The sequence below is a fragment of the Lathyrus oleraceus genome, chromosome 4 (genome assembly GCF_024323335.1).
Source record: "Lathyrus oleraceus cultivar Zhongwan6 chromosome 4, CAAS_Psat_ZW6_1.0, whole genome shotgun sequence".
NCBI classification, from domain to species: Eukaryota; Viridiplantae; Streptophyta; class Magnoliopsida; order Fabales; family Fabaceae; genus Lathyrus; species Lathyrus oleraceus.
The window spans coordinates 485,158,234-485,230,322 of NC_066582.1; the positions used below are offsets into that span (position 1 = coordinate 485,158,234).

Consider the following 72,089-nt stretch of genomic DNA (forward strand, 5'->3'; position numbering starts at 1 on the left):
ACGTTACTCTTTCTGTATTAGGAAATCCATTGCCGAAGTCTGCGTGACTCTGGGAATCTTGGAATCTTCCTGTGTTGATTCGGAGCTTCTGATGATGTCTTCAGATGTCGCTGAGAGCTTCTTGGAATGATATACCGTTGTTCAGAATCAGAACTTCTAGAGTGCACTTCTTCTTCAGATGCTTCTGATGAACTGCTGATTTGTATCTGATATGATTCTGTATTTGATGACGTCATTAGATCTCTTCCTTCTTTCCTTAGAACCCTGCACACTTAGAAACTTTTCGTTAGGGTGCCATTTTTGGTTTCATCCTTTGTTATCATCAAAATCATGGAATCTGTTGTAGAACAATTTTTGTTCTTACACCTAGGATAACCAAGTAAGGAGGCATAACTATCTTAATAATGGGTATATGCATGAGGGGTAGAATTGAGGAATCCTTAACCTCCAATAGGGTATTGAGATTTTAACAAAATTTTGTTATTGATGATTTATTTGTTGTATATAATGATGATTGGTGATGAAATTCGTGTGCTATGATGTATGACAAATTCTGTTTTGATGAGTTAACATATATTCACCGTTGTTGTTATTTTAAAGATTTGAGAATAATATAATTTTATGAAAACCATGAATTAAAGGTGTTGATTTGATGAAATTGGATGTCATTGATGAATATATAATATGTGTGTAACGTTTTGGACCGATTTTGTATGCCTGGAATGAGAATTAGGAGTTCTGCATTGAACTCCAATAAAGAAGACGAATTGTGCAGGTCTCAGGGCGTCATGATGGTGACGAGTAACTCATCATGTTACCCATGCTTGTTCTCCAAGCCGAATGTCACATAGGTGACGCCTAGAAGTGTGGAGATCGGTGACGGGCACCATAACCATGATGGGTAACCCGTCATGAGTCTGCAGTGGATGCAGATGCTTGTTTTGATGATATTAAATTGTAGATTCCGATTTTCAAATTTTATGGATATTTTCGATATTGTTATACTTTGTTATCTACTATTTGAATGATGCTTGGTCTGAATTAATGATTAAACATGATTTTAATCGTAATCTATGAAGTAATTGATGAATGATTGATATGTGCATATGTGATGGTGATGTTATGTTAATTATTGTGAATGTGGTGATGATATACTGTTGTATGAGCATGAATTATGTTTTTAAATTGTGAGTATATTGTGTTAGGATGATAGTTTAAGAGGGGAACTATTATTGTTGGGTTAATTCATGCTTTGTTTATTGGCGGGAGAGGACTTTAAACATTACGTTGTTGTCGCATTGATGTATTGTGACATGCATTCGTTATGTCGTTGTTGTTGATGAAAGAGACAAGTTGCAATATAAGCAGGGTGGATTGATGACTTGTCTCAGATCCGAGCATGATGTATTCGGGGTTCGAGCAGGGTGAATTTGGTTCTTGAGTGAACTAATTGATGATATGGTACCACATGCATATGAGTCTTGTTGAAGTTGTGAGTCTTATTGCATAATTTAAATAATGAATATGTGATTGTTTTGTGTAGGTTGATGGATTACGTGTGAGAATGATGTTGTGTGATTGTTGTTAAATGTGTAGATGTTTGAATTCTACCTTACAGCTTATGTCGTTAAATTATTAGTGTGAACTCTCACCTCTTTTGCTTTGATGTTGTCCAACATGGATTCCTTGCAGATACTGTAACACCCCGATAATAATAAAATAATTATTTAAATTGAGTTAATAATTTATTTATTAATTTAGTTAAATAATTGGAAATTTTATTATTATTATTTTTGGGATTATTATTATTATTATTCGGAAAATATATATGTTGGAAATAAGAGAAAGAATCCCATTTGGTAAAAAGAAAGTTTCACGTGAAAACAGAGAACGATCGTGAAAGAGGAAAAGGGTAAAGAGACAGAGCAAGGGCTGAAGATTGAAGAGAGAAAAGCTTGGAGCTCAAAGATTTGCCGGATTAATCAGGTAAGGGGGGTTTATCGTCGATTAATGGGTATTATGGGATAATATGTGATGGGTAGTGATAAGCCGTTATTTGACCCTAATTGGGATTGGTGAATGCTGGAATTACGTTGGTTAAACTGTGTTAAAAACTGAAATTGAATCCGTGATTGTATGTGTCGTGATTTTCCGATAGTGTAGCTTTTTACGGAATCGGAATCGGAGGTCCGGAAGTCCTCCAACGGCGGAAAGTGCGGAGAATTCTGCATTCTGCCTTGTGTTAGCGCAGGAACTGTTGTTTTGTCTGCGTTAACCGGTTAACCCAGGGTGTTAACCGGTTAACACTGTTATAATTTGTGAAAATGTGCTGTTTTGCCTGCGTTAACCGGTTAACCCAGGGCGTTAACCGGTTAACACTGTTGCGTTTTGCCAGAAAATGTGTTTTTGCCTGCGTTAACGGTTAACCCAGGGCGTTAACCGGTTAACACTGTTGCAGAGTGGAAAATTGGTGTTTTAAATGTTGTGTGCCTATTTGAGGGTTGGCCTATGTTGGCATATGATGTGATAGGGATTAATTCCCGCTGTTTTGAGCAGTATAGGTATTAGTAGAGCGTGCTAATACCGTGTTTAATTGATTGACATAATAATGATGTGTTGATGATGTATGATGATATGCATAATGATGTGAATGTATGTATTATGCATGTATGTGTGAATGGACTGTTGTATGGCTTAGAGTGTGAGCATATGTCCGTTGTGAATTGTTGTGGATGCTGCATTGCTAGATGATTAGCGTGCATAGCATAGCCTTTGGGGCTGTAGCTAATTCCCATGGTGAGGAATTAGTGAGTGAATCATTGTGGATTTGTTGTTGATGTTGCATGCTAGATGATTAGTGTGCATAGTCTAGCCTTCGGGGCTGTAGCTAATTCCCATGGTGAGGAATTAGTGAGTGAGTCACTAGGTCTCAAATGAGTGGGACTAGTGAGCTTAGTAGCCGTATCTGGAGGGATCGGTGAGCTTGAACTATATGTTCAAGAATAGTCGGTACCGCATGTGTGGAGTCTCATTGCATAATGTATGTATGGCGTATAATATGGATGGATGTATTCCAATATTATACGTGTGTTTGAGTTGTTGTGGAGTATGATTTGAGATTATACTTGTGCTTTATGTTGATGTTGAGCTGATGTGCTGTTACTGATTGTATGTTGCGATTAGGGTGATTAATGTGTTAAATTACTTAACATGACATTATATTCTATAATGCTTATTATATTGATTGAGGAACTCACCCTTACAACTATTTTTCAGGTAACGAGAAATGAGTTGAGTAGAAGCGAATGCTTGGAGTCTAGTGTAGTCTCCCTAGTGGGTCATGCTCTGATAGATGTAACATCGGGAGGGAACATTTTAATTGTGTTGTTGATGATTGTTGAACCAGTTTACATGTAGTATGTTACATGTTTTGATTAATTTGATTTATATCCGCTGCGATTTATGCAAATGTTTAATTGATTAAATAAAGAGCATGACAGTTATTTTGGAACATGGTGTGAATGATTGTGTGACGCCCTTAACTGCATAATTACTCTGATATATGTTTATTATTTTAATTAAATATTTGGGGTATTTTAGAAGGGTGTTACATTAGTGGTATCAGAGCATAGTCGGTCGAGTCGAGTCGTAATTATTTTGTTTCCCCTGTACGGTATAGGTGTTGAGTAACCTATCAGTACTCATTGTTTTAGTTTGTTTGGGTTTTCAGAATAGAGATGGCTGGAAGAGGTAGAGATGATGCTGCGATTGCTGAGGCTCTGGGTATGCTAGCTGGAGTACTTGGAGGGAATCCGAATGTTGTGGGAATGGGAGCTGCTCGTCAACTGAGTGAGTTCCAGAAGAACAATCCTCCAATGTTCAAAGGAGCATACGATCCAGATGGCGCTCAGAAGTGGTTGAAGGAGATCGAGAGGATCTTCCGGGTAACTGAGTGTGCCGATAACCAGAAGGTCAGGTTCGGTACGCATATGCTGTCAGAGGAAGCCGATGATTGGTGGGTTGCTACCCGCACTGAGTTGGAATCTGCTGGAAATGCTGAGATCACTTGGGCTGTGTTCAGAGAGAGATTCCTGAGGAAGTATTTTCCAGAGGATGTCAGAGGAAAGAAAGAGATAGAGTTCTTAGAGTTGAAACAGGGTAACAAGTCTGTTACTGAGTATGCTGCTAAGTTCACAGAGCTGTCAAAGTATTACACTCCCTATAATGAGGCTGCTGGAGAATTTTCGAAATGTGTGAAGTTTGAGAACAAGTTGCGTCCCGAGATCAAACAGGCTATTGGGTATCAGCGGATCAGAGTGTTTTCTGACTTGGTTGACTGTTGCAGGATTTTTGAACAGGATTCCAAAGCCAGAGCAGAGAGCTATCAGCAAAGGGTTGATAGGAAAGGCAAGAATCAGAATGATCGTGGGAAACCGTATGCAGCTGGCAAAGGTTTCCAGAAGCAGAGTGGGATGAAGAGGCCTAGTGGGGGAGACTCTAGTGCCCCTGCTAAGTGTTATAGATGTGGTCGGGCCGGACATCGTGTCCATGAGTGTACCAGTGCTGAGATGAAGTGTTTCAAGTGTGGCAAAGGTGGTCATTTGGCTGCAGAGTGTCGGTTGAAGACTATAACTTGTTTCAACTGTGGAGAAGTGGGTCATATTAGCCCACAGTGTCCTAAGCCAAAGAGAGAGAATCAGTCGGGAGGCAAGGTCTTTGCTTTATCAGGTTCTGAGACTTCTGCAGATGATCGTTTGATCCGAGGTACGTGTTATATTAATGGCTTTCCTCTTGTAGCTATTATTGACACCGGTGCCACTCATTCCTTTATATCTTTGGATTGTGCTGTGAAACTTAAGTTAGAGATATCTGAGATGCATGGTAGTATGGTGATTGATACTCCTGCAAAGGGTTCAGTGACTACTACTTCGGTTTGTTTGAGTTGTCCTTTGAGTATTTTTGGTAGAGACTTTGGGATAGACCTTGTGTGTCTTCCACTAGTGCAGATTGATGTTATTCTGGGTATGAACTGGTTGGTGGTTAACCGAGTTTATATTAACTGTTTTGATAAGACTGTGATATTTCCTGAGATTGAAGAAGGAAAGAGTTTGTTTCTATCAGCAAGGCAGGTGAATGAGGAAGTCGCAGATGGGGCAGAGTTGTTTATGCTGTTAGCGACTTTGGAGGCTAAAGATAAACTGGTGATTGGTGATCTAGCAGTGGTGTGTGATTTTCCTGATGTGTTTCCTGAAGAAGTGAATGAATTGCCGCCAGAACGTGAAGTTGAGTTCTCGATTGATTTGGTACCTGGTACTAGACCGATATCGATGGCTCCGTATCGTATGTCTGCTGTTGAGTTAGCTGAATTGAAGAGTCAGCTGGAAGATCTGTTGGATAAGAAGTTTATTCGTCCGAGTGTGTCACCGTGGGGTGCACCAGTGTTGTTGGTTAAGAAGAAAGAAGGTACTATGAGGTTGTGTGTGGACTACAGGCAACTGAATAAAGTGACGATCAAGAATCGGTATCCTTTGCCGAGGATTGATGATTTGATGGATCAGTTGGTTGGTGCGAGTGTGTTCAGCAAGATAGATTTGAGATCTGGGTATCATCAGATACGTGTGAAAACTGAGGATATTCAGAAGACTGCTTTCAGAACAAGGTATGGACATTATGAGTATTCTGTAATGCCTTTTGGTGTGACTAATGCGCCTGGAGTATTCATGGAGTATATGAATAGGATTTTCCATCCGTACCTAGACCAATTTGTTGTGGTGTTTATTGATGACATCTTGGTGTATTCGAAATCTGAAGAAGAGCATGCGGAGCATTTGAGAGTGGTTTTAGGAGTTCTGCGAGAGAAGAAGTTATTTGCTAAACTGTCGAAGTGTGAATTTTGGTTAGAAGAAGTTAGTTTTCTTGGTCATGTGATTTCAAGAGGTGGTGTTGCTGTTGATCCTTCTAAGATAGAAGCGGTATCTAATTGGGAAGCTCCAAAGTCAGTTTCTGAGATAAGGAGTTTTCTTGGACTTGCAGGTTATTATAGGAAGTTCATTGAGGGATTTTCTAAGTTGGCGTTACCGTTGACGATGTTGACTAGAAAGGGGCAAGCGTTTGTTTGAGACTCAAAATGTGAAGAAGGTTTCCAAGAGTTAAAGAGAAGGTTAACTACTGCTCCTATTCTGATATTACCGAGTTCGTCGGAATCATTTGAGGTTTACTGTGATGCTTCATTGTTGGGTTTGGGTGGTGTGTTGATGCAGAATAAGCAGGTTATAGCTTATGCTTCGAGACAACTGAGGGTTCATGAGAGGAACTATCCGACGCATGATTTAGAGTTGGCAGCTGTGGTATTTGTTCTGAAGTTATGGAGACATTATTTGTACGGGTCGAGATTTGAGGTTTTCAGTGACTATAAAAGTTTAAAGTATTTGTTTGATCAGAAAGAGCTGAATATGAGACAGAGGAGATGGTTAGAGTTTCTGAAGGATTATGACTTTGGTTTGAATTACCATCCGGGTAAAGCAAATGTAGTGGCTGATGCGTTGAGTCGGAAATCATTGCATATGTCTATGTTAATGGTTAGGGAATTGGATTTAATTGAGCAGTTTAGAGATTTGAGTTTGGTGTGTGAGAGTACTCACAATAGTGTTAAATTGGGAATGTTGAGGTTAACGAGTAGTATTCTGGATGAGATTAGAGAAGGTCAGAAATCCGATGTGCTTTTGGTTGATAAGTTGACTTTAGTGAATCAAGGTCAAGGTGGTGAATTCAGAGTTGATGAGAATGGCGTTTTGAAATTTGGTAATCGGGTGTGTATTCCGGATGTTACCGAACTTAAGAAGAGTATTCTGGAGGAAGGACATCGTAGTGGCTTGAGTATTCATCCTGGAGCTACGAAGATGTATCATGATTTGAAAAAGTTATTTTGGTGGCCGGGAATGAAAAGAGAAATTGCGAGTTTTGTTTATTCCTGTTTGACTTGTCAGAAGTCGAAGATTGAGCATCAGAAGCCGTCTGGGCTAATGCAACCGTTGGCTATTCCGGAGTGGAAGTGGGATAGTATCAGTATGGATTTTGTTTCTGGTTTACCGAGAACAATTAAGAATTTTGAAGCTATTTGGGTGATTGTTGACAGATTGACGAAGTCGGCTCATTTCATTCCGATCAGAATGGATTATCCGTTAGAGAGATTAGCCGAGTTGTATATTGAGAAGATTGTAAGTTTGCATGGTATTCCGTCGAGTATTGTTTCGGACAGAGATCCTAGATTTACATCGAAGTTCTGGGAAGGTTTGCAGAGGGCTTTGGGAACTAAGCTGAGATTGAGTTCTGCATATCATCCGCAGACTGATGGTCAGACTGAGAGGACGATTCAGTCACTAGAGGATCTTTTGAGGGCTTGTGTTTTGGAAAAGGGAGGTGCTTGGGATTGTTATTTACCTTTGATTGAGTTTACCTACAACAATAGTTTTCATTCGAGCATTGGTATGGCACCGTTTGAAGCTTTGTATGGTAGGAGATGTCGGACACCTTTATGTTGGTATGAGTCCGGTGAGAGTGCTGTGGTTGGACCGGAAATTGTTCAACAAACTACAGAAAAGATTAAGATGATTCAGGAGAAGATGAGAATTGCTCAGAGTCGTCAGAAGAGTTATCATGATAAGAGGAGGAAGTCACTTGAGTTCCAAGAGGGAGATCATGTGTTTCTTCGTGTTACTCCGATAACTGGTGTTGGTCGAGCTTTGAAGTCGAAGAAGTTGACACCTCGATTTATTGGTCCTTATCAGATTTTGGAGAGGATAGGGGAGGTAGCCTATCGTGTCGCTTTACCGCCGTCACTTGCGAATTTGCATGAGGTTTTTCATGTGTCTCAGTTGAGGAGGTACATTCATGATCCGTCGCATGTAGTCCAAGTAGATGATGTACAGGTGAGAGATAACCTGACTGTTGAAACATCGCCTATGAGGATCGAGGATCGAGAGTTGAAGCAGTTGCGGGGTAAAGAAATTGCCTTGGTGAAGGTAGCTTGGGGAGGACCAGCAGGTGGCAATGTGACTTGGGAACTGGAGAGTAAGATGAAGGAATCTTACCCAGAGTTGTTCGTTTGAGGTATGTTTTCGAGGACGAAAACTCTTTTAGTGGGGGAGAGTTGTAACACCCCGATAATAATAAAATAATTATTTAAATTGAGTTAATAATTTATTTATTAATTTAGTTAAATAATTGGAAATTTTATTATTATTATTTTTGGGATTATTATTATTATTATTCGGAAAATATATATGTTGGAAATAAGAGAAAGAATCCCATTTGGTAAAAAGAAAGTTTCACGTGAAAACAGAGAACGATCGTGAAAGAGGAAAAGGGCAAAGAGACAGAGCAAGGGCTGAAGATTGAAGAGAGAAAAGCTTGGAGCTCAAAGATTTGCCGGATTAATCAGGTAAGGGGGGTTTATCGTCGATTAATGGGTATTATGGGATAATATGTGATGGGTAGTGATAAGCCGTTATTTGACCCTAATTGGGATTGGTGAATGCTGGAATTACGTTGGTTAAACTGTGTTAAAAACTGAAATTGAATCCGTGATTGTATGTGTCGTGATTTTCCGATAGTGTAGCTTTTTACGGAATCGGAATCGGAGGTCCGGAAGTCCTCCAACGGCGGAAAGTGCGGAGAATTCTGCATTCTGCCTTGTGTTAGCGCAGGAACTGTTGTTTTGTCTGCGTTAACCGGTTAACCCAGGGTGTTAACCGGTTAACACTGTTATAATTTGTGAAAATGTGCTGTTTTGCCTACGTTAACCGGTTAACCCAGGGCGTTAACCGGTTAACACTGTTGCGTTTTGCCAGAAAATGTGTTTTTGCCTGCGTTAACCGGTTAACCCAGGGCGTTAACCGGTTAACACTGTTGCAGAGTGGAAAATTGGTGTTTTAAATGTTGTGTGCCTATTTGAGGGTTGGCCTATGTTGGCATATGATGTGATAGGGATTAATTCCCGCTGTTTTGAGCAGTATAGGTATTAGTAGAGCGTGCTAATACCGTGTTTAATTGATTGACATAATAATGATGTGTTGATGATGTATGATGATATGCATAATGATGTGAATGTATGTATTATGCATGTATGTGTGAATGGACTGTTGTATGGCTTAGAGTGTGAGCATATGTCCGTTGTGAATTGTTGTGGATGCTGCATTGCTAGATGATTAGCGTGCATAGCATAGCCTTTGGGGCTGTAGCTAATTCCCATGGTGAGGAATTAGTGAGTGAATCATTGTGGATTTGTTGTTGATGTTGCATGCTAGATGATTAGTGTGCATAGTCTAGCCTTCGGGGCTGTAGCTAATTCCCATGGTGAGGAATTAGTGAGTGAGTCACTAGGTCTCAAATGAGTGGGACTAGTGAGCTTAGTAGCCGTATCTGGAGGGATCGGTGAGCTTGAACTATATGTTCAAGAATAGTCGGTACCGCATGTGTGGAGTCTCATTGCATAATGTATGTATGGCGTATAATATGAATGGATGTATTCCAATATTATACGTGTGTTTGAGTTGTTGTGGAGTATGATTTGAGATTATACTTGTGCTTTATGTTGATGTTGAGCTGATGTGCTGTTACTGATTGTATGTTGCGATTAGGGTGATTAATGTGTTAAATTACTTAACATGACATTATATTCTATAATGCTTATTATATTGATTGAGGAACTCACCCTTACAACTATTTTTCAGGTAACGAGAAATGAGTTGAGTAGAAGCGAATGCTTGGAGTCTAGTGTAGTCTCCCTAGTGGGTCATGCTCTGATAGATGTAACATCGGGAGGGAACATTTTAATTGTGTTGTTGATGATTGTTGAACCAGTTTACATGTAGTATGTTACATGTTTTGATTAATTTGATTTATATCCGCTGCGATTTATGCAAATGTTTAATTGATTAAATAAAGAGCATGACAGTTATTTTGGAACATGGTGTGAATGATTGTGTGACGCCCTTAACTGCATAATTACTCTGATATATGTTTATTATTTTAATTAAATATTTGGGGTATTTTAGAAGGGTGTTACAGATACTCAGGAGTAGAGTTATTGTTGTGAGTGAGAAATAGTTTTTGAAGTTATTTTCATTAGTTATCACATTTATTTTTAGTCGATATGCTCTGATTTTGTAACACTGGGGACGAATGGTGTTTTCTTTTATTATGTTTGATTTCGACTTACTTGTTTGGTTGGAGTTTAATAACTATTATGTTGAGTTGTTTTGAAGTCATTGAGAGTTGGATATTGAATTTCCTTTAGAAATCATTTTGTGAAAGTTAAGTCTTTATAAGATCCAAATTGAAGTTAATATGTTTATTTCTGCGATAAATATGATTTTTCTGGGATGATACCCTAAGTGAAGGTGAAAACGCGATGACATGTGTTGTATGTTGTTTACTTTCTGCTGCATGTTTAAGAATGACTATGTTTTATTGAAGGATTGTCGTTGTCGACACCTTAAATTGTCGAGTATTAATTTATATATAACTTTCGGGGTTTAGGGTGTTATATTTACTGTTTAGGAAAAATTCATAAAAAATGATTTTCAAACCTCTTTTCTTTTTTGATAAATCTCTTAAAACCATTCAGAGCACACACTTAATTCATTAGAAGCTTCGTTAATAAATTAGGAAGGTGTTTTCCATTGGTTAATCAATTAAGAGTTTTCTCTAATTGATTAAACCTATTTTCAATGTCTCTTAATCTATTAAATAAGTTGTTAATTTATTCGGTGAAGTCGAAACTTAAATTTTTATAATTTGGGTTGATAAATCGATTATCACCTAGAATTAATCAATTAAATCATTAAAAAGACACATGGATCATTTCTTTTTTTTTTAGTCATATTTTCTTATAAATAAATGAGGTTTCTCTTCATTTTATAATAAATCATATTTTATGAATAGAAACATTTCTACTATTCTTTATACCCTTTTTCATTCTAAAAACCTTTTTTTCCACTAGAGTTGCCTTAATTTCAAAAGAGTGAAAAGGTTTTTGTTGTGCTAAATTTTGTTTTATTCAAGAGTGTAATTCTCTTGTGTAATATCTTTATAAAATATTTGATGGTTGCAAGCTAAATTTGTAAAAAACTTGAGTGAAGGTTCTTGAGGTAATCCTCAGTAAAAACTCTGATTGTTGTTATGAAATTTGTGAGTTGATTATGTGCAAAATCTCAAGTTATAGTTAAAGATTGTTTGGGTTGATCATTAAAAAGTTCAAAACTAATTTTAGTAAAAGTCTCAAAAAGAAACTCTTGGAAACAAAAATATGCAAAGTGATTTAGGCTCAACCATGATAAATCTTTGATTTAATCTTTCAATCTGTTATCTCCTTTACTTTCGCTCTTTATTTTTTTTCAATACTTTTCTCTATTCTTTCCATTTTCTACTGTTATTCTTTACAAAATTTAGGATTATGCTTGTTTATCTCGAGTCTATCTACAAGAAAATACCTTAGTACACATTTCTTAAGGTATTTGATTGTGCCTGTTATCCTCATCTCAGGTCATACTCAACTCACAAATTCAATTTTTAGCTCATAGAGTGCATTTTCGTCGGATATTCAACTAGCCACAAAGGATACAAATGTCTTGCAACTAATTTGTCGGATATTTTTCAATTTACTTATACTTCCAAATATCAAATATGTATCAAATAAATTATTAATATAAAACAAAGAGTAAAATATCCTAAAAAATATTTGAAAATTTTAAAGAGAAATTAATAATTTTATATTTTAGATATCAAATAATTGTGTATAATTGTTAGAGATTACTTTTGACTATTTACTCTAATTTTAATTAAAAAATTGTAAGAAAATATAACTGAAGAAAGCCTAAAGTGACACAAACAAATAAAAATAATAAAGGCACATTTTATTCTCTAAAAAATCGACATCCAAATTTAGTCCATGAAAATAAATTTCACAAATAGTTTTTTAAAATTAATAATTTCAAAAATATTAATACTTAACAAATATTTAAACCCCTTAAAAATCTCTTAAAAAAACTAGTATATCTTTAATTTATAATTCTATAAACTATTTTCCTAGAAATTTTTACTTAAATAAAAATAGTGAATGTTTTCTTATAATACCAAAAAAAAATAGTGAATGCTAAATTAGAGACACACTTACTATTTTTTCTTTTCTTTTTTCATTATCAGTTGAAATTTTTTTTTTAAGAAAAACATGGACCTCTCATTCAAGATATTTTTGTCTTGCATTTACAAAATAACCCCTCATTTGATTTGACCGCTTCCTAACGTAAAGGGCAATTTTGGTATAAAGTTAAATTCCTAACTTTGAAACATTTATTATCCATTTCTTTTTTCATTTAACTTTTACAAACAATTAACTATATAAACCAATAATTTCCTACACTGTACATAACTTGAATTAACTTGTTTCTGGTTTTTGATTTTATTACTTTGTTGTTTTGTTTCTGGTTTTTAGTTTTTGATTCATCACATCACATGGTTTTGTTGTGAATTCTTCTGACTAAATTTGTTGCATGGCAAGTGTTCTAGGTAATGCTTCAAGCATTGTTTCTTCTTGTGCATTCAGGAATGAACCACAACTATGTAGTAAATTCACTGCAAGCACTTGCTCCACTACTCTGTGGCTTTCTTGCATTGGCCTCCATGGAAACAAGGGTAGAAAACATTTTCAGATCAGATCCTCAAATGGGCATCCCCTGAATGCTGTTTCTTCTCATGATGGTGTGTATGTATTGTCTTCTATTTACATTATCATGTTTCGTTAATTGATTCCTTTTTATGTTGGAGTAGAAATTGTGAAGCTTAACTTTATCTGGATAAAATAGTTATCTGCATACCTGGTTACTTGATCTAGCAATTGATCCTCCCCTCCCCCATGGCCCTTGATTTACTCTTTTCAGCACTAGCTTTGTGGTAGGTTGATCTTAGGTTGCGGTTTTATGTTGTGACTAGTGAGTCAAAGGAGCTTACAAGCATGTGATCTTAGGTCCGATCTCAAATTCATGCATATGAAAAGAGTACTATTGATAGAGATTCTAAATTTGGATATATGGCCTGTTTAGGAAAAACATGATACTTCTTGGTTCTGGCATTGGCTGGCTTAAGTGCACAAATATGGTGCTAAGAGTCAATTGTTAGGATATAGAATAAAGGGAAATTAGAGTAGTTAGAGCAATTAGTTAGTTAGTTTGTTTGTTAAGTGTGCTATTTCTGGATGATTGAGTTTTATGACTGGTTAATCCAGTGTGAAAGGAGAGTACTACTTTGAAAATCTTCTCTGTCTAATACATGGTTTTCCTAATTGTGCCACTTTAAATGGTAGACCGTATTCACCTTGTATTTATACTTGTTTTGTCATTGGATCATGTCATTCTGTGTTCTTCAGCTCCTTAAACCTCTTGTTCTCTGTCCTCGCATCCTATAGGTTGTTAAGTTATTTACTTGTATGCAGGTTTAGTTGGAAGTCCGTTGGCCAAAGAAGATGGCCAGCCTCGACAAGTTGAAGAATCATTTTCCTTTTCGGACTCTGAATCCACAGGATCAAACCTTAGTATAACTGTTGTTGGAGCTTCTGGAGACCTTGCCAAAAAGAAGATTTTTCCAGCACTCTTTGCTCTTTTTTATGAAGATTGCCTACCTGAGGTCTGAATTTTAATGGTATTCAGATGCATTCAGCATCTTGAACTTTAGCTAAATGAGTTGTTGTAGACGGTTTAAATGTTTGAGGATCTATATTTGCAATCTTTATGCAGAATTTTATTGTGTTTGGATATGCTCGGACTAAAATGACCGATGAAGAGTTAAGGAACATGATTAGCCAGACTTTAACATGCAGAATTGACAAGAGGTAAGTGTTACAGTAGCAATTATGTTTGGTATGAAAGTATTTGTACAAAAGTTGCTAAAAATGTGTTATAACTAACTGTTCACAGTTGTAACTAAATGTGTTATAAGAGCTGTTATTTTGACCCAATTTCAACGCCAAATTCTAATATACATCAACTATCCAATGAGAATGATTAACCACATATTTGAACTCCGCTAACCTTCCAAATTCATGTCAAAATTTGCGTTGGCAAATATTTAACAAAACTCTGTCACCTTTTATTAAGTCTAATATTACTAAGACTCGTCGGTATCAGTTCAAATTTTTTATGTTCTTGTGGCAGCATTATGTAAAGCCTTCTTTCTTACTTTTCCCCTATAGTGATGAGTTCTTTTGAATTGTAGGGCAAATTGTGCAGATAAAATGGATCAATTCTTGAAAAGATGCTTTTACCATTCTGGTCTGTACAATTCTGAGGACCACTTTCTAGATTTGGATTCCAAGCTGAAAGAAAAAGAGGTAATGCTTGAGTGAAAAAAGAAACCATATCTGATCTTTTATGTCATTTGATTCACATATTTGACATAAATGATAAAATAACTGGGATAACACTAAACAATAGTTGCTTTCTCAAAGTAATCCCTGGATTTAATACCTTTCAAAAAGTGCTGGACTATATAGATCTTTAAGAATAAGGTGAAAAAGGATCTAGAGCATATGATAATATGTAAATCAAAACTGGCTGTAACAAAAGGGTTCTATTATCAACAAAAAAAACGGCATTTCTTTTATGGCAGGTGTATGCCTGAGCATTGATCTGGATACATATATTGTTTACTGATTAGTGGATAAATCCCTCAAACGGGTTGAGTATGGTTCATTGATAATCTTGTAAATTGAACCGTAGTATTTAAACACAAGTTGTACTCTGTAATTCCTAAACTTGATTAATAAAAAGGTACTGCAATTTCTCTGCCGTCAGATACAGAGGCAAAATTGGCCAAACTACATGATCAAATATTATGTATTCTCTGTATTTTTTCATATCATTTACTTTTGAACCAGGTTGTAGTTGTTGTTCTAACCGTTTCACTTGACAATGGCTTCTTTTAGGGTGGAAGAGTTTCAAACAGGTTGTTCTATTTGTCAATACCTCCAAACATATTTGTGGATGTGGTGAGATGTGCTAGCCTCAAAGCCTCTTCGAAAAATGGCTGGACAAGAGTTATTGTTGAAAAGCCATTTGGCCGTGATTCAGAATCATCTAGCGAACTAACAAGAAGTTTGAAGCAGTACCTCACTGAAGACCAAATATTCAGGTCAATCTGTTTTTTTTTTCTTTTTGTTTTCTTCATAACAAGCTAAAGAAGAAAGTTTGGAAATACTGAAATTTGTTTACTATCTAGGATCGACCATTACTTAGGTAAGGAGCTTGTGGAGAATCTCTCTGTACTTCGTTTTTCAAATCTTGTTTTTGAGCCTCTATGGTCCCGGGATTACATTCGCAATGTACAGGTGATATTTTCTGAAGATTTTGGAACAGAAGGAAGAGGGGGGTGAGTCATATTGTGATAGATGTTTCTTAATGGTATTACAGAGAAATGGTAACTCACAAACTAATCAAACTTCAACCTTGCTTTTTTGTAGTTATTTTGATAACTATGGGATCATTCGTGATATAATGCAAAATCACCTTGTGCAAATACTAGCACTGTTTGCAATGGAACCACCTGTCAGCTTGGATGCTGAGGACATCAGAAATGAAAAGGTACAACTCTTTCAGTTTTGAACATGATGGGGTATATTTGAGATCTAATATCAACTAGATCTGACCAAATTAGAGTTTGTATAGATTGATTTGTGTAGGCTTATCTACTGACATAAATACTTGTGAGAATCTTATGAGAGAGCTTACGGAAACAATTTATGACATGTCCACAAGTAGTTTTCATCTTATTTCTATAAGCTCTACATGATAATTTATAAAAACAGCTTATGACATATATGAAAACAATTTGACTATATGTCATTATTTGTTATAGATACAACTTATAGAAAAACACTTTCATGATAAACAAGATTTAGACCCGTGCTCTGTGCGGTTTGATGTTATATTTTTTGTATTAAGTGTTTTATAAATAGTGTCGGCATCTAATTTGGAAGGCTGTTTTAACATAGTTTTAATAGATTTTTATGTCATCCATGCTTAATTAAGTTGCTTATCCATACAGAGCCTTAATGCTTATAAGCTCTGACCAATCCTTAACCCTAGAGCTACCTTGCTTCTACGGTTGAGTTAGGTCAAGCGAAAATTCCAGAATATAGTATACCTTATCAATAATACTTAGTTTTCAATCAGTCCTCCTAAATATGCTATAATCTTAAGGAAAGGTTTCAACCAACATCATTATTCTGTGATTTCTGAGAATGGTCTTAACTCAGGTGAAGGTTCTGAGATCAATGAAACCAATTCTGCTTGAAGATGTTGTAGTTGGTCAATATAAGGGCCACAGCAAGGGTGGTAGATCACATCCTGCTTATATAGATGACCCGACTGTTCCGAAGGGTAGTCTTACTCCAACATTTGCTGCAGCTGCTCTTTTTATTGGCAATGCCAGATGGGATGGAGTTCCTTTTCTAATGAAAGCTGGCAAGGCTCTTCATACTAAACGGTATGAAATATTTCGTCTTTATTTTAAAAAACTTTGATTTTTTAGCTTTGCATTCTTTGGAATCATGAATTACAAAAAAACTCCACACAAAAAATGATTCAGTGCAGAAATCAGAGTGCAATTCAGACACGTCCCAGGTAACTTGTACAAGCGGAACTTTGGAACTGACCTGGACAAAGCTACAAATGAGCTTGTGCTTCGTGTACAACCCGATGAAGCTATATATTTGAAGATCAACAACAAAGTTCCTGGTCTCGGAATGAGATTAGACAGAAGTGACCTGAATTTGCTTTACAGTTCAAGGTATTAAGATCTTCTAGATATGTTCTCCATGGAGTTGGTTGAATTCAATTCAATAGTATTTTTTTTGAATCAAACTTTATTATAAATTAATCTAAACTTAAATGTGAAAGTTAACATGGTAATCTAGTTAATTCAGTGGAAGCAATACACAAAATAACAGGTTTTGATGATGGTGTTAATTTATGGCTTTCAATACACAAAATATAAGGTTTTGATGATGGTGTTAATTTATGGCTTTCAATACACAAAATATCAGGTTTTGATGATGGTGTTAATTTATGGCTTTCAATTAATTTGTGTGAAGGTATCCAAGAGAAATACCAGATGCATATGAAAGGTTACTTTTAGATGCTATTGAAGGCGAACGAAGGCTTTTCATCAGAAGCGACGAACTTGATGCAGCTTGGGCACTATTCACTCCTTTGCTAAAAGAAATTGAAAACAAGAAGATTGCTCCAGAACTCTATCCTTATGGTAGCCGAGGACCAGTTGGAGCACATTACCTTGCTGCAAGGCACAATGTAAGATGGGGAGATCTTGGTGGTGATGACTGATAAATGGCAGAGCCCTGTTATGATTATCAGCCTATACATTATCAATTTCTTTTTAGGCTTATAAGAAAGTTTTCTGCTTGCCTAACTATCGGTTGGAAGAAGAAAATTTCATGTGGAATCACAGCAGACCTTATCATGTGAACTAAATCTTGTGCTTGCTGGAGTGTGTCTAGTTGTTTTAGAATTACAACTATGTTGTCTGTTAACTATATATAAATGGACACCAAATTTTAATTGTATTTTTAAACTTTCATCCACATATTTATCATTTTTTACCCAATCAAATAAATATTCTAACTTTCATTATTATTTTTGAGAAAAACGGTCATACAAATGTGTATGTTTAAAAGTAAAAAAAAAAAAAAAAAAAAAGTAAATTAATAGTGGAGCCAAACGGAGCAGCAAGTATATTATACATTTCAATTTCAAAATATGCATCTTGTGATTGATTTAAAGGTACATTCTGTACAGTGTCTTCAAAAAATAATGAAGCATGTTATTGACAGCTTCAAAAACCATACTACACAGGCAAGCAAAAAAGCAAACTAATAAGTTCAAATGCTTGTCTCATTTTCATGACTAGTTATGACTATTTTTTCTTTGTCAAAACCTTGTGGCAATAAACGCTTAGCTTCTATCTCACTACACAGCATCAATGCAAACTGTTTTCTCCCACACCTGCAAAGTCCATTACAAACCTCAGACAAAATACTAGAATCAGGAGTCATGAATCTATCCAACATGTCCCTCAAAACTTGCACAGCTCCATCAAAATCTTCATTCTTACAGAAAGCCGATACCAACATCAGAAAAGTATTCTCATCTGGACTAAAACCACTCCTTACCATACTTCTATAAACAAGAAAAGCACGTTCAGAGTTCTTCCTAACACACTGTCCAACAATAAGAGCAGAAAAAGTAGAAGCATTTGGCACCAAATTCTCCTTATCAAGTTGCTTAACCAAATAAGCAGCTTTCTTAGTCTTCCCTTCTTTACAATGTCCCAAAATCAAACCATTGTAAGTCAAAATATCAGCTCTCACCTTATTCTTCTCCATCTCTTCAAAAAGCATAACCCCCATTTCACTATTACCAACTTGACCAAACCCATTAATCAAAGTATTATAAGTCACAATATTAGGTGCCACATTAGCCAACTTCATCTCACTAAAAACCCTATTAGCTTCATGCATTTTTCCCTCTTTACAAAACCCACTAATAAGAGTGTTAAAAGTAACAACATTTGGAAACACCCCATTATTCTCCATCATCAAAGTTTTAACCTTTAAAGCCAAGCCAAATAAACCCTTATTACAATAACCAGAAATTAATGCATTGAAAGTAACAACATTAGGACTCAAACCCATATCCTTCATCTTCTCCAAAATCTCAGAAGCTTTATTCAATTCCCCTAATTTACAACAAGCAGAAACAACCATATTCAGAGTGTAAACATTAGGTGAAATAGAATTTTTCCTCATTTGATGATAAAACGATAAAACCAATTCCGGTCTTTTAAGATAAAGCATTGAACTAAGAAAAGCATTGCAAGATTCAATAGTTGGAAACAATCCATATTCCTTCATTCTAACGAAAGTATCAGTTGCCTTTCTTAGCTTGTTCATGTGAGCAAAAGTCTTGAAAAGGGTATCAAAAACAAGGGGCGAAGAATTGCAGAGACGATAGGAATAAAGCAATGATTCAAAGAGATTAGAATCGGTAATGATTCTACTGAAAATTGATTGGGCTGTTTTAAAGTTTCGATTTTTGGTGAGAATGTGAAGGAGGAAGGAATGCGTTTGAAGGGTGTGAGAATTAGGGTTATGGGTATGAACCCAGTTGAAGAACTTTAGAGACAGAACGTGGTCGTTTTGGAGTTTTAAGAGGATGTGTTGAGTTCTGAATGGGGTTAGGGTTTTTGATAAAGGGTTGAGTTTTTCCCATTGAGAGTGGATTATGTGACTGTGACAAACATTGATGAAATCTAGGTCTTGTCCTTTTGGTTGTGGAATTGTTCGGTGAGGTATAGGTAAGTATGTTTTTCTGGGGAATGTTTGGTTATTGTGGTGGGAATGGATTGATGTTGAAGTTGAAAATTGGTGAAATCGAATGTTTGTTTTCATTCTTTCTGGTATATTAAGGTTGAAGCAGTGTGTTTTCATTCTTTCTGGTATATTAAGGTTGAAGAAGTGTGTTTTTGTTGTCTGGTACAAGGAAGAGAATGAGGAAGATGAGATGAAGTTATTGGGTGGTGTGTACTCATCACTATAGGGGAAAAGTAAGAAAGAAGGCTTTACATAATGCTGACACAAGAACATCAAAAATTTGAACTGATACCCATGAAGACTTAAAAAAATGATTTTTTTTTGTCAAACTATAAAAATCATATACTATAATTTTAATGATTTGAACGAGGTCATGTGTCACTTGAAAAAAATTGAGACGTTAGTTTTTTTTGTTTGAACTTTTATTAGTGTAAATTAATGTAAAGGAAAGAGTAATTTAAATAGTTTGTGGTAGTTAATTTAATAGAAAGATAATTGATACTTAGAATAAAAAATGAAAAAAAGAAAATTAAATGTTAAAAAATATGAAAGAGAGAAAGTGTAGAAAAAATAAATGTGAAAGAGACTTGAAATTTGAAGAAAAAGTGTGAATAAAATAATAGTAGAAAATGAGAAGGAGGAATGAATAGAAAGTATCCATGAAAGGAGAAAAAAATAATGATAATATAAAATTGAACACAATTTAAAATTTGAAATTCGAGTATTTTAATAAAGAGGGAGAAACAATTTGAATTGGATATTATAAAGTTACTAAAATATCTTTTTTTGAAGTGTAATTACTCTTAAATAAAAAGACAATTAAGATAGTTTTGCTATCATGTTATTTTAGTAGTTATATAGTTGATATTTACCAATTACCTATTTATTTTTCTAGAAATGATAACTCAACACACAAATTTAATATTAAATTTCAATATCAAATTGGATGGTCAACGAAGTTCAAATACATAATCAAGAGAGTTCAAATTTATAAGTTACACACAAAAAAAAAACTTACATTAATTAATGCTTGATAAATAGAAAGTGGTATAAAAATATTATGAGATTAATTGAAATACACTGTCATTGTAAAAGAGTTTTACACCATTAGTTAATTATAGACGTTGGATATTAAAAGAAGTTTGAATTTTATTTTAAAAATCTATAAAATAATACAAACGGGTGATGGTAATTAATCTCAAATTTTAATCCCTTAAAATACTAAAGGCTAGTCACCAATTTGTATTAAATCACTTTTTATTCATTCTCAAGCAAAAGATAATGATTTCGACAAAAGAAAGCCTTAGCTAATTATGTTTCATTTAAGACATGGCTAAGTAAGATGAGTTTAATGGAGTATATATCACATGTTATATAAATAAATTTAAAAATTTACATAAATAATTTAAATTTTCACTTTAATTTCACAGAATATAGATCATCTTTTTTTTTTTCAAGAAAGATTGCAAGTATTGTATATCACTTTATGGTATATATAAAATTCACTTTTTTGATATGGCATCAAGAGTCTCTCTATCCAAAAATATTTCTTCATTTTTTAAGACTCTTTGTAACAATGCTTCTACTTCTAATTTTTGTGGTTCGGTTTAGGATTAATTTAGCTCATTCTTTATTCATACAAGTAAATGGTAAATAAATGAAGACCCCTTTTAAATTCAATAATTTTTTTTTATAAATAACCATTTTCAACTTTTATATTATAGGTTTTTTAACTCATCAAGAACTATGAGTTTTAACCGATATTGTTATGTTTTATAATTGTCGATTCTTTTTAGGAAGAAATTGAGTCAAGAACTATGAGTTTTGGCCGATAATATTATATTTTGTAATTATGGATTACTTATCTAATAAATTAATTTTGATTATACACGAGTTAAATATAAATTGGTTTATGATTGAATAAATTGATGTAAAATTGATTCTCAATATTTGTTTTTGCTTAAGTAGTTTGAATCAAAATTAATTTCAGATATATAATTACCAAATTGGGTGTTAATATGTCTATTTTCATAAAACATAAAATTTAGTTACTAAATTATTAATAATCAAATATAAAAGTTAAAAAGAATATATAAAAAAAACTAAATCAACATAATAATTAAATATTAGGAATTTAAATAAAAATTATAAATTGACAATATAAATTAAAATGTAACTTAGTATTGGAATAGTATGATGAATTCACTATTTAGCTTATATTTTATAATTTGATCATGAATTAAGTCTCGAGCATGATCCATTTCTGACAAAAAATCTACACAGAAACTATGTGATGGATTCGAGTTAATTGATCTATGAGTGAATGATTGTATTTTCATCTTCATAAATATTATAATCAATATCCATTTGAGAATTCTTTCTGATAAATTGTGTATTATCATTGTTGTGACAACAATTTGACATGTGTTTCATATTTGAATTTAGGCATGCGACGCAACATAGCAAATTTGTTTTTTCACACTTCAAAAGTTTTCTCTATTGTGCATTTTAAACTTGAGTGATAATAATCACATACTTCGTTATGATTTTCAAATCCACTTGAACGCCTAAAATATGGAAGGTGGTAAGTTCACATCTATAGGAATCAATGTATCTTATTGGTGTTGGATAGTCAAAATCTAACAAATAATACTTACCTAAAAGTAAAGTAATTCTTATAATGTGAAATAAAATATTATTAATATAAAGTAAAGTAATACAAAAGAACATACCTAAAGGTGGATGTGGAAAAAATGTAGGTTCGTATTTGTAAGAGCCTAGTAAAAAACACGGATATCATGAGCAGTGCTTTCCCAACCAGCGAATACAAAAGTAAAACACATATCTCAATCACATACAACCATTATATTTTGCGTTAGATATCTTTTTCTTCAATAAATTTGGTTTGGTCACTAATGAAGGTGAGAAAAACACAAAAAATGAGGGTCGAATTGTGTTGATTTTTTCAACTTTAAAGCCTTTTTCTTCTTCTATTTTGGATGACTCTTTTATTAGAGTCTAAACACAAGATTCAAAGTTTGACTCAGAAAACATGTTTGATTTCTGAATGACCTTATCATATTTTGAACTAGAATCTGATTTGGATGATCAAAGTTGACAACAATGGATATTTAAGTACAAAAGCAAGAACACAAGCAGTTTATCCCGGTTCCTCTCACAACTTGAGAGTAGTCTAATCATCTTGTACTTCCAAGAGATTTCCATTATAACCAAATATGATTACAAATGCTCAAGCTCATAAGCAAGAGATATCATTTGCTTACACACACAAGTGTAAGACTTACTTTCTCAAGTCCACGAGCTCGAGACTTCCTTGCTCAAACGCACATGTATGACAAGCTAAAGATTTCAAATGTTCAAGCATACAAGCAAGAGACTTCCGACTCTGTAATAAATTGTTAATATATTTGGGTAACAACTACACTTGATATAAAATTAGAGGTGTAGACATAATACAACTTAGTAAGACTCTAAGACTTGATAACTTCTAAAATATACACAAATTTAAGATGTTCTAAGTCTTGTAGTTTTGTTTGAGTAGCTTCTCTTTGAATGTCAATACATACATTCTCATGATATGGTGTATTATTGTGTGGTGGTCTTCTTCTTCAGATCTGCAGCTCCTTATATAAAGAAGAGAGAAAAGAGACATTAAAGACTTTCACCAAAAGATTGATTAACTTTTGTACTTGATTAGACATATCAAGCAAACACCTTTCTACAAGAGAAATATTGATCTGTTGAAGCTCAAACAACCAAGATAGAAATATTTCCTTAAGTCTTCACGTGATGAAAAAGGTTCTGAATCTGTCAGAGTTGTCTTGGTAGAAAAGCTTTTGTTTCAGAGTTGACCTTCCTTCAGACTTCACTCTTCAGAGGCTGATCACATAAGAGTCCTCTTCTTGACTTCTGAAGATTCAGAGTCTGGGTCACCAGAGACTGACTTTCTTCAGAGTTAATCTCTTTAGAATCTGGATCTCCATCAGAGGCGGAGTCTTTAGAAGTGATCTTTAGAGGCAGAGTCTGATCTTTATGTTCAAATTCAAATTCTTCAAGCATTTCGTCATATGTTATTAATAATATAATCTTGCATACTTGAACATATGTTAGAATACTAATTTGTTCTCTAAATACTTGTTATCATAAAAAACCAAGGGATGTGATATGAACCAATTTTGTTCAAACAATCTCCCTAATTTTGATGATGTCAAACAATAATATTTAAGAACATTGGTTAGTGATTTAATTAACTTGTTGACTTCAGGATCAGAGGTTTGCAAGCTCCCCATAAGTCTGATAGTCTAGAGGATGAGGTTTGTAAGTTTCCCCTAAGTCCTATCCAGGTTAATTAAATTCCCATAAACAACACAATGGCATTTATATTCAAAAATTAAGCACAAAGTGATCATCATAGTCAGGTGCTTAAATACTATATCTCCCTCTTTATCATAAACAAAAAGATAGAAAATAAGGGAAAGAAAAGATTCTTAAGAAAAATAATATATGAGAAAAATAATTCTGAGTAAAAATGAGTTAAAATCAGTTTTTACTTACCTTTAGTCAAAGATTCATTTAAAAGAAAATTGACTAGTATGGTTGATAAAATCATTTTTACTTTTTAAGGTGGTCAAATATCAGTTCTAACAATTGAGCATAGATAAGTATGGATTATAACTTGGGAAGACGTGCATGAAGACCAATATCAGTTTCTCTTTCCTGTGTTTATTGAGGCACAAAGATCAAAACTCATTGTGTTTGTATTATCACCAAGATCACATTCCTCTTCTTTCAAACTCCCCTCTTTTTAAACAGTATGGGCGAGCCAAAGTAAGATAAGAATTTGAGGAAAAACTTTACTGAGGAGATTAGCAAGCTTATGAAGATGCAACTGAGAGAAGAGAAAATCAGATCTGCTGAAGCTCAAAAAGTCATGGAGGTTGAAGGTTCAAGCACATCTATTGGGGCTTTCAAGATAGAGAGAACTTCATATACAACAACGAAGAACCCTACAAAGGAGAAGGAGCATGCTGAAGAATTTGAGTACAACACTGATGATGATCAGGATTATGTTGTCTTTTTCAGAACTTATGATGAAAATATTGATCAAGTCTGAATATTGTAACTTTTCATCATGCCTTTCTTGTCTTTAGACACTGATTCTGAATCATGTACTTCTTGTCTTTGATTAATAAAACAGGTCCTTTTCTCATGGCTTATTTTTAAAGAATGCTTGTTATCCACTAACAATCTTTGATTTAACCACTGATAATAAGATCTCATAACAATTTTCAACCATTTCAGCAAGAATTTTTGAAAAACAATTGAGAAACACATTTTTTGACTAAGTAAGAATCATGACATGATTTTGGTTTACCAAAATTAAAAATTAAGTTCTAGTTAATGTAGCTCAGAGTATGAGCAAATAAGCACAAACAGAAGACTTAACAGAAAATGGACCAAAGTCAAAATGATTTTCATATTTATTGGATAAAGTCCTTAAATGTTGAATTTTATTTGGTTTTATTCCATAAAAGTAAAATTCACAGGTTTCTAGTGGGTTTTTGTTGCGGATTTTAACCTTAGGGACTAAAACCAAAAGAAGTTTAACATTCAATGAATATTTCCAACAAAAAAGATACAGGGACGAAAAATAAAAGCACGTCAACTTACATGGACCAAAAGATTATTTAAGCTAATAAAAATTCTAATTAATTTCTACCACTCTTCCTAAATCCCACCAACATACCTACTAGTGTCATATACCACATATATTTACCATGCTCACTTCATTCTACAACTCCTCTTTGATAAACATACACGTACACACTGACAAAATCTATACATGTTGCATGAATCTCTACATGATGCATGAACTCTCACGTCTCCACACACATTGAAATCAACATTACAACTCCATACAAAATAACATTTTAGAATGTTTATATGCAACATTTTGGCAGGTATATCTGACATTTGCTGATAATTATGATGAATGATTTAGGTATGTATATACATTTGGCCCTGCATTTAGTAATGAAATCAATTATGTTATTACAAGTTCTTCATTTTAACAATGTATTTTCTTATCAATATGACTTCATCGTGAACCTGCTTTGTCATATTCAAATACTTCGTGAGCAAGAAAGTTGAGAAATAAATTAGGGAGTGATATTACATGTAGAAATAACTTCTATTAAAACTCCTTCGACTTTTTTATTATTAGAAATTTGTATCATGACACACATGGCAACATCAACCACTATCCTGATGATATAAACTTTAGAATATGATGATACCTTTATTAGGGTTTTGAAAATATTATTTCACTATTCATTATTTTCTATGTTAGATTGACCATAATGTGATTCTCAAACTCAAGAGTATAATGATAGTATGATAAGGAAATAGACAAGTTATTGTGTTATTCGAATGAATTATTGACCTGCACTGGAGTATTAATGGTAACAGGTTCAATGTGACATGAATTTTGGAGATGATAGAAAATAACAACACAAAATCTTTAACTTTTTAACATATAGCAAAGAGTGGTGCAGTTTCAACAATGAATCACGAGTGGTGCAGTTGCAAACATGTCGACAATGCAGACATGGTTATGTTTATTAGTCCCACATTGTTTTTTTCATTAAGAAATAGTGTTTATAACATTAATTCATGTAATTGGGTTTGAATTGAAAAGTGACTATGTGGATAAAGGGGTTGAGCCCAAAATATTTCACCAATAAAAAATTAGTTTTTAAAATAGAGATTAAAAATTAAAAAACATTAAAATTGAGGAACCAAATAATAAACAAACTTTTAAAATGAAAAAATTAAAACTAAAACTAAAATAAAAATGGAGGATGAAAATGTTGGAAATAAACGTTTTTTGTGTTTAGAAAAAGTGTGTGGGAATATTAGAGGCTTGAATAGAAAATTGATAGGTAGGAGAATTATTTATGGAAGAGAGAACTTTGTATTTTTTTGCTTGATGCAAAAGTGTATGATTACATCTCTATTTATAGTACTCTAAGGAGAACTCCAGACACACTAATTCTAAAGAGTTCTCAACTCTAGACATTCAAAGAGTATTTTAGAAAATATTATAATCCTAAGAAATATCTAGACACTCCAAATACTACAAGACTTTTCTAGAGACATTACCCAAAATAAATTAAGCTCAAAAATCAAATAATAAGGTTAGGCCCAAATCAAGTTTAATATTTCAACATCCCCCCTTAAACTTGATTTGTGATTTCAAGCATATTCCTTAGCTTCACGAAAGTTTCCAATTTGAGTGGCTTGGTGAAAATGTCGACAACTTAATCTCTAGACATCACATACTTCAATTTCACCTTCTTCTTCTCGATGCATTCTCTTATGAAGTGGTAACGAGTGTCGATGTGCTTACTTCTTTCATGAAATACAGGATTCTTTGCCAAAGCAAGTGCTGATTTATTATCAACACATATTTCGACAGGATCTTCTTGTGGCATTTTTAATTCTTTCAACAAATTCCTTAGCCAAACTACATGACAAACACATGATGTGGCGGCTACATACTCAGCTTCACAAGTTGACAGTGTGACGATAGGTTGCTTCTTTGACATCCGAGTGAAAGAATTATCTCCCATAAAGAACATAAAACCAGTAGTGCTCTTTCTATCATCCAAGTCTCTACTCCAATCACTATCACTATAGCCAATAATCTCATAATTGTTAGAAGAGTAATAGTGCAAGCCAAGGTTTGTTGTACCTTTGATGTATCGAAGGATTCTTTTTGCCGCCTTGAAGTGAGTTGTTGTTAGAGCTTCCATGTAGCGACTTACGACTCCTACAACATTGAAAATATTTGGCCTTGTACTTGTCAAGTAACACAGACTTCCAACCAAACTTTTGTAAAGAGTTGGATCAACAATCTCTCCATTTTTATGCTTACTCAACTTGCTGTCATATTCCATCGGGATGCCAACTGGATTGGCATCATCCATCTTGAACTTCTTAAGGACTTCTTTGGCATAACCTTCTTAGGTGATAAAAATTCATCTGTCTTCTTACTTTACTTTGATGCCGAGATAATATGCCATGAGACCCATATTTGTCATCTCAAATTTATTTGACATGTCTTTCTTGAACTCTTCAAACATGCTTAAATTGTTCCATGTGAAGATCAAGTCATCAACATATAAGCACACAATCAAAATATCTCCACTTTGTACTTTAATATAGAGTTCATTCTCATATGGACACTTAATGAAGTTCTTGTCTTGAAAGTACTTGTCGATTCGAACATTCCAAGCTCTCGGTGCTTGCTTGAGTCCGTACAATTCCTTCTTCAACTTCAAGACTTTTTCTTCTTGCCCTTTTACTTCATAGCCCTGTGGTTGCTCGATATAAACTTCTTCTTCGAGATAACCATTCAAGAAGGCCGACTTCACATCCATTTGATAAATCTTCCATTCATTTTGGGCTACCAAAGAAATGATCAGTCTAATAGTTTCAAGACGAGTCACGGGGGCAAATACCTCATCATAGTCAATTCCTTGTCTTTGACTATAGTCTTTCGCCACCAATCTTGCTTTGTATCCTTCCACGCCTCCTTTTGCATTCTTCTTCGCCTTGTACACCCATCTTACTCCGATTGCTTTATGTCCTCGTGGAAGTGTAGTAAGTTCCCATGTATCATTCTTCGTGATTGACTTGATTTCTTCTTCCATGGCGTCTCTCCACTTTACGTTTTCAACTGCTTCTTGATAGCTTAGAGGCTCGCAATTATCCAAAAGACAAAAGAGGTTAATGTCGCTTCTGTTTTCGGTTACCTCATAAAGCTCTTCAATACTCCTTAGTCGTGGTGTCCTCTCACTTGAGCTTGTTTTATCCAACCTTGGTATCGGTGAGGCCGGTGGTCTAATATGTTCCTCTATCATTGGTTATTCCATTTCGTCTTCTTCTTCAAAGTAAGGAAGAAAATTGTACTTGTCTTCTTGAACACTCTAATCCCAACAATCTTCTTCTTCGAACTCCACGTCACGGCTTATGACAATATTTCCACTATTTGGGTTATAGAGCTTGTACCCTTTGGAGCTTGAGTCGTAACCCACGAATACATACTTCTCACTTTTATCATCGAGCTTTGTTCTCCTTTCATCTAGAACGTGGATATACGCAATGCTTCCAAACACTTTGAGGTGAGAGATCCCAGGCTTCCTTCCATTCCATGCTTCTTGTGGTGTCTTCTCATGCACGCTTCTTGTTGGGGAACGATTAGTTAGGTAAAACGCACATGCCACTGCTTCGGCCCAAAACTCTTTCGGCATCTTCTTGCTCTTAAGCATGCTTCGCACCATGTTAAGTATGGTCTGATTCTTTCTCTTTGCTACTCCATTTTGTTTTGGTGATCTTGGCACTGTTAGTGGGCGGAGAATTCCATGGTCATCATAATATTTATGGAACTCATTTGAAATGAACTCTCCTCCTCGGTCAGATCTCATGGCCTTAATGGAAAGACCACTTTCTTTCTCCACAGGGGGCTTTGAACTTCTTAAAGTTTCAAACACTTATGACTTCTCCTTTAAGAAATAAACCCATATTTTTCTAGAATAATCATCAATAAAGAGGAGAAAGTATTTACTCTTATTAAAAGAGTTTGGATTGATTGGTCCACAGACATTAGTGTGTATGAGCTCTAGCGATTTTGTCGCTCTCGACGTTGATTCCTTTAGAAAGCTTTTCCGGAATTGCTTCCCAACTAGACATCCTTCACATAGTTGGTCTGGGTGTGTCATACGGTGAACTGACTTTGTGTGTTTTTGCTTTGGAAAACAAATGTCGCGGATAGCAAGAGTCGCCACCGACTTTTCTTTTATCCAATAAGGAAAGGTGGAAAAGAACAGGAAAGACCTTAATTAGATTTTGGGTTCGAGAGGTACATTATACAAAGGGAAGGTGTTAGAACCCTTTGTATCCATGGTTTTCCATGGGCTCTTAATTGCTTGATCACTTATGTTTGTCTGAAAAAGAAAAAAAAAGTGTTTGTGAATTGCTTAAAGAATGTTTTGAAGAAAAAGAGTTTAACTTTGTAATGATTCTTGTACGAATGTATACAAAGTATTTATCTCGTTTAATTTTGAAAGCGGTTTAGAAAAATATAACTTGGCAATGATTCTAGTACGAATGTATACCAAGTGGTGATTTTTTAGTATTTGCAAAGTGTGAGGTATGAAAAATGTTTTAGGCTGTGAGCCAGCAATTAAGAGTTATGCCCACCCAAGGTCTTTATGGGCATTTCCTATCCTTATGAGGGTAAACTGTCCTTACTATTGAGAAGTAAGTAGTTTTATCCTTTGGATGTAAAAGGGACATCGTAGGGTCATCGATTGGTCATTGAAGGCAACATTTGTAAGGATACCTTAGCATTCGAAGGGACGATCATCATTTAACCGTAGGCTACAACGACGGGTCACCGAGGGACAAAAATCATATATTCGCAGGCAACATCCGAGGGACAATGATTTATTTTATAGGGACATGATGATTTAATCGAAGGGTCTTTGCTAAGTGTATCCCCACATTCGCGGGACATGACCATAATACCGTAATATCGCAAGGCAACAAAGAGAGGTCCAAGATCACATATTCAAAGGCAATATTTTATAATCAATTAGGTAGTTGTAATCAATTAGGTAATTAGGTCCACGTTATAATCAATTAGGTAATTAGGGTGAATCTCCACAAGGGTGTCCCACCAATAAAGTGGAATACCTAGCAAGCTACCTTCTCGGGAGTATGTGAACCCTTACAAAATTCAGCAAACAGGTCAGAATACCAAATCAGGGTGCGGTCCAGAGTTGCACCCAACAAAAGGCATCACAACAGAAATAGTGTTAGGTAAGTAATGCATGATTACAATAAAACATGTCAGATAAGCAAAAAAATCAGAACGAAAAAATCAGCGATTGTCACGTTCGCTCCTGCCTCGCCTAGCGACGGCTTGGCGAATGCTCGCTACATGCTCGCTTAGCGATGTGCTAGCGAGCGGTTGCGGGTTCTGGTTTTAATAACAGTACAATTCCAGAAAGCTCCAAACCCTATGGCATCCATCATAGAAATTACATGGTTAAACGTTCAAGACATTCATACATACTTAAATTCACATGCAAGACTTAAGATATTTTTATAAATTCAATCATAATGCCACATGCAAATTAAGAACATAAAACGGTAATGGTAATGCAAACCTGTTTGCAATTGAATTGCAACCTTGAATTGGCAAGTCACTCTCAGGGTTGGCGCCGGATTGAGTTGGACGGAGATAACCTTGGTGCAGATGAGTTTCCTTCAGGGTTTCCTTTAGGGTTGCTCTGAATTCTCTGGGTTAGCCTCCAGGGTTTGCTGTGCCTTCTCTCTATCTCCCGTTTTCGTTTCCCTTTTCTGAATGAGGTCCTTGGTATTTATAATAGTTTTTGTGACCTAATGGGCTCAGAATGAAGCCCAAAAATTCTGGTATTCGCAAGCTTCGCTAGGCGAGTGGTGCAGCGAAGAGTTCGCTAGGTGAATGATTTTGCTCGCCTAGCGAGCAAGCCATTTTAAGCCATTTTCTGGATTTGACCACCTGTGTACTGGGTCTTTGTTCCTTTAAGATCAATGCCTTAAGTAATGAGTTGGAGTGCCTTGAAAAATGTCTTGCAAAATTAACGGGCAAATTTTGGGGTATGACAGCTGCCCCTGTTCAATTTTCTTGAACCGAGAGAGTTAGAATGGTATGTACGCCATTTGTGGTCTGGAGGTGGAAGATTATTGAACATTTAGAATGCCCCAAAATTTTCACTTGTTAATCAACAGTTAGTCTTGATGAAGATGGGCTTAAAGATGCCATCCAGGGAGTTTGATGATGAGAGCTTTAGAGTGCGTCGTACATTAGACGATATCTGAAGACATGGGTGTCATACCGGGTCATACGCTAGACCGTATAGTGAGTCATCCATTAGGCTGTCGACTTCGCTGAGGAGTCAGAGTGTGTTATACGCTGCTAGGGATAAGGGATCAGAATGGATCATACGCTAGATCGTATCTGAATAGCAGAATGAGTCGTCCCTTAGGCGGGCGATTTCACTGGGGATGAAAGATCATAATGGATCGTACGCTAGATCGTATCTGAGTCGCAGAATGAGCCGTCCATCAGGCTGTATCTGAGGATGAAAGGGGAGTCGTACGCTAGACCACGTTTCAGAATGTACCGCATGCTAGGTAGTATCTGAGGAATAAAGATCAGAATGGATCATACGCTAGATCGTATCTGAGGGGGTGAACATCCAAATGGGTTGTACGCTAGACCGTTTTGGAACAGTTGGAGGAACCATACGTTAGGCTGAATCAGAATGAACCGTACGTTAGGCTATATCTGACAATATTTGTATATGTTGTATTTGCAATAAATGTCTGGGATGGGCTTAAAGATGCCACCATTAGGAGGATATCAGAGTGCTTGTCGGAATGGATGTTCATGTGGATTATATCTGAAAGATGTAAATGTAATCGATAAAGATGTACGTCTGAATGGATCTTTATTTTGACTGTATCCGGAGGATAATTAACCTGAAAAATAAAGTTAGCTTCATGCCATGTCATGATGCATGAGATGTTTTATGCTTCTGAAAATAAATGCGAACAATGTATGCATGCGTATGCTGTGAAATGATGTAATGAATGAACTATGCGTCTGAAAAGTTCTTCCAGGGGAAAATAAATCCCAATATTCTGGTTGGAGATACTTGTATTGATGACTCTTTCTTAGCTGGGGATACTTGATTTCTGTCTGATGGTGGAAATATCCAACAGAGCCTGGATGGGGATGGAAGAGATGACCCGTCTGTCTGGTGATGCCGACCTCTTATGGGAAATAGCTGGTTTTTGTTGGGGAATAGAATTAGCAACCGGATTCATTGGAACGCATGGTTAGACCTTCTCCTTGATCCTGAAGTCTTTTGTAATTGCTATTTCCGTTTTATGCATGTATTTTTTGATAAACCTCGATCATATTCAAATGCATATACCAATTCAATCTAAATCAATGGACGTTTACGCAAACAAAATAGAGAAAGTAAAACAAAAGCATTTTTTTTTGGAAACAAAATTGTATTGATTTTGAAAAAGGGCCTATAAACAGGCAATTTGTGTACAAGGAGACAGAAATCCTAGTAAGAGGAAATTATCGAGAACATAAAGAAAAAGCTATGAAGGAAAAGCCCTGTGGATTTTAATTCTACTACTGTCATTATGTCTTCAAGCATCTCATCTCCTGCTGTCGGATAGAAGTGATTGACTTGTTCAGTCCCTTGAACTTGGATGAAGCTGTCTGAGAACGGGACATAGTCATACGCTTTTAATCCCTAATTTTTGCCTGGACCGCCTTTTCAAGTTTTCAGTCCACCAGGATACCCTTTTTTGCCCAAGCCGCCTTTTCAGGTTTTCGACTTGCCGGGTGTACATTTTTATATGTTTATCCCTAATTTTTGCCCGAACCCTTTTGGTTCGCCGGGATGCCCTTACTTTTGCCTAGGTACGTCGACCTAGCGGGTCTCTTTTATGCGTAGTATTTTTTAACTATGTCTGCGTTCACGGGATGTGGGAAGTCTTCGCCATCCATTGTAGCAAGCATCATGGCTCCACCAGAGAATACCTTCTTAACTACAAATGGCCCTTCGTATGTGGGAGTCCATTTGCCTCTGGGATCACCTTGTGGTAGAATGATACGCTTGATCACCAAGTCGCCAATTTGATACACCTGTCTCTTGACTCTTTTGTTAAATGCCTGGGTCATGCGCTTCTGATATATCTGCCAATGACAAACAGCCGCAAGTCTCTTCTCCTCAATCAAATTTATCTGATCGAGTCGAGTCTGAATCCATTCATCTTCATTTAAGCTCGCCTCTTTCATGATTCTTAGAGAGGGAATTTGAACTTCCACTGGTAAAACGGCTTCCATTCCGTAGACTAAAGAGAACGGAGTTGCCCCTGTCGAAGTGCGCACTGAAGTGCGATAACCATGGAGAGAAAACGGTAACATCTCATGCCAGTCTTTGTATGTTACTGTCATCTTTTGTATGATCTTCTTGATATTCTTATTAGCAGCCTCCACGACGCCGTTCATCTTTGGCCGGTACGGAGAAGAGTTATGGTGTTTTATGTTGAACTGCGTGCGGAGTTCAGTAATCATCTTGTTGTTCTTCCGGAGAGAGCAGGTTTCTCAGATGTATATTTGATAAGATCCATCTTAGAAATCAATAAAGTGGTATGATTCAACATATACTGTCTTAGTCGGCGAGCAGCCTAAGCCAAAGCATAGCAAGCTTTCTCGAGCTGTGAGTATCTTGTTTCACAGTCGGTACCTTTTGCTAAGGTAGTATATTGCATGCTCTTTTCGACCAGACTCGTCATGTTGCCCCAACACACACCCTATTGAATTTTCTAACACGGTCAAATACATGATTAGAGGTCTTTCTTCAACTGGTGGCATCAGATTTATAGGTTCTTGGAGATACTTCTTGATTTTGTCAAAAGCTTCTTGACATTCATCATTCCATATCATCTCTTGATTTTTCCAGCGAAAACCTCTACATAGTCATGTAACATCTGAATCAATCTTTCTTTGACACTGTTTTCCAAGCCTGCTCCTATTTTGACCTCTTTCTAGTCTACTTCAGTACCCAGATTTACAATTTCGATTGACTCTTCATGCGGCTGTATAGTCCTTTCTTCTTGCAGTAACAGTCTGGCAAGTTCTCCAGGTACTTCACAATCTTCCTCACTTCCATCCTCGGCTTGGTAGATCGGATTTTCAAAGTCATAATGAACAGTAGGAGAACTATTATCAACAGGATCCAGGGTGGGTATGGATCTGCAATTTGTTACGTGAGTGTGTGTAAGAAAACATAGCTTGTTTGGAAGATGACAGGAAAGATAAAGAGCGCAATATTTGAATGCAAAAAGTCCATTGATTTATTGAATGTGAATATGCTTATGAAAATGACAAAACCCTTAACAAATTAGCTATTGTGCCCCGGGCATAGACACAATGCTTTAAGAAGTTCAATTGTAAAAATTAAAAATTTGCAACACTAAAATAGACAAAAACAATTACTCCTGACTAAAGGAAATCGGGACAGTGTCTTCAGCCTTCCAATTATTGAGTCCGTCATCAATTGTTGGGAAAATCCAACTATCCAGGTCGCAATCGTTATCAGCATCTTCCACAACATTGACAGTCCTGTCAAGATTAGGCAGAGGAGCAGTGATGACATTAGGAGTCTCTGGAGGATCAGAGGTAGCCGTCTGTATCTTTCCACTTCGAATGCCGCTTTCAACACGTTCACCTGTCAATGTAAGGTCAGTGAAACCCGATGAAGAACTTCCCAGTAGATGGCTGTAGAATGGGCCAGTCAGTGTACCCATGAACATGTCCACTAATTCTCGATCAGTCATAGGGGGTTTGACTCTGCCAGCCAAATCTCTCCATTTTTGAGCATATTCTTTGAAGCTTTCTTTAGATCCCATAGTCATATTCTGCAACTGTAGCCGAGTAGGTGCCAATTCAGAATTATACTGGTAGTGCTTGTAGAAAGCTGTCGCTAAATCAGTCCAGGTGTGGATGTTAGAGCTCTCGAGCTGATAATACCACTCCAACTGTGTGCCAGACAGACTCTCTTGGAAGAAATGGATCCATAGTTTCCTATCAGTGGTATACGGCTGAATCTTTCTCACATAAGCTCTTAGATGCATCTGAGGACAAGATGCACCATCATACTTAGTGAAAGCGGGGACCTTGAATTTGCGGGGAACGACCACATCAGAGACCAGACCCAAGCTTTCGAAATCCAGACCGGGCGCCTTCTGGCCCTCCATAGCTAACATACGTTCTTCCAGCAACTTGTACTTGCCATCTCTTGGAGAGTACTGTTCATTCTCATAATCTTCATCGTCGTCCTCAGGGTTGAAGAGATCAACATTCTCCTCTTCTGAATCATTCTCTGTCTCCTCTTCTTGATCCTTCGGCATTCTGATCTTGACTCCTGCGGCCTGTCCTTTAAGCCTTCTTCCCGGGTTGATGTAACTCACAGCTTTCTTGTCTTTCTTCTTCTCGAGCAAGAGAGCCTTCAGTTCTTCCTGCCCCTTGGATAAGCTCAGGATCATCTCCTGGAATTGAGCATTCTGAGCCTGGAGATCTTTGACAGTTTGTTCGAGAGCCATTTTTCTGTTTAGAAGGAAGACCGTGAGAATATTGATCCTTTAGAATACCTGTTATGCAATGTTATGTTATGCTATGCAATGTATGAAATGTTTTCAAGGACTTCTGAAATTTAACTTTGCGTAAACCACCAAAAAAGAGGGAAACTTTTATTAATAATTTCTTTAATCAATGTTCATTACAAAAGGAAATAATAAAAATACAATGAAAGCTCAAGTCTCCCAGGGACGGCTTCTTTTTGGGCGAAGATATGCATTGAGTCTTCGTTCCTCATTAAGCTGGCTAGTAAGTTCTAACACTTTCTTCCTTTCAGCACAGAACTAGGCTCCAAAAGTATCCCTTTCCTCTCTCAACTGGATCCAGGGTCTCTTCAATTCTTCAACATCGGTAGGCATATCTGGATAAGGAATGATCTAAGGAGTACCTCCTTCAACTTCTGGTTCAACAATCAGCGGTCCGACTGCAAGATATCGCATGCCAAGTTCACGAGCTCTTGCGCGTACCCATCTGAGATAAGGCTCCATAGGGATAAAGTTTTTCTTTCCTAAAGTACTTCTTTTCACCATGCCCCAAGCTCGTACAAACCTTTGACGGAGACCTTGAGAATCATTGTCATAGTCAAACACAGTGCCTTGGATAATTATTTCATGTGGACCATCTCTTCGAGCATAACCAAACTGATGTAGGGCTAAAGCTGGATTATAAGTAATGCCTCCCCTCATACCCAGGAGGGGTACATTAGAGAATTCTCCACAACGGTCAATGATGATAACATTTTCTTTGAGATGAGGACACCAACGGATGTCTGAATGGGAGAGCGACATTATCCTTTGAGACCATTTCAGATTTTGCTCATTCTTCAAGACTGATTGAGGAAGGTGCGAAATAAACCACCTAGACAATAAAGGTATGCAGCACATGAGAGTCCCTTGCCTTTTCATAGTACGGGTGTGAAGGGAATGCAAAATGTCTCCAAGCAAGGTAGGCACAGGGTTATGAGTGAGAAATATCTTAATAACATTTATGCCTATGAATTGGTCGGGATTAGGAAATAACACCAAACCATAGATTAGTAATGCTAGGACATCTTCGAAAGCATGGACATCCATAACCTTTAAGAATTCTCGGGCCTTATTTATCAGAAATTTGGCAAGTAATCCCTTAACTCCACTTCTGGTTACCCAGTTGGTTTCAATGTCTGACTTTGTCATGTGTAAAGCCGCGACAACTTCTTCAGATTTCGGAACCCTTTCCAAACCATTGAAAGATATTTGATCAAGGATAGGTATCCCAAGCAGCCTGGAAAACTCTTCTAATGTGGGTACCAACTGATAATCTGGGAAAGTGAAGCAATGATGTTTAGGATCGAAGAACTGGAATAGAACTCTCATCATATCTTCTTTGAAACCAGCGGTAACCAAATTGAGGAGAGAACCATGTTTCTTGATGAACTGAGCCTGATCAGGAAGTTCTGACACTAAATTCTTTAGTAGAGGAGAGGTCACTACGAAATTAATTCGGATAGTCTTCCTGGAAGCCATAGCCCTGTTTAACAAAGCAAAGCTAAATCCCTAAGTCCTTGAAATGGTTAGTACAATGCCATGATGTCATGATGTTATGATGTTATGATGTTATGATGTTATGATGGTAAGCAGGTAGTAAGCACAAACAAGTCACACAACAATCATTCCTAGGTTTTAAGGCTTGCATGAGTTCCATAGGTAAGTACCCTCCCCACTGAAGTTTGGTTGGTTCAACCTGTCCTATAATAGTAACCGGGTTCTAGAAGGATCTCAAATCATTGACCTTCCTTTAAGTCCACTTCAGTGCAACACCAAGTGGTTGACCGAAGCTTCCCTAAAGTCCAATCTCAAAGAGTGTAGTATCGAGTCTCAACCAACCCTAGTCGGAACCGAAGTCAGTTATCTCACTACTTTCTAATGGCTAGGATGAGTCAATTAGGGTTCTAAAGGTCTGGTTAATGCTTTGATGACACCACGCGGAAGCCAAATTTTTCCTCAAGTAAACATGAGGAACATCAGGACATCCAAAGTGTCACATTAACGTAGCCATCATTTTGACCATTCCAGTATACGCCGGATAGTTGCGATGATCTTTTGCTACTTACCTAAGGTACACTAGATCCGGGTGTAGGATCTTTCACTCAAGCATAAAATACCCAAGCGATCCCTTAAAAGTAAATCAAACAATTTAAATAAGTGATCTTGTTTTTAAGGTAACCTCTCTTTAATAGTCCCCAGCAGAGTCGCCAGTTCTGTCATACGGTGAACTGACTTTGTGTGTTTTTGCTTTGGAAAACAAATGTCGCGGATAGCAAGAGTCGCCACCGACTTTTCTTTTATCCAATAAGGAAAGGTGGAAAAGAACAGGAAAGACATTAATTAGATTTTGGGTTCGGGAGGTACATTATACAAAGGGAAGGTGTTAGCACCCTTTGTATCCATGGTTTTCCATGGGCTCTTAATTGCTTGATCACTTATGTTTGTCTGAAAAAGAAAAAAAAAGTGTTTGTGAATTGCTTAAAGAATGTTTTGAAGAAAAAGAGTTTAACTTTGTAATGATTCTTGTACGAATGTATACAAAGTATTTATCTCGTTTAATTTTGAAAGCGGTTTAGAAAAATATAACTTGGCAATGATTCTAGTACGAATGTATACCAAGTGGTGATTTTCTAGTATTTGCAAAGTGTGAGGTATGAAAAATGTTTTAGGTTGTGAGCCAGCAATTAAGAGTTATGCCCACCCAAGGTCTTTATGGGCATTTCCTATCCTTATGAGGGTAAACTATCCTTACTATTGAGAAGTAAGCAGTTTTATCCTTTGGATGTAAAAGGGACATCGTAGGGTCATCGATTGGTCATTGAAGGCAACATTTATAAGGATACCTTAGCATTCGAAGGGACGATCATCATTTAACCGTAGGCTACAACGACGGGTCACCGAGGGACAAAAATCATATATTCGCAGGCAACATCCGAGGGACAATGATTTATTTTATAGGGACATGATGATTTAATCGAAGGGTCTTTGCTAAGTGTATCCCCACATTCGCGGGACATGACCATAATACCGTAATATCGTAAGGCAACAAAGAGAGGTCCAAGATCACATATTCAAAGGCAATATTTTATAATCAATTAGGTAGTTGTAATCAATTAGGTAATTAGGTCCACGTTATAATCAATTAGGTAATTAGGGTGAATCTCCACAAGGGTGTCCCACCAATAAAGTGTAATACCTAGCAAGCTACCTTCTCGGGAGTATGTGAACCCTTACAAAATTCAGCAAACAGGTCAGAATACCAAATCAGGGTGCGGTCCAGAGCTGCACCCAACAAAAGGCATCACAACAGAAATAGTGTTAGGTAAGTAATGCATGATTACAATAAAACATGTCAGATAAGCAAAAAAATCAGAACGAAAAATCAGCGATTGTCACGTTCGCTCCTGCCTCGCCTAGCGACGGCTTGGCGAATGCTCGCTACATGCTCGCTTAGCGATGTGCTAGCGAGCGGCTGCGGGTTCTGGTTTTAATAACAGTACAATTCCAGAAAGCTCCAAACCCTATGGCATCCATCATAGAAATTACATGGTTAAACGTTCAAGACATTCATACATACTTAAATTCACATGCAAGACTTAAGATATTTTTATAAATTCAATCATAATGCCACATGCAAATTAAGAACATAAAACGGTAATGGTAATGCAAACCTGTTTGCAATTGAATTGCAACCTTGAATTGGCAAGTCACTCTCAGGGTTGGCGCCGGATTGAGTTGGGCGGAGATAACCTTGGTGCAGATGAGTTTCCTTCAGGGTTTCCTTTAGGGTTACTCTGAATTCTCTGGGTTAGCCTCCAGGGTTTGCTGTGCCTTCTCTCTATCTCCCGTTTTCGTTTCCTTTTTCTGAATGAGGTCCTTGGTATTTATAATAGTTTTTGTGACCTAATGGGCTCAGAATGAAGCCCAAAAATTCTGGTATTCGCAAGCTTCGCTAGGCGAGTGGTGCAGCGAAGAGTTCGCTAGGCGAATGATTTTGCTCGCCTAGCGAGCAAGCCATTTTAAGCCATTTTCTGGATTTGACCACCTGTGTACTGGGTCTTTGTTCCTTTAAGATCAATGCCTTGAGTAATGAGTTGGAGTGCCTTGAAAAATGTCTTGCAAAATTAACGGGCAAATTTTGGGGTATGACGGGGTGGTTTATACTAGGCAAGCCTCTCACCATCTCCTTATTTAACAAACATTTTAGACTGTCGAAGTTGAGATGTTTGAATCATAGATGTCATAGCCACGAAGAGTCGGTATAATAAATCTTGAGACACTTTGAAACATCATTTTGAATGTTCAAGAGGAACATTCTATTCTTTTACATAGGCACCTTAGCAATCAAGTTATGTCTACAATCTCTTAAGAAAATACTATGTTCTTTCAAATGGATGTCATAGTCTTTCTCTAATAATTGTCCCAAGCTCAAAATATTATTATTCATGTTAGGAACATAATAGACATTGAATATGAATTGATGACTCCTGTAACACCCCGATGAAATAAGGATAATTATTTAATTTAAATTAATATAATATTTATTAATTTAATTTAATAATTGGATTATTATTGGAATTATTATTATTATTGGGTTATTATTTTATTGGAATAAAAGTAGAAATCAGTAAAAAGGTTCCATTTAGTAAAAGGGTTTATTTTTCACGTGAAAAAGGAAAAAGGGACAGAAAAGTGGAAAAGGGCAAAGAGAGCCAGAGAACGAGGGTTGAAGAGAGGAAGAGCTTGAAGCTACAAGATTCGCCGGATTAACTCAGGTAAGGGGGGTTTATCGTCGATTAACGGGTATTATGGGATAACATATCATGGGTAGTGATAGACTATTGATTTGTCCCTGATTTGAATAATGCATGATGAAAATTGTGAAATATTGGATGAATGAAAAATTCGGTTACGATTGAAAGGAATTCGTAGGAATTAGATGTAAAAGTGTTGGAATTGGTGAAATCGAATAGGTTATGATTCGTGTTAGATGATATGAACGATTATTGTGAAAAATTGGACTGTGGAAGGTTGAATCGGATAGATCTCGTAGCAGAGAAAGCCATTGCAGATCTGGAAATTCTGGTTTCTAGTCATACGCGTATGGCACTAGGCAATACGCGTATGAGATGGCATGGTACGCGTATGGCACTAGGCAATACGCGTATGGATGAGGAAGATGATGTTTTGAACGTCTTTTGGTCTCTGTTGGTACGCGTATGGGGATGTGGTACGCGTAGCATACGCGTATGAGATGGGTGGTACGCGTATGGGATTGGCTGAGAAATGGGCCATACGCGTATGGGACTAGGCAATACGCGTATGGGCAGGATTGTGATTTTCCTGAGCTGTTGTTGTGCAGTTTTTAACTGTTCAGCTGAGTAACGTAATTCAGATGATGTATGATATATTAGGGATCATTTCCCGTTGTTTTGAGTAGTATAGGTATTAGTAGAGTGTGCTAATACTGTGGTTGTTATTTGGCATGATATGATATGCTTATGTGATAAAATACTGATGATGTGTGATGGTATGCATGATGCTGTGAATGTGTCAGTTATGTGTGCATTTGTGAATAGACTGTTTTATGGCTTAGAGTGTGAGCATATATCTATTCTTGAATTGTTGTTGATGATGTAGCATTGCTAGGTGATTAGCATGCATGTTGTGGCCTTTATGGTGGTAGCTAATTCCCATGGTGAGGAATTAGTGATGAGTTATTGTGGATTGTTGTTGATGTTTGCATGCTAGGTGATTTAGCGTGCATAGCATAGCCCTTGGGGTGGTAGCTAATTCCCATGGTGAGGAATTAGTGATGTGAGTCACTAGGTCTCAAATGAGTGGGACTAGTGAGCTTGGTAGCCGTACCTGGATTTGGTCGGTGAGGTTGAACTATATGTTCACAAATAGTCGGTACCACATGCATGGAGTCTCATTGCATAATATATGTATGTATAGCGTATAATATGAATGGATGTATTCCAATATTATACGTGTGTTTTATGGTTGTTTTGAGTTTGAGTATGATGATGGTGATGATTATGAGTTGATATTGCCGTTGCTGAATATGTGTAATCTGATTAGGGTGATGATATGTGTTATATTACTTAGCATTACATGATATTTTATAATGCTTATTATATCGATTGAGGAACTCACCCTTACAACTATGTTTTCAGGTAACGAGCAGTGATTGAATAGAAGCTAGTCCTTGGAGTCTAGTGTAGTCCTTAGTGGGTCATGCTCTGGTAGATGTAACATCGGGATGGGATGTTTTTACTATGTTTTCTTTTAGTTGTTGAACAACTTTACATGTAATGTATTACATGGTTTGAATGTTGTTAGTTTGTATCCGCTGCGTATTATGCAAATGTTTTATTTTGATTAAATAAATGAGCATGACAGGATATTTTGGAAAATGGTGTGAAATAATTGTGTGACACCCTTGAACTGCATATTTACTCTGATTTATATTTTGTTATTTTAATTAATTATTGGGGTATTTTAGAAGGGTGTTACATTAGTGGTATCAGAGCATAGTCGGTCGAGTCGAGTCGTAATTATTCTGTTTCCTGTACGGGATAGGTGTTGTGTAACCCTATCAGTACTTATTGTTTTAGCTTGTTGGGTTTTCAGAATAGAGATGGCTGGAAGAGGTAGAGACGATGCTGCAATTGCTGAGGCTCTGGGTATGCTAGCTGGAGTACTTGGAGGGAATCCGAATGTCGTGGGAATGGGAGCTGTTCGTCAACTGAGTGAGTTCCAGAAGAACAATCCTCCAATGTTCAAGGGAGCATACGATCCAGATGGCGCTCAAAAGTGGTTGAAGGAGATCGAGAGAATCTTCCGAGTGACTGAGTGTGCCGATAACCAGAAGGTCAGGTTCGGTACGCATATGCTGTCAGAGGAAGCAGATGATTGGTGGGTTGCTACCCGCACTGAGTTGGAAACTGCTGGGAATGCTGAGATCACTTGGGCTGTGTTCAGAGAGAGATTCCTGAGGAAGTATTTCCCAGAGGATGTTAGAGGAAAGAAAGAGATAGAGTTCTTGGAATTGAAGCAGGGTAACAGGTCTGTTACTGAGTATGCTGCTAAGTTCACAGAGCTGTCAAAGTATTACACTCCCTATAACGAGGCTACTGGGGAATTTTCAAAATGTGTGAAGTTTGAGAACGGGTTGCGTCCCGAGATCAAGCAGGCTATTGGGTATCAGCGGATCAGAGTGTTTTCTGATTTGGTTGACTGTTGCAGGATTTTTGAACAGGATTCCAAGGCTAGAGCAGAGAGCTATCAGCAAAGGGTTAATAGGAAAGGCAAGAATCAGAATGATCGTGGGAAACCGTATGCAGCTGGCAAAGGTTTCCAGAGACAGAGTGGGATGAAGAGGCCTAGTGGGGGAGACTCCAGTGCCCCTGCTAAGTGTTACAGATGTGGTCAGGCTGGACATCGTTTCCATGAGTGTACCAGTGCTGAGAAGAAGTGTTTCAAGTGTGGCAAGGGTGGTCACTTGGCTGCAGAGTGCCGGTTGAAGACTATGATTTGTTTCAACTGTGGAGAGGTGGGTCATATCAGCCCACAATGTCCTAAGCCGAAGAAAGAGAACCAGTCGGGAGGCAAGGTCTTTGCTTTATCGGGTTCTGAGACTGCTGCAGATGATCGTTTGATCTGAGGTACGTGTTATATTAATGGCTTTCCTCTTGTAGCTATTATTGACACAGGTGCAACTCATTCCTTTATATCTTTGGATTGTGCTGTGAAACTTAAGTTAGAGATATCTGAGATGCTTGGAAGTATGGTGATTGATACTCCTGCGAAGGGTTCAGTGACTACTACTTCAGTTTGTTTAAATTGTTCTTTGAGTATTTTTGGTAGAGACTTTGGGATAGACCTTGTGTGTCTCCCATTAGTGCAGATTGATGTTATCTTGGGTATGAACTGGTTGGTGTTTAACCGAGTTTCTATCAATTGTTTTGATAAGACTGTGATATTTCCTGAGATTGAGGAAGGTAAGGATTTGTTTCTATCAGCAAGGCAGGTGAATGAGGAAGTAGCAGGTGGGGCAGAGTTGTTTATGCTGTTAGCGACTTTGGAGGCTAAAGACAAACTGGTGATTGGCGATCTAGCCGTGGTGTGTGATTTTCCTGATGTGTTTCCTGAAGAAGTGAATGAATTACCGCCAGAACGTGAAGTTGAGTTCTCGATTGATTTGGTACCTGGTACTAGGCCGATATCGATGGCTCCGTACCGTATGTCTGCTGTTGAGTTAACTGAATTGAAGAGCCAGTTGGAAGATCTGTTGGATAAGAAATTTATTCGTCCGAGTGTGTCACCGTGGGGTGCACCAGTGTTATTGGTTAAGAAGAAAGAAGGTACTATGAGGTTGTGTGTGGACTACAGGCAACTGAATAAAGTGACGATCAAGAATCGGTATCCTTTGCCGAGGATTGATGATTTGATGGATCAGTTGGTTGGTGCGAGTGTGTTCAGCAAAATAGATTTGAGGTCGGGATATCATCAGATACGTGTGAAAACTGAGGATATTCAGAAGACTGCTTTCAGGACGAGGTATGGACACTATGAGTATTCTGTAATGCCTTTTGGTGTGACTAATGCGCCTGGAGTATTCATGGAGTATATGAATAGGATTTTCCATCCGTACCTAGATCAGTTTGTTGTGGTGTTTATTGACGATATTTTGGTGTATTCAAAATTTGAAGAAGAGCATGCTGAGCATTTGAGAGTGGTTTTAGGAGTTCTACGAGAAAAGAAGTTATTTGCTAAACTATCCAAGTGTGAATTTTGGTTAGAAGAGGTTAGTTTTCTTGGTCATGTGATTTCAAGAGGTGGTGTTGCTGTTGATCCTTCTAAGATAGAAGCGGTATCTAAGTGGGAAGCTCCGAAGTCAGTTTCTGAGATAAGGAGTTTTCTTGGTTTAGCTGGTTATTATAGGAAGTTCATCGAGGGATTTTCTAAGTTGGCGTTACCGTTAACGATGTTGACTAGAAAGGGGCAAGCGTTTGTTTGGGACTCAAAATGTGAAGAAGGTTTCCAAGAGTTAAAGAGAAGGTTAACTACTGCTCCTATTCTGATATTACCGAGTCCGTCAGAACTATCTGAGGTTTTCTGTGATGCTTCATTGTTGGGTTTGGGAGGTGTGTTGATGCAGAATAAGCAGGTTATAGCTTATGCTTCGAGACAACTGAGGATTCATGAAAGGAACTATCCGACGCACGATTTAGAGTTGGCAGCTGTGGTATTTGTTCTGAAGTTGTGGAGGCATTACTTGTATGGGTCAAGATTTGAGGTTTTCAGTGACCATAAGAGTTTAAAGTATTTGTTTGATCAGAAAGAGCTGAATATGAGACAGAGGAGATGGTTAGAGTTTCTGAAGGATTATGACTTTGGTTTGAATTACCATCCGGGTAAAGCAAACGTAGTGGCTGATGCATTGAGTCGGAAATCATTGCATATGTCTATGTTAATGGTTAAGGAATTGGATTTAATTGAGCAGTTTAGAGACTTGAGTTTGGTGTGTGAGAGTACTCACAATAGTGTTAAATTGGGAATGTTGAGGTTAACGAGTGGTATTCTGGATGAGATTAGAGAGGGTCAGAAATCCGATGTGCTTTTGGTTGATAAGTTGACTCTAGTGAATCAAGGTCAAGGTGGTGAATTCAGAGTTGATGAGAATGGTGTTTTGAAATTTGGTAATCGGGTATGTATTCCGGATGTTACCGAACTTAAGAAGAGTATCCTGGAGGAAGGACATCGTAGTGGCTTGAGTATTCATCCTGGAGCTACGAAGATGTATCATGATTTGAAAAAGTTATTTTGGTGGCCGGGAATGAAAAGAGAAATTGCGAGTTTTGTTTATTCTTGTTTGACTTGTCAGAAGTCAAAGATTGAGCATCAGAAGCCGTCTGGGCTAATGCAACCGTTGGCTATTCCAGAGTGGAAGTGGGATAGTATCAGTATGGATTTTGTTTCTGGTTTATCGAGGACAAGTAAGAATTTTGAAGCTATTTGGGTGATTGTGGATAGATTGACGAAGTCGGCTCATTTCATTCCGATCAGAATGGATTATCCGTTAGAGAGATTAACTGAGTTGTATATTGAGAAGATTGTAAGTTTGCATGGTATTCCGTCGAGTATTGTTTCGGACAGAGATCCTAGATTTACATCGAAGTTTTGGGAAGGTTTGCAGAGGGCTTTGGGGACTAAGCTGAGATTGAGTTCTGCATATCATCCGCAGACTGATGGTCAGACTGAGAGGACGATTCAGTCATTAGAGGATCTTTTGAGAGCTTGTGTTTTGGAAAAGGGAGGTGCTTGGGATTGTTACTTACCTTTGATTGAGTTTACCTACAACAATAGTTTTCATTCGAGCATTGGTATGGCACCGTTTGAAGCTTTGTATGGTAGGAGATGTCGGACACCTTTATGTTGGTATGAGTCCGGTGAGAGTGCTGTGGTTGGACCGGAGATTGTTCAACAAACTACGGAAAAGATTAAGATGATTCAGGAGAAGATGAGAATTGCTCAGAGTCGTCAGAAGAGTTATCACGACAAGAGGAGGAAGTCACTTGAGTTTCAGGAGGGAGATCATGTGTTTCTTCGTGTTACTCCGATAACTGGTGTGGGTCGAGCTTTGAAGTCGAAGAAGTTGACACCTCGATTTATTGGTCCTTATCAGATTTTGGAAAGGATAGGGGAGGTAGCCTATCGTATCGCTTTACCGCCGTCACTTGCGAATTTGCATGAGGTTTTTCATGTGTCTCAGTTGAGGAGGTACATTCATGATCCGTCGCATGTCGTCCAAATAGATGATGTACAGGTGAGAGATAACCTGACTGTTGAAACATCACCTATGAGGATCGAGGATCGAGAGTTGAAGCAGTTGCGGGGTAAAGAGATTGCTTTGGTAAAGGTAGCTTGGGGAGGACCAGCAGGTGGCAATGTGACTTGGGAACTTGAGAGTCAGATGAAGGAGTCTTATCCGGAGTAATTCGCTTGAGGTATGTTTTCGAGGACGAAAACTCTTTTAGTGGGGGAGAGTTGTAACACCCCGATGAAATAAGGATAATTATTTAATTTAAATTAATATAATATTTATTAATTTAATTTAATAATTGGATTATTATTGGAATTATTATTATTATTGGGTTATTATTTTATTGGAATAAAAGTAGAAATCAGTAAAAGGTTCCATTTAGTAAAAGGGTTTATTTTTCACGTGAAAAAGGAAAAAGGGACAGAAAAGTGGAAAAGGGCAAAGAGAGCCAGAGAACGAGGGTTGAAGAGAGGAAGAGCTTGAAGCTACAAGATTCGCCGGATTAACTCAGGTAAGGGGGGTTTATCGTCGATTAACGGGTATTATGGGATAACATGTCATGGGTAGTGATAGACTATTGATTTGTCCCTGATTTGAATAATGCATGATGAAAATTGTGAAATATTGGATGAATGAAAATTTGGGTTACGATTGAAAGGAATTCGTAGGAATTAGATGTAAAAGTGTTGGAATTGGTGAAATCGAATAGGTTATGATTCGTGTTAGATGATATGAACGATTATTGTGAAAAATTGGACTGTGGAAGGTTGAATCGGATAGATCTCGTAGCAGAGAAAGCCATTGCAGATCTGGAAATTCTGGTTTCTGGTCATACGCGTATGGCACTAGGCAATACGCGTATGAGATGGCATGGTACGCGTATGGCACTAGGCAATACGCGTATGGATGAGGAAGATGATGTTTTGAACGTGTTTTGGTCTCTGTTGGTACGCGTATGGGGATGTGGTACGCGTAGCATACGCGTATGAGATGGGTGGTACGCGTATGGGATTGGCTGAGAAATGGGCCATACGCGTATGGGACTAGGCAATACGCGTATGGGCAGGATTGTGATTTTCCTGAGCTGTTGTTGTGCAGTTTTTAACTGTTCAGCTGAGTAACGTAATTCAGATGATGTATGATATATTAAGGATCATTTCCCGTTGTTTTGAGTAGTATAGGTATTAGTAGAGTGTGCTAATACTGTGGTTGTTATTTGGCATGATATGATATGCTTATGTGATAAAATACTGATGATGTGTGATGGTATGCATGATGCTGTGAATGTGTCAGTTATGTGTGCATTTGTGAATAGACTGTTTTATGGCTTAGAGTGTGAGCATATATCTATTCTTGAATTGTTGTTGATGATGTAGCATTGCTAGGTGATTAGCATGCATGTTGTGGCCTTTATGGTGGTAGCTAATTCCCATGGTGAGGAATTAGTGATGAGTTATTGTGGATTGTTGTTGATGTTTGCATGCTAGGTGATTTAGCGTGCATAGCATAGCCCTTGGGGTGGTAGCTAATTCCCATGGTGAGGAATTAGTGATGTGAGTCACTAGGTCTCAAATGAGTGGGACTAGTGAGCTTGGTAGCCGTACCTGGATTTGGTCGGTGAGGTTGAACTATATGTTCACAAATAGTCGGTACCGCATGCATGGAGTCTCATTGCATAATATATGTATGTATAGCGTATAATATGAATGGATGTATTCCAATATTATACGTGTGTTTTATGGTTGTTTTGAGTTTGAGTATGATGATGGTGATGATTATGAGTTGATATTGCCGTTGCTGAATATGTGTAATCTGATTAGGGTGATGATATGTGTTATATTACTTAGCATTACATGATATTTTATAATGCTTATTATATCGATTGAGGAACTCACCCTTACAACTATGTTTTCAGGTAACGAGCAGTGATTGAATAGAAGCTAGTCCTTGGAGTCTAGTGTAGTCCTTAGTGGGTCATGCTCTGATAGATGTAACATCGGGATGGGATGTTTTTACTATGTTTTCTTTTAGTTGTTGAACAACTTTACATGTAATGTATTACATGGTTTGAATGTTGTTAGTTTGTATCCGCTGCGTATTATGCAAATGTTTTATTTTGATTAAATAAATGAGCATGACAGGATATTTTGGAAAATGGTGTGAAATAATTGTGTGACACCCTTGAACTGCATATTTACTCTGATTTATATTTTGTTATTTTAATTAATTATTGGGGTATTTTAGAAGGGTGTTACAACTCCCATTCTTTAAGCATATAAGAATTTTACCTTTGCCTTTGACCGGTATCTTTGAGTCATCTCCAAATGAGACATTGTCAGTTGTCGCTTCATTGATCTCTACGAACATGCTTCGATCGCCGCACATGTGATTGCTTGCGCCGGTGTCAAGGTACCATTTGTTTCTTTTCTCTTCAACTTGGTTTTGACACGCGAGCAATAAAGTTTCTTCTTCTCCGCCTTTTTCTTCTACAACGTTAACTTTCTCCACAACCTTCTTCGAGAATCTACAATCAGATGCATAGTGACCGATCTTGTTGCAGTTGAAGCACTTGATTTGTGATTTGTCACACCTCGACCATGAATTTCCTCTTCCACGACCTTTTGTTGCTTGTGGATTCCAACTTCTTTCTCCATTGTTAGAGTATTTGTTGTAACCGCCTCTTCCTTCTCCTACATGTCCTTGTTCACGCCCACGATCTTGGCCACGACCTCATCCTCTTTGACTCTTGTAATTCACATAGTTTGTTTCCTTTATTTTGATTTGTACTAGTTTTTCCATAGTCTCCTTTTGTTTAATTTTTCTCTTTTGTTTTTCTTCGTATGCTTGTAAGGAACACATGAATTGTTCAATAGTTATGGTCTTTAAATCTCTGTTTTCTTCAATGTTTGTAACAATGAAGTCAAAACTTGGATTTAAAGTGCGAAGTATTTTCTCCATGACTTTCACTTCATCAACATCTTCACCATTTCTTTTAAGTTTATTGACTACGACCAATACTTGAGAAAAAGAATAAGAAATTGACTCAGACTCTTCCATAAATAAACGTTCAAAATCACCTCTAAGAGTTTGAAGATGAATCTTTTTCACATGTTCCACTCCTTTGTTGCAAGTTTGAAGTTTGTCCTATGCTTCTTTGGCTGTTGTTGCATTAGAGATCTTCTCAAATATATCTTCATCCACCGTTTGATAAATGAGGAAGAAAGCTTTCTTGTCTCTCTTTCTTGACTCCTTCAATGTCTCCTTTACACCTTGGCTTAGCGGGGCTTCATCTTGCTCCTTGAAGTCTTTCTCAACAATATCCCACACATCTTGAGCTCCTAGTAGCGCCTTCATCTTAATACTCCAATTGTCATAATTGTTCTTTGTGAGCATCATCATTTGGAAAGGGAAACCTCCATTAACCATTTTTTTAGGATCTTGAAGCTCTAAGGCCACTTTGTTGGAAATAAACGTTTTTTGTGTTTAGGAAAAGTGTGTGGGAATATTAGAGGCTTGAATAGAAAATTGATAGGTAGGAGAATTATTTATGGAAGAGAGAACTTTGTATTTTTTTTGCTTGATGCAAAAGTGTAGGATTACATCTCTATTTATAGGACTCTAAGGAGAACTCTAAACACATTAATTCTAGACCGTTCTCAACTTTGATATTTAAAGAGTATTCTAGAAAATATTACAATCCTAAAAAATATCTAGATACTCAAAATATTACAAGATTTTTTTAGAAACATTACCTAAAATAAACTAAATCCAAAATAACTAAGTCCAAAAATCAAATAATAAAATAGAATTAAGCTTCAGATTCTTCTTTTTAACAAAGTACTCCACTTTGAAAGTTTATCTAACCTATACATCACAAAATTCAAGACTATTATGTGCATAGTTGGAAACAAAATCACTTGTTGAAATCACATATTTGCCGGTCATAATCACACATTCGCACTCATAAACTCATAATTTTGAGTATAAATTCTACCGGACCAAATTGTATCTCTTTTTTTACACATTGTAGTGAAACAAGTGTAAGATTCACAACAGAAAGAGAAGCGTTACCGAAGATGGCGGCACCGGGAGGCGGGATGTTAGACGGCGGAGTCCCAATGGCGCAACCACCAGGAACAGACATGACCGGGATATGCTTCAGAGACCAGTTATGGCTAAACACTTACCCTCTCGATCGCAACCTCGTCTTCGATTACTTCGCTTTATCACCGTTCTACGACTGGACTTGCAACAACGAACAAATTCGAATGCGATCTCTTCACCCACTCGATCCCTCTCAACTCACGTGAGTTTTAACCTATTATTCACTTTCAATCAATCTCTATTTTCAATCTAATGATTATTAGGGTTTTGGTTTAGGAAAATGACGGGTATAGAGTATGTGCTGAGTGAAGTTATGGAACCTCACCTTTTCATTATTCGGAAACAGAAGAGAGATAGCCCTGATAAAGTTACTCCAATGCTTGCTTATTACATCTTGGATGGTTCTATTTATCAATCTCCACAGTTGTCCAATGTTTTTGCTGCTCGAGTTGTAAGTTTTGTTTTTCTATCTATGAAGCCCCCGACACGGTGCTACAATGTTCGCTAAATGCTTTTATTCAACAAACCTTCTTGATATGAAATAGGAACCCGAACCACAAACATGACACTGACACGTAGACAACAGTAATAATTTAAGACAACGAAAATTACATGTGTATGATTAGTGTTATGTCTTTGTAAGACATGTTGCAAGACCGGTACGCCCGGATCACTGGACACGCCTTCAATATGGAATGTCAGTGTTTTGAATAAATCTTGTAGGCTTTTCTAGTTTTACTTTTAGTAATAGTTTTCTTATTTTGAATTTATTGAGTGGTATTTTCAATAATGTCTGTGATATTGATCTTGTAGGGAAGGGCACTTTATTATATTCAAAAGGCATTTACTACAGCTGCCTCTAAGTTGGAGAAGATAGGATATGGTAAGCTCGATTTTTGGAAAAATTAGATCATATTTGTTTCCCAAGGAGACAAGGTTTAAATTTGCGTCCGCATTGAAATTTTTTATATGGATGAGAAGTACAGTAGAAAATGTAGTTTTAATTGCGGTCGTGTTGTTGTCGGGGAGACGGAAAATATTTTGCTGTCCCGACCCATATTGTGGCTGTGGACCTTTTTAAACCCGGTATAAAAATGTGATAGAAACATGGCAGGGTTTGAAGAATTGTATTGTGGCTGTGTGGACCTTTAGTTACAAGAAACTTAGTTGAGGTTTAGGTTATTTCATTTAAGCCATCTGATATGTCATGAGTTTGTTATATCTTATGTTCTGCTTGCTTGTAGTTCATGTTCTTGTTGAGATTTTAAGCAAGGATATTTTATTGATTCTGTGCACATTAACTGAATTGTGTTTCTTTTGCCTGGGTTAGTTGATTCTGAAAAGGAGACTACATTGCCAGAACCGAAGGCAGCTAAGGAGACAATTGACTTAAAAGAAATTAAACGAGTGGATCATATTCTTGCATCTTTGCAACGCAAGGTGAGTTGTTATACAACTTTCCGCTGTTTCCTTTTCAAACAATTATGTAGCATATCATTTGAAGTTTATAGCAATTTTAATAAAAACAATAAAAGGGTAAAATTGAATTAAAACCAAATTTTATGTAGTTGTTCATGAAATAGATTGAACTATTATAGAAGATGGTTTATTTCACAGATTCCTAACATCCACGAAAGATGTGGTGATATCTGCAAAACCAAATTTTACATTTTCTATTTTTAATTAATATCTATTATTAAGAAGACAAATAAAAAAATTTGTTTTTGTGCATTTTGTGAGGTTTGTTGTTCGTACCGATTTTGTTAAATATCTTTGTTTTTCGTATCTGACTTTACATCCACTGTTCTTCATGTGCTGGTCTCGTTTATGTTGTTCTGTCTAACTAGTCTATTTTAAACCTCAGGCTTCTTTGGGTATATTCTGACTCCTCATTGGTTACCATTCATACTATTCATGAGTACATCTGCAGTATAAATTATCATATAAAATTTAAGTATAGAGAGACCATGTTGCGATGTGTTATCCCACTGTAGCTCTAATAAGGTTGGCTGCTACACATTTAAAATCAGGAGTATCATTTTATTCAAATTCCAAGAACTATGAAATTATCCCTTTCATTCTAGGATGAGTGGATGACAGTGGGATTAATATTATTCAAGCCTTTTTAAAAAAAAAATATTTTCCTGTTTTTTAAAGAAAAGTGCAGTGAATACTGAATAGGGTTATCCTAATCTTTCTTTCCTGAAAGGAAGAACATGAATATTGTTTCTCCTTTCCACAGAGCCAAGAGATTGGATCTAGCCATAAGAAGAACCCAAGCCTCGGCCCATAAAAAACCTGACTTCTTTGTTAATTCATCAGGGTATAGAACTATTGTTTTCTCTTTGCCCTGTGTTGTCAAAAATTTATTTGCAAGGTAGAAAAAGTGCTTAAAAGATGGTGATCCTCTTTATGTTTAATTTTGTAACAATAAATGAGAGGTTTTGCCCATCATGGCTAGTCATAAATATAGGAATTTAATCAAGTAGCTGTGATTGTGAGTTGATAAATGTAAACTAAGGTTAAACCTAGAATATAATTATAGTTTTACTACATTTAACTATCTAAGACTAAAGAAATAGCTGATTGTAAGCGAGTGTTTACTTGCTGCTGCAGCTTCCGCCAGCTCCACCTCCACCACCATTTCCAGAAGGGTATGTTCCGCCTTCAACAGCAGAAACTGAGAAAGGCCCTGAAACTCAGGAAGCAACTGAGTCGCAAGCACCTACAGTTGATCCGATAATTGATCAAGGACCTGCAAAAAGAATGAAATTTTGAGATAAAAGGCAAACCGCAATACCTATCGATATTCAGGTAAAAGAGAAGTTGATTAATATTTATTCCTTCCAGGAAGGCCTAGTCAAAAGATGATTAACTTTGTGTTATTCTCTGGTCTATAATATGTTGTTCTATTATTGTCTTCACCATGAATGTACATAATTCTCTGTTAGGTTCAATGTGGATGGTATCAAATTTTAACTTTTCATTCTAATCAATATATAGTCTGACAGTGTAAACAATATCAATTTTCATTGGAAATTTTCTATCCACTCCCTAAAAACCTCATGAAAATGAAAATGCATTCTTGTTCAATTGAGTAACAATGTAATGATATGGATCCACAAGGGCATAAGTGGAATTATATATGATTCTTGATGTAATAATAACCTTGTGGGGAGCTGGGGTATCATTTCAATCACTTGATTTCAAAGGATGTATTCAATTAAGATTTAAAAAAACTTTTTATCATGAATTTTTTTAGTATTCAATCAATATTTTTTATTTAATTTAAATCAATCCCCTGATATACAATTTGGATAATTCAGACTTTTTTAATTGAGTATAGTATTCAACCAAAACTTTTCCTTCCAACCTATATAATGCATTGTGATATTTTTTTAAAAAAAGGTTAATTTCATAAACTGGATTTTGTTGAATTTTGTGATTTTTGGAGACTTTAAATAGTTTTTATCATTAAAAAAAATTCTCTCCAACAATGGGGTTTTTAGCCGAGGAAGATTTACTTAATTGGCAAGGAGGTCACGTTTAATTTGTAAGTACTGCCATTAGTGCTTCTTGAAGTCTGTCTTGATTCTGGTGAATTTTTGCACTTCAACTTATTTAAATTTTTATTTACTCCGTATCAATTTATAAAAAAAAATATTCATTTTTCATGTAAAAATTATTAAAAAATTATTAATTTTATTTAATTTAATTATTTTATTCTAATTTCTTTTATCTTTTTTAAGATAAAATTAAATTTAAATTGTATTTTTTTTATTTTTTATAAATAACAATCAATCAAAATTATTTTTATATATTTCGATAAAATATATTTTAAAAAAGATACAAATCTATTTTTTTTTAATAAATACGAAATATTAATTTTTTTTATAAATTAGTACCGAGGGAGTATGTAATAAGAAAGAAGAATTTTTTTTTATGTATTTTTGATTTTTTTTAAAAATAGATTGTTAATCACTATTAATAATGGTTAATCAGTCTAGAAATTCTAAATAATGTTAACATGCATTTCACCAATATTAAATATTGTTATCATTTTTCGGATTTTTTTAATATATTCTATATATTATTTACACACTACGCCAAAATATTAAAATGTAAAAAAATATTAAAATATCCTTTAAATTTTGAAGATATATTTTCGGACGCACCAAATACATACACTTCATTCGTTTTTGAATCACACTCCACTAAAAATAAAACAAAACAGAAGTCTATAAGATAGCAGAACTTGTTGATCCAAATGAAAATAGGAAAAATGGACATTATATTTCAAATAAGGAAGTTGAAGACAATATGAAAATATGTAGGTGCATATTAATAACATTGAAGCATAGTATAAATGGACCCGATGAAGACAACACGCAGTGGTTGATAAATATTAATATGAAGATCATAAAACTCTTCAAAAGAGTAAAGTAGCTAACCGAGAAATGAGTAAATTTGGTCACATCTTTAAACTACTATACTTTTTAGATAGATATAATTGAAGGCAAATATTTTTAACAATTTAATAGTTATGGTTCTGCTACCTTATAGACTTCTCTTTTTTTTCCAACAGATTCCTGAAATACATTCCAAAAACTTTTCGAAGATGCATATCTGGAATAAATTTATTTATAAAATTGGGACGTGATTCAAAAACGAATGAAGTGTGTGTTTGGGGTGCGTTCGAAGATGCATCTTCGGAATCTGAGAGCATTTTAATATTTTCGCGTGGTGTGTAAGTAATATATAATGTGCATTAAGAAATTCCCTAATTTTTTATTCGTAGATAAAGTGATAATATTAAAAACTAACGAAGATTTCTTAATGCACCCTTTTATGTTTCTTAACCACCACGCGAAATTATTTAAATGCCCATAGATTTAGGAGATGCATCTCCGGACGCACCAAATTCTGATTAAACATTGACATATTCTAGAGATGCATCTTCGTAACAATTTAAAACATACTATACATCACACTCATAAGTCATTATACACGTAAATTGGACCGAAGATGCGTCTTCGTGAATATTACGGAGATGCATCTCTGTAACGTATCCAAACAAGACTTTTCATGTTATGTTATGTTTACGTGTACTTAGATGCAAATTTAAACTATACCATATAATAAAAAATAAAAAATAAACGTACGCAAATCTAGATTATCCAAAAATTTCATAGTACTACTGAGACCAATAAATGTCAAAAATGTCATACAACTGAGGCCAATAAAGTAGCATGATATACTACTATGTATGTTTGACTACCTCTCATTTACCTTCTATGCCTCATCTTCCTCCTCGATCATCAATCTTCCCGTCCTCCAGCGCTCTCCTCTACGTCCTTTGCCTCCTCTTCCTCCTTGGTCATCAATCCCCCCGTCCTCCAGCGTTTTCTCCATCATCAATGCCCCCCGTACCTCCGTCATGATGGCATCTAGGACCTGTCTGTGAAATCTCTACAATGCAATGACATCTAGGTAAGATATCCTTAGCATGCTCTAACTGTTTTTGCTCCTCCTTTAATCTCCTGATGAGCTGGCATATGTAGGTCTTCTAGAGCAGCATGCACCATGTATGAATGTGACACCCTGAAGAACCATCTGATATACCCTTTGATGTAGCTTCAGTCTTTCACGGCTATGATACTTTGTGCCTCCTCTGGTACCATATGACTCTCATAATCATCAAACATGTCATCTATTTGCCTGCGTGTCAAAGCAGAAGGAGCAGAGACAACAGGGTGTCTGGCAATGGTCTGAGTGTAGCCAAACTTCCGCATGATGTGCTCGGGCATGAGGAGCAGTGAGACGTGATCCGCAGGTCAACCATTCATAGAATAACATTATCTCATCAAATGGGCGCGTCTGAAGGTGATCGACATAGTTGTTGAAGTGCACGTCCTCGGCAACCAAACGATACACTATGAAAGGCTAAGTCGCCTGGTTCTCACTGAGCATGGAAAAAGCAGTAACACGCGACATATTCTCAGTGTAAGTCTCAACACTCGCCCAACCGAAGAGGCGCGAGAAGTGCCGGAGGATCCAAGTCTGAAATGAAAAGTTTAGATCACACAATTATCAGGAATGGTTTTGCAAAGATAAAATCAAAATGACAAAAGAAACATTGAAATACCAATAAATTATTATCGCCAATAGTGTCACACTGCATATGATTTACTTCGCCCTCCACATACAACCATCTCTCAACTTCGAGTACAGGTAGATCAAAAAGCACCCTCCCAATTATACTCATGGATTCACTCGAAACTCATGGATTCACTCGAAATCCATGAAGTACCATGGGTAAACAAAATTTGTATATGCGGCACTCTTGTCCACAAAAATGGAAGTGTCAACCAAATATAAAAGGTATTCTCTCATAGCATGCACTATATGGAGCCCCACCCAGTGGCGGAGCCAGATAAAAAAAATTGGGATGACCCAGATAAAAAAATTTGAGATGACCGCTAACGTAAAATAAAGATTATAAATAAAATGTAAATAGTATTTTAAATAAAACACTAAAGTTAAAATAAATACAAAGTTAATTACTAAAAATTTAAATTACATGACTTAAAACTACCTTAAAGTAATGCTTTACGCGTTCCGAGTGACTTGAAATCGTCAATAATTGACTCCGAACTAATGTTTGCACTAATCTCCCTTTCAATATACTGTCATGCTATCTCCAAGAAACCCATCATCCATCTTGTTTCTCAACTTAGTCTTAATAATTATCATTACTGAAAAAGACCTCTCAGTTGTGGCCGTAGAAACGGGAAGAGTCATGATAAGACGAAGTAGTCTATCAATCAAGAAGTAAGTTTCAGCCTGTCCAGATGCAACCAAACATGAACATAGTTCTTGAATAGTTGATAAATTATTCAAGTTTGATGCTTGACGAGCAACAAATAGAAAATGTTGGAGTTGAAATTGCAAATTATTCTTCTCTTGATCACTAAAATCCATAGGATAATATTTTTCAACTAAAGAACAAATAGTATCAATGCTAAAAGCTTTATATCAATCCTTAGGAGATAAAGAACAAGAAAGAGTTAACAAATCCATTGCCTGCTCACTGAATCTTCTATTCAACTCTTGTAACTGTTTGTCAATGGTAGTGAAAAAGATTTCAACTTTAAAGTAATGTTGAATTGTGACTTGATTCTCTTCAAGACGGGCGCGTCCAAATCTTGTTGAATGAACATCATTAAGATCAGGAATCTCAATACCATGCTTTTCACAAAAAGATACCACTTTAGTAAACAATATATCCCAACCATTTTCTCTCAAACCTTGAATAAGATGTTTTGTTGAACGAACCAAGTTCATAGCATTAACTACATCTTGATTTTTTTTTTGTAAGGCTTGACAAAACATATCTGTTATTCCCATGATTTCTTTCATCAAGTGCAAAATAAATATAAAATCAAATGCCTTCAAGTAATTGTAACAACTATCTGCATCCCCACATGTAGCATAACTCCCTCTATCTTTTACAAAAAAATTTAAAACTAAACAAGTTGCTTCATACATGTTTATCAAGCTAGAAATTGAATCATAATGTGATCCCCAACGAGTATCTCCAGCTCGTTTCAATGTACCAACTTGATTTGCACCTTTACCAGTTACAATCTCATCAATCTCTAACAAATAAGTAATTTCTTCTAATTGGGCAGCTTGTAACTCATCATGACGCTTTGTAGAAGAACAAACAACATTCACAACAAAGATCAGCTTCTCAAAAAATTTATGAACAGATTTGACTTCTCTTGATGATGTAACTAATATAAGTTGCAATCGATGAGCAAAACAATGAACATAGTATACATAAGGACAATCCTTCATAAAGAGGGCTTGTAAACCATTCCATTCTCCTCTCATATTGCTAGCACCATCATACCCTTGGCCACGAATGTTAGAAACATCAAGGTTGTGTCGAGAAAGTATATCACATATTGCTTCCTTAAGAGTTAAAGATGTGGTGTATTTAACATGTGCCACATCAAAAAATCTCTCTTGTATTAAACCAACTTTATCAACAAATCTTAATACAAGAGCCATTTGTTCCTTTTTTGACTCATCAGGAGCTTCATCAACAATGATACAAAATTTGGAATCACCAATTTCCTCACGAATACTCTTTTTCACCCTACTAGAAAGAATTTGCAAGAGCTCTTTTTGAATTTGATGTGAAGTATACTTGCAATTTTGTGGAGCATTTTCCAACACAACTTTTGCAACTTCATCATTGTAGGATGCTAAAAGTTTCAATAACTCAAGAAAGTTACCTTGATTTCTTGATTTGCTACTTTCGTCGTGACCCCTAAAAGCACAAGCTTGTAGTGTTAACCAACGAACAGTGTCAATTGAAGTCTTGATTCGTAACCGATTATTCATTCTTTGACTTGAACTTTGCACTTGAATAACATTTCTAATATGACCATCTTGACTCAACAAGTCTTGACAAGCTTTCATTGCATTGTTGTGTGATGAGCAAGGATCCTTCCCTATGTGTTTAAGAAAGGAACAATGTTTTCCATTCCTAACTTTCTTCCAATTTCTAAAACCCATAGAAATAAAGACAAGTGATCCGGGACGTCCACTTAGTTTTTGGCTAAAAAGGTAACATGGTAAGCAATATGCGGCATCTTCAGATGGTGAATATTCTAACCATGATGGAAATATGCTAAACCAAGTATGTTGAAACATTCTCGGATGATCCTCGTTACCGGACAAAGGATAGTTTTCTAAATGAATTTGATATGGACCCCATTTTAGATAAGCTCTTCGTATTGCATCCACTTGATTTGATGATATTGCCAAATCGGAGGACGCTTTCCAGGATCGCGTTCCAAAGAATTTTCAAAACCATGATGCTCTTCAATTGTTGGATTCTCAAGAACTGTTTCAGATTCGGATGTCGGGATTATAATTTCTTCATCTCTCTCTTCTCTTTCAATTTCACATGCTTTCCTTTTGAAAAAAGAATCAATTTTCCTATTATTCATCTTTACTCTTCCTATAATATCATATCAGATCCAAAAATCAATTTAGAGAACATAAAAATTAAAAGAGAAAAAAATTAATAAACTTAATTAATCAACTTTAATCCGTTTTCAAATACCGGTAACTTCACTATTAGAAATTAGCATCAACAATGATTAAATAAACCTTATTACAGTGTATAACTATATTTGTAAATTACAGTGTTATGAATTGGCTTAATAAACCTCATATAGATTATTTTAACACATCAAGAAAGAAGAACCCTAAAAATCTCAAAAACACAAATCAAACAATCACTTTAATTTGTTACTTTTTATAAAAGAAGAATGAATAAAGTTTTTTACCTGTTAGATGCCGATCTCTTTAATCTGTTCCGATTCCGGTGCCGGTAGCAAACCCATATGAGAAAGAAAGGAAAGGTAAGAGTTTTTTACCTTATCTGTATTTTAACCTAACTTTGAATGAAAAAGAAAAAAGAAAAATAAATTTTAATTTAAAATAAGGATGTTTTAGTAATTTAATATATATGAATTAAAAAAAAAGTTGAGGGGTGGCCGTGGCCTTCCCACGTCCCCCCTCAGTTCCGCCACTGGCCCCACCTACTTGTCATCACCTGTGGTTGGATGCACTCTCTGTAACAGCCCAATTTTATTACTCCCTCAGTTCCTTTTTAAGTGTCATTTTTTGACTTTTTACACATACCACGGAAACTAATCATTATTCTTACTTTTCAAACAATAATTCTTGTTTTACCTATAATACTTCTAATTATTTATTACATTCATTTTACTTTCTCTCTCTCTCTCTCTCTCTCTCTCTCTCTCTAATAATTAATTAGGGATAATTTTGACAAAATTACAATTAATACTACCTTGAATTTTGCAAGTGACAATTAAAAAGAAACGAATATTTTACCAGAAATAGACACTTAAAAAGGAACAGAGGGAGTAATTATTTTATTTTGAATTATTGGTTATTTATATTAATTTTCGGTGTTTTATTTAATTATAATTGTGTGCAACTTATTTAGTTATTATGGTTTAACTAAATAAATATGTGATGAAGGGTGCATGGTTAGCATCATGGAGTGTAGGGAGAAAACTAGATTAAATCTATAATATTAGTATTTTAATATTTAAATAGTAGTAATTCATTGGATTTATTTAATTATAATGAGAAAATAGAGACTTTGGAAAAAAAAGGGAAATTATGAGAAGTGGAAGGGAGGAAGGAGTAAGAGAGATAAGGGTTGGGCCAAGTTCATAATTTTGAAAAGTTTAACCCTAAGTATAGGTTTCTGAGATAAACCTAAGATTATGAGATTTTTTGGATTAGTATATATTTTGGAGAATTGGAGGAAAAGAGGAAAAGAGGGAGAGCAAATGCTTGAGGTTGAAGAAGAACTCCAAGAATAAGAGGGCTTTTGCTGGAAATCAACTAAGGATGAGAAATTGTTTGAATAAAAGGGTGTGTGATGGAAGGGTAAAATGGAGGAACCCTTAACCTCCTTAGGATTGAGTATTTTAAATCTCAATTATAATGTTTGTGTTATAATTGTTGATTGTATGATGAAATTGGTGTGAAATTCGTGTACCCTATGTATGCTTATGTTTTATTTTGATGTTGTTGATGATGTTATGCCATTGATTGATGTTTAAAGGTTTTGACGTTGATTGTGTTATTGGTGATTTAGAGATGATGAGTATGATGATGTGTTGTAATATGATGTTGATTAATGAAAACTATGGAGTAGATGATGAATTAGAAAGTTATAACCATGAGAAATTGGATTTATTTGATGGACTTTCATAGCATAAGTTTTTGGCACATGAGGGAGTGTTTAGATGGTTAAAAAACTAATTTTTGGGAAAATTTTGTAGTATATGTCGACCTGAAAATTTCATGTGCCGACCTGAAAAGGTCATGAGCCGACCTGTGCGAGTCATGTGTCGACACATACCAGAATGTTATTTTGCACTATTCGACGATTTTGGCCATAACATTTAATATGTATATCCAAATGACGTGTTGTTTAAAGCATTATAGAGCTAACACTCAGATTTATAACGTGGTAGTAGGTGAATTGTTTGAGTATTATTACTATTCCTAATGTTTTGGTGAAGTTTTTATTCATATGTTCGGTTAATGAATTGTTTACATATCCCGACGATTTTGGTCATAACTTTAATTATGTAAGTCTGATTTTTATCCGTGTGAAGCGTTAGTAAGCTAACGCTCAGATCTATAACATGGTAGTGATTGGTGATATGTTTGAATATTATTCATGTGCCTACTATGTCTATAAATGTATTGGTGTATATGTTTGGTTAATGAACCGTTGCATTGTTGTAATATTGTGGTGTGATAATGATGTTGTTATGTCGATGATATTTTGATAATGATGTAAGGTCTTGATGAGTTGCTGCTATTTGTTGATGTTATTAATACGGTAACATGAATTGATTGTTGCATGATATGATGCATAAATAGTGAGATTTGTATGAGGATCCTTTTGGCGAGCCTTGTGGTGATAATGCATGTTGTTAAGAGTCATGCATCATGGTGTATGGGTTTCGGTCCAGTTTTGGTGAGCCTAGATCCTATGGTGAAGGATTGGGTGTGAGTAGCTAATTCCTATTATGGGAGATTAATGAAGCATTATATATGGTGATGATAACAAGGTTTAGTGATCCTCGATCCTATGGTGATGGATCAGATACAAGTAGCTAATTCCTATTATGTGGGATTAGTGAAGTGTTACTTATGGTGAAGGTAGCGATTTGGTGTGCTTCGGTTCCAATAGGAAATTTGATTCTATGGTGGGGATCGGGGAGCAAAATGAACCCGAGTGTTCATATTTGGTACCACATGCATGTCGAGTCGGTGTTGAGTATATTGCATAAGTGTTGCATTTGTATTGATTGTTATTGTGTATGATGTTGATGAGAATTGAGATATTGTTGCGTATGATGTTAATGATAATTGAGATGTGGTTGCGTATGGTGTTGATGATAATTGAGATGTTGTCATGTATGATGTTAATAATGATTGGGTGTGAGAATATGATATGTTGTTATGCATGATTGTGTAGATGTGGTACTCTATTCTTCATTTTATACCGTTTATTATTGAAATGAACTCTCACCCATTTTGTTTGAATGTTACCTTTACATGGGCATCGTTCAGATATCCAGGAGTAACTTTACTGCAGTAAGTAGAAGGTAGCTCTTGGAGTGGATTCCTATAGTTGTCATTTCTTTTAGTAGGGCCTTGCTCTGGTCAATGTAACAGCAGGCTGGGAATGTTTGCTCTAATTTCTTTTGTCCTGTTGAAATTGTTGTTTATGTTTGATGAGGTTTCAACATGGTGATGAGTTGAACATTACGACTCTTGTTATTGCGTTATGATGTTGGAGTTATGAGATTTAACATCCTAAATTACGATTACTATTTGTTTGATTGATTTGGTAATGATTTCGCCGCGATGATACCCTAAGTGAAGGTGAGCATGCAATGACATATTTTATGTGATATTTTGTAACCCGTGTTATGGAGCATGATTTATTTTTGATGTGTGTGACACCCTTGTGGTTATATTTTTAATTAAAATATCTGATAATTTTATGTGGGGTTTAGAAAGGTGTTACATTAATGGTATCATAGAAGGTGGGTTCGTCTCACCAGGTTGTTTAATTATGTCTGTTCCATAGTATGCGACATGTGTGTGAAAACACTATTGATGCTTGTTTTGTTTCCCATTTGTAGGTTGGGAATCAAACAAGTGGAAGAGAAGCGTCGGTTTCTCTTGGACGTTCCAACTGTAGACAGCTTGGACATCATGTTGTTGCATGCGAGAGTGAAATGTTGGTCAGTTCAACTGTTTTGAGAATTTGTTCTTTTCCTGAACCAGGAGAAAGGTTGGATTTGAGGATGGTGTGGGTTATAAAATGGTACGATCCTTGAAAGAATATGGTCATGTGTTCTCGTTGTTTGTTTCCTTGTGAGGGGGAATGTGATGTTTTAGCTAGAGATGAGCTAATGGTGTGTTGAGTATCCTGACGTGTTCCCTAAGGATGTGTACAGTTTGTATTTTGTTGGAACAAGTTGACGTTTTTTTTTGAATGAATTGGTTGAAGTTAAACCAAGTGTTTACCAATTGTTTTGATAAGTTGGTGCAATGTGCTGCTGATTGCAAAAGCTCAAGAGATGTCGAAGTTGTGTTGTTCCCGACACTGAAGATGTTGTGGATTCGAGATTCCTGTTTGTCGGTCAAGTTGGAATGTCTTTAGCGGAAACAATCATGTATTGTTGATGTTTGCTTCTTGGAGACTAAAGAGCATTGTGACAGCTGGTGTTATGCCAATGGTGTGTAATTTCTGATGTTTTCCTGAAGATATCTGTGACTCGATCCATAGCATAAATCTGAGTTCGATGGAGGTGAAGAGTTGGTGTTTGTATCAGCTAAGCAAGTGAGAGAGTTCGTGAAGGATGAGGTGCAAGTGTTTGTGATGTTAGTTTTGTTGGAAGCCAAGGGCAAATGAGTAGTCTGTGATCTTCCTACAATGTGTGAAGTTCCATAAGTGTTTCCTGAAGACATCAATTATTTACCACTAGAGCGAGAGATTGCATTTAATATTAACTTAGTACCTGATACTAGTCTGGTGTTGATGGCTCCTTATAGGATGTATGCTTCATAGTTGGGTGAATTGAAGAAGCAACTGGAAGATCTTCTTGAAAAGAAGTTCGTTCGTCAGAGTGTTTCGCTGTGGCGTGCGCCGGTGTTGTCAGTGAAGAAGAAGGACGATAGTATGAGACTATATTTGGAACATCTATGAATTGTATTGCAGACATTGAAAGAGAATCAGTTGTACGTGAAGTTTTCAAAGTGTGAGTTTTGGTTAAGAGAGGTCAGTTTCATCGGTCATGTGATTTCTAGTGGTGGGATTGTTGTGGATCCGTCAAAGATAAATGTTGTGTTACAATGCGAGACTCCGAAGTATGTCATGGAGATTAGAAGTTTTATTGGATTGACTGATTAATACAGGAAGTTCATTGAAGGTTTTTTTTAAGTTAGCATTGTCGTTAACTTAGTTAACTCAGTTAACTTAAAAGGGTCCAACCTATGTTTGGGAGAAGCATTGTGAAGAGTGTTTCCAAGAACTCAAGAAGAAGTTGATGTCAACTCCAGTTTTGGTTTTACTGAATCCAAGTGAGTCCTTTATTGTATATTGTGATGCTTTAAAGATGGGTCTGGAAGGTGTGTTGATGCAGAATGGTCAGGTTGTGGCTTATGCTTATAGGAAATTGAGAGTTCATGAAAGGACTTATCCTACACATGATATTGAGTTGGCAGAAGTGGTATTCATGTTGAATATTCATAGGCACTACCTGTTTGGCTCCAAATTCGAAGTGATTATTGATCACAAGAGTTTAAAATATTTATTTGATCAAACGAGTTGAATATGAGGCAATGAAGATGGCTTGAACTTATGAAGGATTATGATTTTGATTTGAGTTACCATCTGGGTAAAGCTAATGTTGTGGCTAATGCGGTAAGTAGGAAGTCTTTATACATGTCGATGCTTATGGTCCGAGAGTTAGAACTGATTGAACAATTCAAAGATATGACTTTAGCGTGTGAAGAAACTCCTAAAAGTGTGAAGTTGGGTATGTTGAAACTGACGAGTGGCATCCTTGAAGAGATTAGAGAGGGTCAGAGATCTTATTTGAGTTTGATAGACTGTATGACGTTAATCAACCAAGGTAACATATGTGATTTCTAAGTTGATGAGAATGGTGTGATGAGGTTCAGAGATAAAGTTTGTGTTCATGATGCACCCAAACTTAAGAGGAGTATTCTTGAGGAGGATTACATAAATGAATTGAGTATTCATCCCGGTGCTACGAAGATGTATCGAAATCTAAAAAGGTTGTTTTGGTGTCCAGGAATAAAGGAAGATGTTATTGAGTTTGTGTATTTGTATTTGACTTTCCAAAAGTCAAAGATTGAACATCAGAAGCCGTTAGGTCTGATGCAACCGCTGAATATTCCAGAGTGGAAGTGCAATATCATTTCTATGGACTTTGTGAGGTTGCATGGTATACCTTCAACTATTGTGCCAGATAGAGATTCGAGGTTTACATCAAGATTTTGGGAGAGTTGCAAGCTGCATTTGGGACTAAGCTTTCGCTTATCATCTGTAAACAGACTATCAAACAGAGAGGACTATCCAGTCTTTAGAGGATTTGCTGAGGGATTGTGTGCTAGAACGAGGAGGTGTTTGGAGTAGTTAATTGCCATTGATTGAGTGTACCTACAATAATAGTTTCCATGCTAGTATTGGGACATCACCATATGAGGCGTTGTATCGTAGGGGGCGTATGACTCCTTTTTGTTAGTATGATTCAGGCGAGAGTGTTGTGCTCGGACCTAAAATTGTTCAGCAGATGGCTGAGAAGAACGAGATGATCCAAGAAGAGGAAAGCACTTGAGTTCCAGGTGGAAGTCACATGTTTTTTAGGGTTACCCCAGTAACCGGTATTGGTCGAGCTTGGAAGTCTCGAAAGCTCACCCCATGTTTTGTTGGTCCATACTAGATATTGTAGAATATAAGAGAGGTGGCCTATTAGATTCCCTTGCCACCGCCGCTTTCTAATCTTCATGATGTGTTTTATGTGTCTCAGTCGATGAGGTGCATTTCGGACCCGTCTCATGTAATCCAAGTGGATGATGTGCATGTGAGAGATAACTTGGTTGTTGAGGCATCACCCATACAGATAAAGGATCGGGAATTGAAGCAGTTGCATGGTAAAGAGATTACCTTGGTGAGGGTAGACTGGGGGGGGGGGGGGGGGGGGGGGGGGGGGGGGGTTGGTGGAAACGTAACTTGGGAGCATGAAGAGCCAGATGAGGGATTCATATATGGATTTGTTCACTTGAGGAAATTTTCGAGGGCAATTTTTTAAAGTGGGGGAGAGTTATAACACCCCAATTTTATTAATTGTTTTATTTTTAATTGTTGGTGATTTATGATGATTTTCGTTGTTTTATTTAATTGTAATTGTGTGCAATTTATTTAGTTATTATGCTTTAACTAAATAAATATGTGATGAAGGGTGTATGGTTAGCATCATGGAGTGTAGGGAGAAAATTAGATTAAATATAGAATATTAGTATTTTAATATTTAAATAATAGTAATTCATTTGATTTATTTAATTTTAATGAGAAAATATAGACTTTGCGAAAAAAAGGAAATTATAAGAAGTGGAAGGGAGGAAGGAGTAAGAGAGATAAGGGTTGGGTCAAGTTCATAATTTTGAGAAGTTTAACTCTAAGTACACGTTTATGAGATAAACCTAAGATTATGAACTTTTTTGGATCAATGCATATTTTGGAGAGTTGGAGCAAAAGAGAAAAAGAGGGAGAGCAAAGACTTAAGGTTGAGCAAGAACTCTAAGGATCATAGGGCTTTTGTTGGAAATCAGGTAACAATGGGAAATTGTTTCAATAATAGGGGTTATGTTGGAATGGTAGGATGGAGGAACCCTTAACCTCCTTAGAATTGAATGTTTTGAATCTAAATTCAGATGTTTGTGTTATAATTATTGATTGTTTGATGAAATTGGTGTACCCTATTTATGCTTATGTTTTGTTTTGATGTTGTTGATGATGTTATGCCATTGATTGATGTTTGATGGTTTTGACATTGATTGTGTTATTGGTAATTTATAGATGATGAGCATGATGATTTGTTGTAATATTATGTTGATTCGTGAAAACTATGGAGTAGATGATAAATTAGGAAGTTATAACCATGAGAGTTGGATATATTTGATGGACTTTCACAGCATAAGCTTTTGGCACATGAGGGAGTGTTTGGATGGTTTAGAAACTAATTTTTGGGAAAATTTCGGTATATGCCGACTGTCATACCCCAATTTTGTCCGGGCATATTTAAATTTTTGAAAAAATCGATTTCATTTTTATTTGCATCATATGCACAGCATGACATGCATTTCATCATGAATAAAACCTAAAATATCAGTCAGAATAAATTTATTGAAAATACAGACAAATCGGTTGAATATTTTCTCAAGAACATGTAAAACCAGCGGGTAAAAAGTTTCAGAATTAAAATTACAGACACCAGTATTATTAATCTACAGTTCATGTAGTTTAACCTGGTGTGCTCGTTGTAATTTTTAGAAGCTGTTTCAGTTGCGTTTTGACCCGCCTGAGCCTTTTAACCGGTGCAAATTTATTTCAGAATTTGAAGAAACGCTGTATTTTTTCAATAAGTATATTTTGTGCTGATCATTTTAGTGCGTCCGATTTAATTTTTCAGGCAAATTTTCGCCCGACTTTTATTCCTAATCAGTCATTTTATTTTGTTTTTCTTTGTCCAAATATCCAAATTAATTAATTAGAATTTTCTCTATTTACTTAGTTAGAATTTAGATAATGAATTTTTAATATACTTATTTTCTTTAATAAATAAAATAATATTAAGTTAGCATTGGATCCTTTTGCCAAGGGCCAACTAGCATTCAAGATTTGGGGGGATTTCTTTTGACAGTTGGCAAATAAATTGAGTCTCCTCTCTCCACACACTCCAATGGTAATAAAATTGGAAAGAGAAGTTAGATGCCAGCTAGCTCTATTTACTCTCTCTTGGCCAACGGTAACAGAAGGAAGAAAAAGAGATAAACCACAAAAACTCTCCCTTCACTGAGGCAAAAAATCCCTTTTGACACTTTCTGAAAAAACAAAGAAAAAAAAGAAGAAAAATATCACTGTTCCTCTTCCTCACCAACGTCTCCACGCGACCCTTGCTGCCGTCCAAACGCCCCTTCACCCTCCTCCATCCACAAACGCAACTCTCTTGTCCATCCAGCGACCACCACAGCAACGTCGCCGGAACCACCCTTGCACCACCGTCGGAACGAGTCTGGCGGCCTAAGACTCCACCACCGCTTCATGCCTCCGTTTCATCATTCTTTGTCAATCCGACGCCACACCACTGTTAGTTGTTTCAAGTAGTTTTATTTTTATTTTCATTTGTTTTGATTTCACTTTGCTTAATTAATTTTTGTTGGTTTCATTGAAAGAGATGAAAGAAAATGATGTGGTAAAAGAACTGAACGTGGAAAGATAGAAAGTGTTGGCTTTGTGGCTTTAAAATTAAAAATTAAAAAATGGTTTATTAATAGTTGAAAAGTCAAAATGATAATTCAATATTATTAATTAGTACTCATATTATTAAGAGTGTCAGTTTTATAAAAATGAAAGCAAATAAAGAGCATCATATTTTGATATATGCAATGAATAAGTTTGTTATTAGTATTGGAATATTAAATGTTTTTTTTCTGGTTGTTCTAGGGAAACAAGTATTTGAGACATTCATTTTTTTATGGAATTTAATATGGATGTGTACTATGATATGAGAATCTGACAAATGATATTCAATGGGTACTAATTTCTTTATTATTGCGTATTATGTTTGGAGTATTTTACATTGCTTCTATGGAAAGTGACGAGAGAATAAGAGAAAATATGTAGATATAAGAATTGAGATGTCAATAAAAGAGAGTAATTAATTTCCCAAAAATATATGTGTAGATTTGTTGTTTGTTTTTTTTTTAAAAAAAGAATTCAAATTAAGATCCCTTTGTGAGATGATTACATACTCCTATGCATCTTCCGTATTACTGTTTGTGGTTTTATTTCTTCTTACTTATTTATTTATTTGTTTTGTTTTCTTAGCAGTATTATTAGCTACTTAATTTTTCTTTAGTTTATTTAAATTAGTGATGGGCCTTTGAGCCCATTCTTTGTTTCTTTATATATACCACCATGTCAATAATTGCGCCCTCGTTATGTTGATTAATTGATTTAATTAATTTGATATAGCTAATGTATATTAAAGCTACTTTTAACAATCTCACCATTTTGCATAATACAAACTCGATGCCATTCAATTCCATCATCAATCCAAACCAATTTTAAAAACACAAATCACACAATTCTCGATTCAATATCGAGCCCATTTTCAAAACGCCCTTGTAAGTTGATTGCTTTCTAAGCATCGCCATCAACCTCACATAGCTTACTCTTGGGCTTTCTTACAATGAGACCTATTCGATTATTAATTGATCGATTAGATGAACAATACACTAAAATAATCCAATTTATTCACAACACACAAATTTAAAACCTCGATCCAATGTCGAGTATTTTCATCAAATTAAAATACCCAATCGCAATCAAGTACCATTTCATTTGGAAATGAAAAGGGGGATGACTTTGAGTTTTCAATTCCTCTTCTCGGTTATTTGAATACGAGTTCTCTTACTCGGTTAGTCAAATAATCGTCACTTCTATCCACCTAAGCACAAACAAATCAAATCATTTTATAATAAGAAATGAAAAAAAGAGATGACTTTGAGTTTTCAATTTTTCTCCTCGATTATTTGAATACAAGTTCTCTTACTTGGTTAGTCAAATAATTGTCGTTCCTCTACAAACTTCCAAACCCCGATTAAATCAAAACACTTTCATAATAAGCTAAATGAAAAGGGAGATGACTTTGAGTCTTCAACTTCTCTCCTCAATTGTTTGAATACGAGTTCTCTTACTCGGTCAGTCAAACAATTGTCATTTTTCCACCAACTTATAACTTAATCAAATAATTTTCATGGTCTTGAGTTTTCAATTCCTCTTCTCAAATGCTTGGATATGAGTTATCTTACTCAGTCATTCAAGTACTTGTCGTTCATTTTGAAATACATCAACCATATACAACCTTATTTTTCATAACTACTCAGATGAAACAGAAAGCGGTCTAGAGTCTTCTATTCCCTTTCCCGATTATTAGGATACGAGTTGTCTTACTCGACTATCCGAGTATTCGTCAAACATTAAAAACACCTTAATCATCATTAAAATCCTTTCGCAATTAAGGATGAAAAAGAAAGCGGTCTAGAGTCTTCTATTCCCTTTCCCGGTTATTAGGATACAAGTTGTCTTACTCGACTATCCGAGTAATCGTCATCCAACCAAAAATGTCTCAACACATCAAATATATATCTTTCTCGCCCCCGTGCTGTAACACCCCGATAAAAATAAGCTAATTATTTAATTTAAGTTAATATTATATTTATTAATTTAATTAAATAATTGGAATTATTGGATTATTATTATTATAATTATTGGAATAATAATTATTGGAATGTATATAAGTGGGAAATAAGTAAATAGATCTCATTTTTGGTAAAGAAGGTTTTCACGTGAAAACAGAGAAGCGGCTGAAAAGAGGAAAAGGGCAAAGAGGCAGAGCAAGAGGAAGAAGGTTGGAGAACGGAAAAGCTTGAAGCTTAAAGTTTGCCGGATTAACTCAGGTAAGGGGGGTTTATCGTCGTTTAATGGGTATTATGGGTTAACATGTAATGGGTAGTGATAAACCGTTGAATTGACCCTAATTGGGATGTTGAATGCTGAAAAATTGTGTTGGATAAGTTGTGTTAAAGCTGTAATTGAATCTGTATTTGTGTGAGTTGTGATTTCCCAAACGTATAGCTTTTTACGGAATCGGAATCGGAGGTCCGGAAGCCCTCCAACGGCGGAAAATGCGGAGAATTCTGCATTCTGCTTCGTGTTAGCGCAGGAACAGCTTTCTGTCTTGCGTTAACCGGTTAACCCAGGGTGTTAACCGATTAACACTGTTAGGGATTGTGAGGTATTGCTGTTTTGCTTGCGTTAACCGGTTAACCCAGGGCGTTAACCGGTTAACACTGTTGTAAGTTGTGAAAATATTGCTGTTCTGTCTGCGTTAACCGGTTAACCCAGGGCGTTAACCGGTTAACACTGTTAAGTTTTGCCAGGAAGCGTGTTTTGGTCTGCGTTAACCGGTTAACCCAGGGCGTTAACCGGTTAACACTGTTGGAAATTGGAAAAATTGATATTTTAATATTGTGAACATAATTGGGGATTGACCTATATCGGTGTGTGATATAGTAGGGATTATTTCCCGTTGTTTTGAGTAGTATAGGTATTAGTAGAGTGTGCTAATACTGTGATTGATTAATTGGCATGACATGATATGATTATGTGATAAATATGCTGATGATGTGTGAAAATATGCATAATGTTGTGAATGTATATATTATGCATGTGTTGGTGAATGGACTGTTTTATGGCTTAGAGTGTGAGCATATGTCCATTGTGGATTGTTGTTGATGATGTTGCATTGCTAGGTGAATTAGCATGCATATTGTAGTCTTTATGGTGGTAGCTAATCCCCATGGTGAGGAATTAGTGAGTAAATCATTGTGGATTATTGTCGATGATTTTGCATTGCTAGGTGATTTAGCATG

At 36.1% G+C, this 72,089-nt stretch overlaps 3 protein-coding genes and 1 long non-coding RNA gene across 4 annotated transcripts in view; 3 read left to right on the forward strand and 1 right to left on the reverse strand.

Moving 5' to 3' along the window:
* Nucleotides 1-12,388: 12,388 nt before the first annotated feature.
* Nucleotides 12,389-17,632, forward strand: LOC127076446 (glucose-6-phosphate 1-dehydrogenase, chloroplastic). The gene is made up of 10 exons (XM_051018111.1): nt 12,389-12,759; nt 13,490-13,680; nt 13,791-13,885; nt 14,269-14,383; nt 14,978-15,183; nt 15,271-15,420; nt 15,512-15,632; nt 16,307-16,536; nt 16,639-16,839; nt 17,144-17,632. The coding sequence occupies exons 1-10, from the start codon at nt 12,552-12,554 to the stop codon at nt 17,391-17,393; spliced, it is 1,767 nt and encodes a 588-aa protein (XP_050874068.1). The 5' UTR covers nt 12,389-12,551; the 3' UTR covers nt 17,394-17,632.
* Nucleotides 17,633-17,816: 184 nt separating this feature from the next.
* On the reverse strand, nt 17,817-19,733 carry LOC127076447 (pentatricopeptide repeat-containing protein At4g26680, mitochondrial). Its single transcript, XM_051018112.1, has one exon. The coding sequence runs from the start codon at nt 19,709-19,711 to the stop codon at nt 17,948-17,950; it is 1,764 nt and encodes a 587-aa protein (XP_050874069.1). The 5' UTR covers nt 19,712-19,733; the 3' UTR covers nt 17,817-17,947.
* Nucleotides 19,734-50,439: 30,706 nt separating this feature from the next.
* Nucleotides 50,440-53,757, forward strand: LOC127076448 (mediator of RNA polymerase II transcription subunit 6). Its single transcript, XM_051018113.1, has 5 exons — nt 50,440-50,898; nt 50,973-51,147; nt 51,510-51,579; nt 52,027-52,136; nt 53,313-53,757. Exons 1-5 carry the CDS (start codon nt 50,669-50,671, stop codon nt 53,472-53,474), a joined length of 747 nt encoding a protein of 248 aa, XP_050874070.1. The 5' UTR covers nt 50,440-50,668; the 3' UTR covers nt 53,475-53,757.
* Nucleotides 53,758-68,263: 14,506 nt separating this feature from the next.
* LOC127076449 (uncharacterized) overlaps nt 68,264-72,089 on the forward strand; it is a 4,400-nt gene continuing 574 nt past the window's right edge. The window contains exons 1-2 of the long non-coding RNA XR_007786816.1: nt 68,264-68,739; nt 71,014-71,114. This is a non-coding gene — a long non-coding RNA (uncharacterized LOC127076449). The remainder of the gene's footprint in view (nt 68,740-71,013; nt 71,115-72,089) is intronic.

Coding starts and splice junctions, on each gene's coding strand:
- LOC127076446 (XM_051018111.1), top strand. CDS start 12,552: ATGGCAAGTGTTCTAGGTAATGCTTCAAGCATTGTTTCTTCTTGTGCA. Junction 12,760..13,489: donor TGCTGTTTCTTCTCATGATG/GTGTGTATGTAT, acceptor ACTTGTATGCAG/GTTTAGTTGGAAGTCCGTTG. Junction 16,840..17,143: donor AATTTGCTTTACAGTTCAAG/GTATTAAGATCT, acceptor ATTTGTGTGAAG/GTATCCAAGAGAAATACCAG.
- LOC127076447 (XM_051018112.1), bottom strand. CDS start 19,711: ATGTTCTTGTGTCAGCATTATGTAAAGCCTTCTTTCTTACTTTTCCCC.
- LOC127076448 (XM_051018113.1), top strand. CDS start 50,669: ATGGCGGCACCGGGAGGCGGGATGTTAGACGGCGGAGTCCCAATGGCG. Junction 51,148..51,509: donor ATGTTTTTGCTGCTCGAGTT/GTAAGTTTTGTT, acceptor TTGATCTTGTAG/GGAAGGGCACTTTATTATAT. Junction 51,580..52,026: donor GTTGGAGAAGATAGGATATG/GTAAGCTCGATT, acceptor TGCCTGGGTTAG/TTGATTCTGAAAAGGAGACT.